Source organism: Nicotiana tabacum, chromosome 6 (assembly GCF_000715075.1).
Source record: "Nicotiana tabacum cultivar K326 chromosome 6, ASM71507v2, whole genome shotgun sequence".
In the NCBI taxonomy this organism is placed as follows: Eukaryota; Viridiplantae; Streptophyta; class Magnoliopsida; order Solanales; family Solanaceae; genus Nicotiana; species Nicotiana tabacum.
The window spans coordinates 172,120,178-172,192,266 of NC_134085.1; the positions used below are offsets into that span (position 1 = coordinate 172,120,178).

Consider the following 72,089-nt stretch of genomic DNA (forward strand, 5'->3'; position numbering starts at 1 on the left):
AAGTCAACAATGAAATGCACATATACATTTGTTTTCTCATAAATATAATTTTATAAATCTCAAAATGGAGATACAAAGGACCACTTAATTAAAAAAAATATTATAAATAATTTTCTTAATTATATATGTCGAAATATTAAATGATACTTTTTGAACGAGAAACATCATTACCAGAGAACCTATGCACGACCATTTTAAATAACAACATATAAGTTAGGCAAAAAATTTACTTATGCTAATTAATGAACTCGATCATGAAGCAAGTTATTTTTACAATTTGATTTTTACATGATAGTAGGGACCAACAAAATTATGATACTCTTTCCTTTTAAATGATTTCAAGTAATATAAGATTAACTCTAGGATCCTTTCAAGATAAACTTTAATAGAAGTTTTTTCCATAACAAAAAGAAATTATACTCGAGTATTTAGCATACCGGGAGGCAGAGTTAGAATTTGATGTTTATAGTTATTGGTTTTAATCTTTTTAATTTACTGTCTAAACTAATATTTTATACATATCCAAATACATTACTTAAATGAAAATTATATGATTCGATCAAATCCGTAGTTAACACTTTAGCTCTGCTCCTAAGCATATTGTTTGCGTACGGGCTATCTTTACTAGTATTGTTGATAGGTGACACACCTCATACTAACTTAATAAATATATTATATGTGTATTTATCATCTAATTATAACTAATATATATATATATATATATATATTATTCCATGACTGAAAACTATTGTAAATTAATATAATTATGGAGTGCGAACATATATTTTTTCCATTTATATACTTTGATTATGGGATATGTTATGTAAGATAATTCTCATGAAAGTTGGGGTTTAACTAAAAGCTAGGAATTAGTTTAGGAGAAAATAAAAAGAAAAATAAACCATCAAGGTTTAGACGTATTTGTATCAGAATTTGTTATGAACCCCCAATAACAATAGTCTAAGAAAAGTGATTTGATTACTAATATATTACAGAACTCAGTACAAGATAAGATAGTGAGAACGGGGATAGAGGAAAGTGAAGATTACAGAAAAAAAAGAAAGGGGATGGGGACAGAGCCACAGAGAGATGCGAGGGCAGAGAGGGAGTTTCTACCAATCTTTTTGCCTATCCCTCATAATTGAAATTGTGCCCTATTTTAACCAGTTTGGTTAATTATTTACAGTACTTGGGCCCAACAACCTGGATCCCACACCATGGCCCATTGATTATTTTTATTCATAACAGAATTTCTTTCTTCAAATCTTTCTTAAATATTTGAGATATGTGGTGAGGTAAGTCGGCAATCAAAAAAATTAAAATAACACGTCTTTGGGCGGTAAATTTCTTTTTGGAAAAAAACAAAAAGGGGTCGTTGGGGCAGAAAAGAAAAAAACCTTTTATGAAAACAATAAAACTGTAGAAGACGGGAAAAAAAGCTTTTTTGACTATCTAAACAAGCCAATAATAGTTCATTCTCGAACGAAATATCAGTTTATCTTAGTAAACTGTTTAATAACAATAAATAAGAATGAATTTTCTTGTATAATCATAAATGCTAATTGTGATTTATGATATTTATTTCTAACATGTTTGACTAAGCTTTTAGAAAGTCAAAAATATTTATTTAAAAAAAAATATTTATTTTAGAGAATTGAAATTATAGTAGAAGTTACTTTTCACAAACTGAAAAATATAGTCTTTTCGAAAACATCGGGTAGCCACTTTTAAGCAGTTTAAAATATATCTACAATTTAAAATATATTTAAAGATAGCTAATTTGTTCAAACTTAAAGATGTGATGCCCTAAAGTTTAAACCTCAAGGTTCAAACTCCACGACTTCATGTTTTAAAGTTCGAAAATCTAAATACTATATTAAAAGCACGAAGACCTTTAGCGAAATGTCGTTCGCCTTTTTTACCCTTTAAAAATAGAGTTTATATTTGACAAAATTGTAATTTAAGTTACTTTCCTACTATTTAGAATTTTAAATTTAATTCTCATTAATATACTTGGCCTAAAATTTAGGACCTTCCTTAAATTGAATTCTCTTTAAAACCTTTAAATATTAGATGGCAAACCCAAAATAACTAATGATTCGTTATTAGATGCGTATTTTCTTTTATTATTTATGTTAAGAAATCTAGGAATGTTTTCTTTTTTACCTTTTTTATTTTAAGAAATTTTAGAATACTTTATTTTATTAAGAAAACAATTGACTAAACATAGAATTAAAAGTAAATTACGTTCCTCAATTCCATGCCATCGAAGTTACACTTTATTTAAAACAAGTGACTAAAGTGTTTACAATTGACTAAACAGTTGCGAACTCTCAAAACATATGAAAATCAAATTCTTATTGGAAAACAATATAATTATTGTCAAATATTTAAAAATTAGAATAAGCTAATGTTTAGAATTTAAATTAATAAAAGCTAACTTATTTCTTTTAACGTTGAGAACAAATAATTAATTTATTGAATTAACTAATTAGCAAATCCAATTCAATTATTTTACAAATTTATCATATAAGAAAAGTTATTTGATAAATTGACAAAACACTTAATTTATTTTTATAAGAAGAGTATCGATGGTGAAAAAAATCATAAAATATAGCAAAATCAATTATAGTATAAAATTAAGATTCAAATCGATAAAAGTACAAATTAGCAATAAGATAAAATTTTAGAACACAACCAGATTATAAATAAATTGTCATTTGTTTCTTTCTTGCATTCAGTCCAACAAATAAAAGCGTCTCGCTAAATATTTATACTAAGTTTTTGCTTGTAAAATATTAGTTCAATATTAGTCATTCTTTAAACTTAACATTGTCATTATCAAATTTTAAGAAGATATAATGCCAACTTTTTTTATTTATTTTTAATTTGTGTTATTTGTCAAATCTTTAAAGAAATTGTGATAAAAAATATTTTTATATTTTATTTTCAGTATTAGGTCACATAAAAACAATAATTTTTATAAGTTTCGCCATAAATCTGGGTAAATCACAATAAGGCTCTAAATAAAATTCCTTCATTTGTTAAGCTAACTAATGGGAATAATATTTATTATTTTAAAAAAATTCTTAAATTTTTATTTTATAAAATAAATTATCTAATAATATGTATGTAATTTTTAAAATTTGTGTATTTATTGATATAGGTACGCGCGCAAAGCGCGTACCCTAAGACTAGTATATATTAAAGCAAGAAAATTTGCCTTCTCATTTAGCCAAGCGCCAAGTTATTAAAAAGCCAAGTGGCAACCTATTAACAAGACATTTGGCAACTTATTTCAATTAAAATAAATGTTATAATATACAGATTTTTCGGCCAAAAAACACTCAATCATCCCAATTTTATCGCCTCTTTTCTAGAAAAATCCACTTACCGTTAATTGTATATGTTTTCAACTAAATAAATTAAAAAATACTGAAATCTATATATATATATTAAAGCAAGAAAGTTTGCCTTCTCATTTAGCCAAGTGGCAAGTTATATATCTATCTATATATAATTAAAAGCAGAAGACAAAAGGTGGCAAGTTATTAAAAAGCCAAGCGGCAACCTATTAACAAAATATTTGGCAACTTATTTCAATTAAAATAAATATTTTAATATACAGATTTTTCGGCCAAAAAACACTCAATCATCCCAATTTTATCGCCTCTTTTCTAGAAATTCCACTTACCGTTAATTGTATATATTTTCAACTAAATAAATTAAAAAACACTGAAAATTACAAAAACACTACATCTTAAAACAAAAGAATCATGTTTCATGTTTACTAAAGTTTTTTTTATCTCTATCTCTTCCTAAAAAAAATTCCAATTCTCATCTTAACTCAATTGTCAACATCACTTGGTCATGGAAGATGGGAAGAAAATTAGCAACAAGAAACAATATATGTTTACAAAATTAGAAACGCGCAAAGACCTCCTCAGATCAGAATGGTTATTATCTAAAATGGAGAGATTTCTACTTGGAAAAGATTCATAATTTCCTAGCAGCAATTACATTTTATCATCTTCAACCAAAATCTAATTCGAGGTATGTTTATGCAGATAATTTTCCTCCTTAATTTTAGATATAAACCCTAAATTAGTTGCTTGGAATTCAAATTTCTACTTGCCCTTATATTTTATGGGTTGAATCACATATTTTCCGGCTCTTTTTATGAAAATTTCTTTTTTATAAAGTTAATGCACCTAAACACACGTATTTTGTTTCTTATCTATAGCAAGTAAAATGATATGCAAATATATATTATATACTTTACACATATATATAGCAACTGAATTTTTTTATTAAATTACTGCTTAGGGTTTGTCTTCAGTACATTATATATATATATATATATATATAATAGTTGCACCGAGCATATACTTTTGTACAAACAATTCTTTGATCAAACTTTTTCTAAGGCAAAATATGACGGCAAAAGTTGACTATACCAGTGATATATCGAGTAACAAGATGAGTTGGAATTTGATGGTACGAGTAGTGAAATTGTGGCACGTTCTAGACCACGATAAACCTGACAATTTGTTCTCCCTTGAATTAATTATTCAAGACGAAAAGGTGCATTCCTATTTAGATGCATTTATTTTTTCCCATATTTCGACTACAATCTCCATCTTCTGATTTGTACTATGAAATTCATCAGGTTGTGCGTGTATTTAATCAACTGCAATTTCAGTTTTTTATGATCTAGATTGAAATATATTACTTATTCTAAAATGAAAAGGTGCATTCTTTTTTATTTGTTTATCTGTCCCAAAGTAAAGAAGTGTTCGCCAAGCCTTAAACTAAATATTTTTTTCTAAAGTAGAAAGAACTTTTATATACTTGAAATTATTTTTTATTTTTTTTGAAATAACTTTTTTCATGGGCAAGAACATTTTTGGATATATTAAACTATAAAATTATAAAATTAGTGTCATATGAACTGTAATTAACATAAAATCTGCATTATGTGTTATTTGGGAAAGGCATACATTCAAATATTATATTTTACTCATTGGTGCTTGATTGGTTAATATAATCTGTGACAACACTCTACAATTGAGAATTTTCCTAATTCAATATTATTTATGAATTGTTTGTTTATGGGGCGATCGGCTTCATGTGACTGTTGGTCGATCTCTTATACGTATGTTTAAACTAAAGATAGAGGAATTGGGTTTGTACTTTATGAAGAACTTTGTTGTTGGACCAAATAATATGAAACTTAAATACACGCGGCATAAATTGAAGTTGGCATTTACTCATAAGACGACTGTAGTGGAATCAAATGATCAGCTTTTTTGGTATGAGTATCTTCGACTTAAGACCTTATGAGTATTTAGTAAATCAACTTGATGTTGATGAAAGTGAACTCTTCAGTAATTATTCTTTTCGCAGTTCTTTTAGTTGAATGTCTTATCAACTTTGTAGTGACTTTTTAAAAAAAAGAAATATTATAGATGTCATAAGAGAGATTGTAAGTTATGGTGAAGTAAAATCACATAACCAAGGTGATAAGACCAGTACTTTTATGAATGTAGAGCTTGAAGATCATGAGTAAGATTGCGTCTATGACTTTACTTTGTTATATATTTTAACAAGATTACTTATCATGTGATTAAGTTGTTATATAATTTATGTAGGAGGAATAATATTTCGGCAATTTTTTAGGAGAATTCGTAGACCAAATCTTGCTACATTTGGAGGGATTACCCTATCAGCAAGTTATAGTGGTTATGCATATGATAAAAGCACACAAATTTCAAGGTATTTCAATTGTCTTGCTGACATGAGAGATTTATTTTATGTTAATTTTTTGGTTCTGAAACTAATATTATATATAGGCAGGTATTCTGTGCATAATATTTGGCATGCTTCAAAGCTCTGGATTAATACGAATCTTCCTCAAGCTGTTGATTTTAAGTCCGGGTTAGTTATTTGAAAAATTAAGTTTATGTGGATACTAAAAAAATTATTGTTTATAGTTAAAACAAATACAACCTTGCGTAAATGCAGATTGGCAAGTGTGAATGAAGCTAACTCTTTCAGGATTAGTCAAATACCTTCTCGGCGTAGTTATTCTGTTTCTGATGTGTTGGCTACTGGAATTGTAGAAGTTAAAACTATTAGAGAATTGGTCGACTGCATGGAGGTGATTAATCTATTAAACTACTTTAGTATTTAACTTATGTTATGTTGTGTACGTATAACAATGGTGGATCTAAAAATACTATTTTTTTCTCAAATATACAAATATATATTTTTTAGAATCCCTGTTACATAAGTTTATGAGCAATGCACAATCTGAAACTTCGGAGTGTAATCCTAAATGCTTCTGTTGATGTGACATTACCTTATGCACGTCTGTTTTATTATTTTTATATGTAAAATGATACCAAATCTCATAATCTCATATCAACAAATTAATAAGCTATATAAATGAAACTAATTGAATTTGGATACTTACTACTGCTTATCTATTTGGTTTAGAAGATCATATTTAATGGAATATAATGATAACATACCTCAATATCCGATTCAAAAATTAATAAGCGAAACTAATGGAACTAATTGAATATCTATGCTTATTGCTGCATATCTATTTAGTTTTGGACATTATCTTTTAATGAAATATAATGAAATTTTCATAGCTTATGCTCCTTGGCATTTAGATTGGTATTCCAACAATTAAATTTGAATTGTTGCGACTGTAGTGAATCTGCAACTTGAAAAATAATGGTTACATTTGGGGTGCAAGAGATGCTCGAAGAAGGTTGATAAAATTGAAAGTAAATTTCATTGCAAGAAATGTGATCGCCTTGATAGTTCTGCCATTCATAGGTTTGATAAGCTTCTCTATTTACTTAAAAAATTAAATAAAACTTAATTTTAAATTTCTTATTCTAAACGTATCTTTCAGGTACAAGCTTCAAGTGCAAGTAATGAATCGCACTGGCTTTATATCTTTGTTGCTTTGGGATCGTGAAGCAATAAAACTCATAGGGAAATCTGCTAACGAGTTAAATCAAAGTTCAGTAGAGGTATGTTTTTTCATTTTAATTGATAATATATTTTTTCAATTAAGTTAAATATGGTATATATGCAAAATTATAGTAAAAATTAACTCGCACCTCCAATACACCCTTATAGTTATAGGAATTGGTCATTTGTTATATCACACAAAATGAAACGCTCTATTATTTTTTTGATACCACTCCCTTTGCCATTTTTTGGCACCAACAATCTTTGTAGACAAATGATATTGTTATTATTAAATTAACATGAATAATGAAACAAAATAAGAAGTATATCATAAAATGATGTAATGTAGTCTACCAGAATGAAAAGTAGGCTAATGATTTAAGGGATGGTTTAGTAAATGTACTTTTTATTTTATTTCTTTTTGTGTTTTAGAACTTCTAACACTAATCTGGTCTTAGACTTCTGGTGTTGTTGATGAGTGTTCTTATCCAGTGGAGTCATATGACATTCTTGACAAAAAAAGTCATGTTTAAAGTGACTGTTAAGAGCTCCAATATTAAAGTGCATGCGAAAGTTTAAAATGTTGTTAAGATCAGCGAGAACGATAACCTTATACAGAGTATTTAATATAGAGTATAACTTATTTTCGTGTTTATAGTATGTCCAGAGCTGAAACAATGTTTTCCTTTCCATTTTTCAAACATAGAAGGATCTTTCTAGTTTTTTACTGCTCTATTTGTGGTGGTGACGAGAAGCTCCCCAACTACATGTATATTAGTGTTTCCAGAGTTAATTCTTTGTGATGGGATATTTGACTTTCGCAGTTAGTGGAAAATTTTACTATATGTCTGAATGCAGTCCAGTTGCATCTCTCCTTTACCCAAATCGTGGACATTCTGTACAATTTTCCATGTTCTTTGTTGTTGAAGAGGGAAATCCTATATTTATAGGCCCGGACATTAAACTTCTGGTGATGTTGGTTTTATCCTGCAATGACAGTCAGCATGAAGTTGAAGACAGTTTTTGACCTGCTGAATCTAGCTTTTTCCTGAGATAAAGCCTTAACTTTAACAGAAATTTGTTATTATATAGTGGTGTCAATGCACCACAAAGTGTGAAACGTGAGAGCCCTTGAGATGAAATACTTGAAGATATTTCTGGTTTGTCAAAGCAAATCAAAGACAGAAAAAAATAGGTGGATGTTTTCCTGACCCTCTCTCCTTTTAGCCCATCGAGAGTCATAGAAGAAAGTTTATTGTTAATTTAAGGTAGATCTCATTATTTACACTAATTTTTTTTTCTTATTATATACCTTTTGGATATACTCTTAGTCCTGATTCTTACTCAGAGAGGTGGAAGTGTGATATCATGCATGAATGTAGTTGGAGGAGTCTTCCTTTAGAAGATTTAAGCTTGATTAACTCGAGCTTAGTAGTGATGGGATGTAAGGTTCTATGTATAACTGACATTTCCATTTTACGAGGGTGACTTTAGTATCTCATACATTCTGTTTCTCATCTACAATATGATTTTAATAATTTATTTGTCTTTTCTGATTATTTGTTAACTATTTTCTTTTTGTAGGTTTTCATAGCTGATAATGAGATGTTTTCTCCTGCAAGGCATCCTGCCAAGAGAAGTAGAGAAGAGACTGGATCATATGTAGTAGAAGTTGATTATAATCTTGCATAATTATCAAGTAATAAGGTCAAAAGAGTGATTAAACATGAGAAAAATCTATGAAATAAGGTTATTTAGACGATCGCATTAGTAAGTAGTTTGGTACGAAGGAGAAGTAGTTTAAGTTGTATTTTAATTTGGTTTCTGCCATTTAGAATCATGATTTATAATCTAAAGTTACTTGACTCTTTATGTTATCGACTTGATTGATATTAGAAGAGCTACTGGAAAGTTTTGAATTATCGCATTTGAACGTTTATTTTGTTATATCATTCATAGAATGATGAGAAGGAACCTTCTAATGTTATATATGAGTTAAGTGAATGAATCAAGAGTTGAATAAGTGTCTTATTGTAGTTAAGGTTTCCGTATCTACTTGTGTTTGTGAAACTTTAAAGTTCTTATATATGTTTTATGTATGAGATATTGATGTCACCTCTGTAAAATGAAAAAAAGGGAATCAATACTCCATCCTTTATGCCACAACATCCCATTTTAGGAACCTAGAAAAAAGGTTCTTAAAGTGTACGATTAGAAACTATGTGATTTTTGAGTTTGAGATGACTACCTTTTAAATTCATCATCCTTGACCATATTTCTTATTTATGTAGTAAATTTACCATACTTAATAGCATTGAAGTGAGCAGATAATTAAGAATAATATTATCACACTAATATTCAAAAGTACCATACGCGCATCGCGCGAGTTTTAATACTAGTTGTGTCAAAATATTCAAATCTTAAGTCCTGATATTGAGACTTACATTGTATTTGTATTTGTATATGTTAGTTAGGTTAGTTAGGGGCAGTTTTGTACTTTCACCTAGTAGTCAGATATGTGGTCCTTCGTATTTATATAACATGTACATTGAGATATTTTGTAATACACAGAAATCATTTTTTAGATCTCGAACATTCCTTCTCTCTTCTCTCTCATCAGCTCATTCGTCAATAGCGAATATCTCCACCATGAGAACACACAGATTCAATATGGTATCAAAGTGCATGCGCTAGTTGTGAGATCGTCTATCTCGACTTCTTCATATCGTTGTTAATCGGAGTTTCTCTTTCATTCCTGGCCTCAAATCGCAGAATCGAGGATTTAGGGTTTTTCAGATTCACAGGTTAATCGAGTGATTTTCTCTCATTTCCTTCACAATTGATCAGTATTATTCACTAGTTTGAGCTGAATCGTGGTCGGAGATAAGGATACCTTAGATATAACTAACCCTAGCCTAGATACAACTAGTCTACTCTACATGCACCCATCTGAGAGTGCTGGAACAGTGCTGGTACCGGTAGCTTTTAATGGAACTGGTTATAGATCCTGGAGGAGAGGTGTTCTCAGAGCTCTTTCCGTGAAGAATAAAGTCGGATTCATCACCGAAAAATGTAAGAAGTCGGGCTCCGATAATGCAAATTTCGACCAATGGGCTCGATGCGATGACATGGTGACATCATGGATTCTTAACTCACTCTCAAGGGACTTGGCAAACAGTCTACAATACGTCAGTGATGCCAAGGAGTTATGGCAAGAGCTGGAGGATCGATATGATCAAACCAATGGGGCAAAGCTTTATCAGCTTCAAAAGGAAATAAATGACCTTAGTCAAGGTGCTTTGGACATCACAGGATACTATACAAAAATGAAGAGACTTTGGGAGGAACTAAACACTTTAAATGACCGTGCACAATATAGCTGTCAATGCACTTGTGGAGCCAAGTAAAACATGCACAAAACTGAATAGGATCGCAGACTAATTCAGTTTCTAATGGGAATTAACGAAGTATATACAGTTTTGAGAGGTAGCATCTTAATGATGAACCCATTGCCTAGCATTGCACAAGACTTCTCCATTCTAATTCAAGAGGAGAAACAAATAGGAGTCAGGCCAAGTAACCAATTGGCTATGGAATCTCCATCACTCAATGTCAATGGGCCTGACCAAAACATATTCAGAACTAACTATGCTCTACATAGACCGGGTACAAGGAACAATTCATTCAGAGGAAATGGAAGTCACACACACAACAAATCAAGACTTTTATGTGACTATTGCAAGAAGCCAGAGCACATAAAAGAAACATGTTATAGGATACATGGATTTACACAAGACTTCAAGTTCACTAAGGACAGAAATGCAAGGTCTGCTACAAATGTTCATGGAGGTTGTGAAGAGTCATTTGGTGGAAGTATTGAAGGTCCAAAGAACAAGAATCCAAACCAAGGTGTGCCAGGTTTGACAAAGGAACAATATGGACAACTGTTGAACATGCTGGAGACCTTCCAAGCTAGAAATACAGGGGAGAATCCAAATAACCTTGCTTGTGGAGTTGCAAACTTTGCAGGTATTTTAGCTTGCTCTACTTATAAAGAGATTGCAGAAATAACTATGTGTAAATGTTCTAAATCTATTGATTACTTATGGATTCTATATAGTGCAGCCTCAAATCACATGACTTACAGAAAATCCTTTCTAACCAACATCAAAACTTTACCCTATCCCTTTTTAGTTACCCTTCCTAATGGATACAGAGTCAAAAATGACAGAAATAGGAGATGCATTCCTTGGTCCTAGTCTAACTTTGTTTAGAGTATTATATGTACCCAATTTCAAATTTAATCTCATCTCAATTCATTCATTAACTATGCATCTCAATTGTATGGTTAACTTCAATAAGTATCTTTTTCTAATGTAGGCCCCTTCAATAAAGAGGCCTCTGGTAATTGGTAAGGCAAGAAGTGGCCTATACTTCCTCTGCTCAATGTGTCTCGGTCATGAATCTAAGTCAAATTTCAATTCTGCTTTCAACTTTGATCTTTTCAAGCACTTTAGTTCATGTCTTCCTACATCTGTTAATACTACAAATAGAGTTAAGAGTCATCTTCTTCATTCATTTGCATTTGTAGATAAATCATCATGCCCACCTAATGATGTAAATATGCTTCATTTAATTAATAAGACTGACTCATCTACTGTTAATTCCATTTCAATGTCTTTTATTATGTCTCATGGAAATACTATTGATCACTTATGGCACAATAGACTAGGACATGTACCTTTTGTAAAAATAAAGGAAATTTCCACAATGCCTGTCACTTTTGCTCCTAGGCAGCCTTTCTTTTACCCAATTTGCCCAATGGCTAGACAAACCAGACTTCCATTTGCCCACAGTACTACCACTTCCAATAAGATCTTTGAACTAATACATTTGAATCTATGGGGTCCTTATCATGTAAACACACGTGACAATTATAAATACTTCCTAACCTTGGTTGATGATTTTAGTAGATCAACTTGGACTCACTTGTTGAGTTGTAAGAGTAATGTTCTCCAGATCCTCAAAGCCTTCATCTCTATGATAGAAAATCAGTTCAAACCACAGTTAAAATCATTAGGTTTGAGAATGGCCTAGAATTTGTCAATAATGAATCAATGTCATACTTTCAAACCAAGGGAATTGTTCACCAAAAAAATATGTCCATACACACCACAACAAAATAATATGGTGGAGAGAAAATATAAATACCTACTTGAGACAGCCAGGGCATTATTATACCAGTTCAAATTACTCATGAAATATTGGGGGGGGAAGGGGGGGTGCATCCTCACTGCCACATACCTGATAAACAAATTGCCTTCCACAATCCTTAAAAATAAATGTCCTTTTGAGATTTTATATGATAGTAAGATCAATTATTCTCAGCTTAGGAGCTTTGGTTGCTTGTGTTATCCTACTACTTTGAAAAGTAATAAGGATAAATTTGAACCAAGATCCACACCTCATGTGTTCATAGGATATCCCTTTGGGACAAAAGGGTACAAGGTCCTAGACTTGGCCACTAAGAGGATATATGTTTCCAGGGATGTCTAGTTTCATGAGAATATATTTCCTTTTGCCACTAAATCTGAGTCAAATCCTTCTAGTCCCTAGATCATTTTCAGATTCCACTTCTACATGTATTGATCCTGATCCTTGTAGTTTGAGAGATAGTCACCTATCTGACAGGAATGCACACTCCTTAGACTCTGTCACCACTGACTCACCTAATAATTCACCTACCCATATTGCTTTACCTAGGGTTGTGAATGGAATGGATCAGATTAGATTTAGCACATTTCGGATTTCGGATTTCGAATTCTAGAAAATACAATCCGAATTCTATCTGAATTAATATCGGATCAGATCGAATTTTAAAGTTGAATGGGATCGGATTTTTGGATTTCGGATCGGATTGGACTATTATGTCTCAAAGTTGCAAACTCATATGTATATTTTCTTTGTAAAAGAGGCAATACAGTAAGAAAAATTCATGTTTATGCAATTATGAGACTACTATGGTGCCAATATATCAAAATCCATTAATTGTAAAGGTAATAACTTGGAGAAAAATGTAAAGAAAGTACTAATTATCCGAAATTATAGTTTAGTATTTATACACGCCCTAATAATTTCGAATTTTGGATCGAATCGGATCTGTATTAAAATTATACCAATTCGAATCCGATCCGAATTTCAAAATCTTAACAAACACAATCCGAAATTCGATCCAATCCGAAATTAAACGTATCGATTCGGATTTCGGATATTCGATCCAAATAAATAGCCCTAGTTTCACCACTTGAAAACATAATCGCTACTAATCAGGCTACTACTTCCCCTGAAAGATATACACAACAACAAAATGATGATTCCACCCTCACCAACCAGTCATATCTTCCACAATTGAGAAGATCATCCAGAACTCACACAACTCCCTTACACCTTAAGGAATATATTTACTCCTTACTAAATTTACAGCCTAGCACTTCCCAAATCAATCAAACTTCACTTACCATATTGTTTGCTAATAAGCATCATGTTGCATGCAATACTTTTAACCATGAAAGTCAGCAGCTCTTGAGAAACATTTCACATGACTGTGAGCCAAACTCTTATGAGGATGCAGCTGTGAATCCTGCATGGCAGGCAGCTATGACACAGGAATTTCAGGCCTTACACACTAACCATACTTGGGATTTAGTACATTTACCTGCAGGGAAGAAAGCTATAGGTTGCAAGTGAGTGTACAAAATCAAGCACAAAGTTGATGGGAGTATGGAGAGATTAAAAGACAAACTTATGGTAAAAGGTTACACTCAGGAAGCAGTGATTAATTATACTGAGACATTCTCCCTAGTAGGGTTGTGCATGAATCATATCGGATAGAATTTAGCATATTTCGGGTCGAATTTCGGATTCTGAAAAATATAATTCGAATCCGATCTGAATTAATACCGGATTGGATCAGATTTTAAAGTTTGGATCAGATCAAATTTTTGAATTTCGGATCGGATTATTATGCATCAAAGTTGCAAACTCATATGTATATTTTCTTTGTAAAAGAGGAAATATAGTAAGAAAAATTCATGTTTCTGCAATTATGAGAGTACTATGGTGCCAAATATAGCTAAATTCACCAATTGTAAAGGTAATAACTTGGAGAAAAATGTAAAAGAAGTATTAATTATCCGAAATTATAATTTAGTTTTAATACACGCCCTAATAATTTCGAATTTTGGATCAGATCGGATCGGTATTAATATTATACCAATCCGAATCCGATCCAAAATTCGAAATTTTAATAAATACAATCTGAAATCCGATCCAATCTGAAATTGAACGGATTGATTCGGATTTTGGATATTTGATCCAAATGAACAGCCTTACTCCCTAGTGGTGAAAATCGCTACAGTTAGGACATTGGTCACCACTGTAGTAAAAAGGGGGTGGGGTCTTTACCAATTGGATGTAAATAATGCTTTTCTCCATAGATACTTACATAAAGAAGTATACATGGAGATTCCACAGGGTTTGATGGTAGATAACACTAAGCTGGTGTGCAGGCTCAGAAAATCTCTATATGGGCTCAAACAAGCTAGCAGACAATGGTATGACAAATTGACAGAATCCTTATGTTCAAAGGGTTTTCAGCACTCAGCAAGTGACTATTCACTGTTCTATAAGAAGGAAGGATCTTCAGTGGTGTTTGTGGTAGTCTATGTAGATAATGTGATCCTGACTAGCAATGACTTAGAAGAGATAGCAAGACTAAAGACATTCCTGCACAACCAATTCAAGATCAAAGATTTAGGGATATTGCATTACTTTTTGGGTCTGAAGATACTGTATCAAGCTAATGGAGTCCTGATGACTCAAAGGAAGTTCACTAATGATCTGTTGAAGGAGTATGATTTCTTAGGTTACATTACTGTATCATTTCCTCTTGATTCCACAATCAAGTTGAAGGCTGGAGAAGGACCCTTACTCTCAGACCCAATGTATTATAGAAAATTGGTTGGAAAGCTCAATTTCTTCACTAATACAAGATTGGACATAGCATACAGTGTTCGACAACTGAGCCTAGGGGTGTACATTCGATTTTGACCCTTATCGATAATTACTTATCGCTTATTGATTTGTACATATGCTTATCGTTATCGTTTCAATAAGGTTTCGATTTTTTCGATTTCGATTTATCGATTTTTGGGGCTTATCGATTACACCAATAAGAAAATTTGCGGGATTCCACGAAAAGTATATCGCTATAAACACGCCTAACTAATATGGACAAAAAGAAGCTAAAATAAGACGAACACCGTTTATATCATAAAAATTGTGTCAACAAGCATATGCAACGAAACTAAAGAAAGGGATCAAATGTATTCCACCGACACTCCAACGGTATAAAAAAACAAAATACATTATCACGGCTAATTCACTCCGAAGAATGGTAAAAGCGGCGCTGAAGAATGGGTAGAGGAAATCATAGTGTTAGGGACTTAGGGTAAAGGAAAGGGTATTATAGAATAAGGGTATATTTGTCTCTTTAGTATATCTTATCGGTTTATCGATAAACTGGTAACCGAAGAGGACAAAATCGAAATCGAAATCGATAACTCGATAAGGAAAATTTCGAAATCGGAATCGATAAATCGATAAACCGATAACAAATAATCGATTCGATTTATCGATAAACCAATTCGAATGCACACCCCTACCTGAGCCAGTGTATGCAAGCCCCAAGGGAGCCACATCTGAAGGCTGCTTTGCATATTCTAAGATACCTGAAACAAGACCCTTCATTGGGAATATTTCTTTCCAAGGATCCTAATTATGGGCTAAGAGCTTATTGTGATTCAGACTGGGCATCTTGCCCTGACTCAAGGAAGTCGGTCATTGGCTATATTGTCTTACTTGGTGATAGCCCCATTAACTGGAAGTTCAAGAAGCAGAGTACAATATCACTATCTTCTACTGAAGCAGAGTACATGTCAATAATGAAAGTGGTAGGAGAGTTAGTGTGGGCCAAAAGGTTGATGGAGGAACTAGCAGTGGTGTACAGTAATCCTATTCCTGTGTTTTGTGACAGTTTGACAGCTGTTCACATTGCAAGAAATCTAGTTTTTCATGAGAGAACTAAGCACATAGAGGTAGACTGTCACTTTGTGAGGGACAAAATTCAAGATGGTCTTATTATACTGCATCACGTTTCCACCAATACATAGTTGGCGGATATCCTAACCAAAGCTCTCACAGAGATTAAACATTCTGCTATTCTTGGCAAGTTGGCAGTGAGTTCCTCACCTCTAACTTCGGGGTGGGGTGGGGGGTATTGAGACTTACATTGTATTTGTATTTATATATGTTAGTTAGGTTCGTTAGGGGTAGTTTTGTACTTTCACCTACTAGTCAGATATGTGGTCATTCGTATGTATATAACCTGTACATTGAGATATTTTGTAAAACACATAAATTATTTTCAGATCTAGAACATTCCTTCTCTCTCATCATCTCATCCGTTTATGGCGGATATCTCCACCATGAGAACACACAGATTCAACACTTGAATTTTAAATTAACAGTTCAAAAATTTGGGACACTTAATCCTGAATTTTTAATTAGCAGCTTAAAAATTTAGGACACTAACAACTCAAAAATTCGGGATGCATAAGTTCAGGATATTTAGTTATGAATAGTGGTGGCAAAATGGTTTTAAAAAACAGTTAACCATCCATATAATCTACTAAAAATGGGTTGGATAATGAACTTTTTAAAAACAGGTCAAATATGGATAAGAACTATATTATCCATTTAGAAAATGAATAATCATGGATAACTAATGAGTTTAACTTTTATATTTGTAAAGTCTCAAATTGAGGGTTCCTCAAGTTAGAGAATCTAGTAATTCTCCCAAAAATAGTCATATTCAAGAAGTTAACCATATTATCCATATTAAATATTATTCGGGTCAGCTAATTTATTCATTTTTTTCATTACCCACTTTTAACCTGACTTATATCCCATCCGACCCATTTGTTTGCCATTAAATACATGGAGTATAAATTATGGATAAATAGCAAAAAAATAGTAGGCTTAAAAGTGGCTACTGGTGCAATACTCCGTCGTTATTCTGCAGCCGAACTGCCCAGTTGTCGACTTCTATTAGCACCAAAGCCCAACACAGCAAATAATAGAAGTATACTAGAGAAGAATCAAGATTCAGCGGCGACACACTTTCACAGGTAAAACGGAGAAGGACGAAGGAGAAATCTGCAACTGAAACATACAGAAATGGGATTGAAAATTGGAGGAAGAGTTCAAAAAGTGAACGGAAGAGAAGTTAGTTACGGTGAGTTTGTGGAGAAATATATGGCCCAAAACCAACCTGTGGTTCTTACTGGACTTATGGACGATTGGAGGGCTTGCAAGGACTGGGTCTCTCCTAATGGAAAACCTAATCTTCACTTTATCTCCACCCATTTTGGGAAATCCAAAGTTCAGGTAAGATAGGATTTTTTTTTCTTCCAATTATATATTTTTGGTTTGTGGTCACTGGTCACCCCTGCTGGTGATTTGCAGGTTGCGGATTGTGGGACCAGAGAGTTCACTGATCAGAAGAGAATAGAAATGACTGTTTCTGAATTCGTTGATCATTGGCTTCATCTTTCTTCTGCTAATAATGGTGGTAACTGTGACTGTGGTGCTGCTGGCAAGCCTTTATTATATTTGAAAGATTGGCATTTTGTAAAGGTATCAACTTTGGATCCGCCTTGTATTAATTTATCGATAAGTTAAGACCTTTACTACCTCCATCCGTTTAAAGAGAATTTGTATAGTACTATATCTTATGGTTGTCTCCTGCTGCTAAGTGTAAATTTAGCAGATTTTACATGTTTCTCTTGCTGATTTAGAAAAATTGTAATTTCTTTTAGGAGTATCCGGAGTATATTGCATACAGAACTCCCGTGGACTTTTCTGATGACTGGCTGAATCTTTATCTTGACAAATTTCATATGCATAATGATCCTGATACATACAGTGAGAGAAATGAAATAAGTTGCTCTGACTATCGTTTTGTATACATGGGAGCAAAAGGTTTGACCATAGGCGCGATAAATTCTTTCTTGTAAGACATGGTTGTTATTTTCCATGGCTCTAGCTATGAATTAGTTTGCTTTTCAATCAAATACCTAGTACTTTCGGGAAGTGTTTAATGTTTTGAAATGGATACAGGAACATGGACACCTCTTCATGCTGATGTATTCAGGTCATACAGTTGGTCTGCAAATGTCTGTGGAAAAAAGCAGTGGTATTTTCTGCCTCCAAGTCAACATCACTTGGTTTTTGACAGGTAATACTACATCTTTTTGTGTTCTATGGGCTTTCTTCAGACCCTTTTTCTTTTCCTGCCAACATTGTTCCTTGGGCTTTGGAAATGAGATTAAGTTGAAACTGTGAATGTTTGGAAAACATTGTCTTAGTGACTCGGAAAGCAATGCACACTGCTGAATTTCTAGTGTCCAGATCCAAAACAGATGTCCCATATCAACTCAAACATGTAATCTCAGCGTTGATAACTATTAACTTGTAATGCCACTTATGATTGGTTAAAAGAAGCAAAAGCTTCCTTGTTTTGCTATAAGTATTTTACTGAAACAGGGAAAATGATGTTAATGGGACGAATGATGCTTCCTTGTTCTGCCAGTTCATATAATGTATACTCTTTGTTGATTCAGGAATATGAAAAGTACCGTATATAACATTTTTGCCGATGTTTCTCAATCAAAATTTCCTGGATTTGAAAAGGTAAGTTACTAATTACTTTTCCTATGTAGTATGTCTCTATGGCAATTCTTTCTTGGGATTCAAAATGTTCTTTCAGTATTTAATTTTTGACTTCCATCATGAGTTCAGGCTGTCTGGTGGGAGTGCACCCAAGAGGAAAATGAAGTAATCTTCGTGCCCAGTGGATGGTATCATCAAGTTCATAATCTGGTATTGTTGCTTTAATTATGGAGTACATGATTATCTCTTATCTGTTATGGCCTATGTTTCTTCATAGAGGAGAAGTGATGTACATTTTTTCATTCAACTGACAAACTTGAGGAGCTTACCTTGTATTAAGTAAAGTGTCATAGCTCCTTCCATTACTACACTATTTTCTATAGAGCTGAACATATTGCGTATAGTGTTATAGTGCTAAAACTGAAACAAGTAAAGCTGTAATTTGCTCTGTTGGAAGGTTGTAATCTTGAGTTGCGGAAAGGGATCTAATAACAAGGTGGTTACAGTCCTAGTTACATCATCACACATTAGATGAGTATAAAGTGCTTGGATTCAGATGAGATGTCTTCCAAATATACTGGGCATAACTGTTTAAGATGGATAGGTTATCTACATATTATTGGTAAGCAGACACTCTACAATAATTTGTTCTGGATCTGTTTATCATAGCATTTGACAATAGATTCTGGGAAAAGAAGGATCTTTTAATCGTATTAATATGGCTGTTGGAAGGAAGATAAGATCCATTTAGGCATGTAATTAAGCTGAAAATGCATTTGAGAACAGCTCTCTCATGTTTATTTCGAGGATCTGTGGGTTGTATTTCTGCTAAATCCAAATATGTAACATGAATTTCAGGAGGATACCATATCCATAAATCATAACTGGTTCAATGGATATAATTTATCGTGGGTGGTAAGTAATGTTGCTGTTAAATGCTTGCTCACAAGCCCTTACAGAGAGATAGTGATTTTCTTTTTCTTCTGAAACTAATCATATCTATATGTGACATCAGTGGGATTTACTTTTGAAAGACTACACTGAGGCTAGTGATTACATCGAAGACCTCAAAGGATGTGATGATTTTGAGGAGCTTTGTCAGCGAAACCTTGCAGCTAATACGGGTGCGCTCTAGATTAAAAATTTATAGTATGTCCTTTTAGATAATGGACGGGTTGTGGGGGTTGTAGCCCACTAATTAATCATGTGTGTAGCTGAGTTTTAACAGGACAATTTGAAGAAAGTCCTGCTTTGGCTTTGTTATCTTTTGTTGAAACTCCCTTGTGAGCGCACTTACAGAAGGAAGAACTTCTAAGTATCTTATTGTACGTAAATATTATATAAATCTAGCTGCAGTCTCTTGTGTACGTTTCTCTTTCTAATTCCTAGGATAGTTCTAACAATTTTGTTATCATGTTCTGAATTCTGATTGATACTGTCACCATCTGGCTAACTTGGCTATCTTCCTTTTCTCTCGTAGGCATGAATTTCTACGACTTCTTCATTTTCATTGTGCGCTTTGCCTTTGCAAATGTAGTCCTACTTCATAAACTTGCACATGGAAAGAAAGAACCAAACCAGAAATCCTCAGAAATGATTCAGCACATATATTTCAACCTCGAATCTATAAGAAGTATTGCTGTGAAGATGAAAAACATAGATGCAGGTAACAGACAAGGTGTTTTACTTGATTTGAGGAAAAACCTGGAGGATCACTCGTTTATAGAGCTCTATGCTGCCGTTGGGAAAACATATGAATTGATACATGAACAAAGTGAGGTGACCCAAGCATTATCGCAATGTAAAGAGTTGACGTTTTCTAGTTTGATTGGATCCCAAGTTCAGAGTTCTGAAGACCTAGTTACCTTTATCGATGATGCTCTGACAGAATTGGGTGGTGCTTTCTCTGGTTAGAAATGCCTGTATACAGTATACATGTATGAAATATGAAGCTCATGTTTTTTTGCAAGGTAGTAGCTTGCTATCCATAGAGGAAGGCATGCTGATTCTTAGGGTTCGTTTGATTGGTGCGGAATAAAATGCAGGATTATTTTATCCCGCATTTGTGTTATGGGTATTAATTAGTCCAGGGAACCATTTTGGTATTGTTCTATAAAAAAAGTGGGATAGCTAATCACATGGGATATCCCAACCCATGGGCCTTGTCTATCCCATACCCCTAACCAAATGACCCGTAAGGAATATATCGGGTGTATTATCACCCTCTTTGGCTCTCTCTCTTTTCGCAATATATGGTAACGTTTTTGTTCCATGTAATTTGCTAAGTATGTTATGATGACTACATTTTTTTTCTCCTTAAAAGCTTGTAAATGTTGGAAAAGTAAACATTCCCTGGGTCTTACTAACAGCAGTCATGGTTTGAACTGAAGCAACAGTTTAGAAGATTGCTAGGGAAGTATTAGACCTTTGTTTTTTGTTATGAAGTTAAATGAAGTATAAGAGAAGTATCAGTTGGAAAATGTAGGGGAGATCATTTGGTTTGCTAGAAAACCAGGGGCGTAAATCCTGTTCTCTTAACTCTTAAGTTATGAGATATACTATTTTCTTCTGTAAACGTTTGTCAACTATCCTAACAATTGACATGTTGTTTAACGGGTACATGCAACAAGTCTCGTCTTTGAATTTACGTATATAGTAATAGTTTCTTGATAAAAACCATGTTTCTTGATTAGTGAACTTTGACTGTTTCCATTTATTGGATGCTTTTGTTGGGTTGACTGGGCCTTGATAACTTCTACTATTGTAATCACAACAACCTGTCTTGTTGGCGACTCTTTGATTATTAAATATTGCTTCTTTTCTTCTGTCTTGAAGCTGGCCTTAAGCCTGGTAGACGATAGTACACCTTCTATTTAAAACTTTCCTTATTAGTCAGAGATTAACACATTTTTATATTTAGTCCATTTAACTTTAAACTTTTTCCTTACTGAAAAATTCATAGAACCAAACAAATATTATGAATATTTAAGAACACAAGTGTCAAATGTCATATAATTACATAAATATTAAGACCATAAGTTTTAAAATAAAAAAAATTCTTAAATTTCATGTCAGGTCAAACTAGGCTACATAAGTCAAAACGGAGGAAATATAGTATAATGCCCGGGAAGTTAGACTTATGTATGTAGTATTCTCCCTATGCTTCCCACATGCAAATCTACATTATTTACCATCAGCATCTTACTAGAAAATTATTTGAAACTATGCCAAAATCTGTAATCCCACTGGCACAGAATAAGACAGATACATTGGGTAATTGAGTTTCTCAAGATGCTGTTTTGGTCATTACACCTAGGACTTTTAACTCCCAAGTTCCTAGGGTAGGTGTGGTTTTACAATTTTTCTACACATCATTTCCATAATAAACTAAAATAACATAGATGTAAATTGTAATCAATACAATAGGAACCATGGTATATTATCAACTTCTTACCAAAATTTACATGATCAGCTCATGATTGGTCAAATAAGTAATGGATGAGCTCTTTGGAGCAAAGCAAACTTGTTATCTTAAAAAATCTAAGAAATGACTCAAACCTTCTAAATCCTAGGTCAAAATAGGGACACAAGAAAAGAAAAAAGAAAAAAAAAAGGGAGAAAAATAGGATACTCTACAAGACCAAAATGAAATTAATTGCATTAATTTTTTTTTCTTTATGGGCACCTTGAATTTCTTCCAGGACCACCATAGTAAAAATAATTACCCCAAACATTATTTTTTCCAGCTCTAATATCATAGCAATTAGGATGGTCAGCTAAGAGATGAAGATTTGACAAAGGAATCAAGTTATTATCCCAGTCAACTACTTGCAAATTTCTGAAATAAGAAGCCTTGCCAAAACCTTCATCTGCAAAATGTCCACTCCCCATTTGTGTTGAAGTGTGATATCCCATTGATCTTGAGTTCACTATTTCTCCTCCAAATTGTATCATGCTTGCATGTTTTCTCAGATGGCTGAACAAGAAATCTGGCCAGTACCCTACTAATAAACCCGACCCGAATTCTAGCCACCAGTGTCCATGTTTTGGGTCCTACATACAATCCAAAATTAATTCTTAATGTTATTTCAAGTAAGTTTCTATCATTTTGATGTTAAAGAAAGCTATACATATGTATGTATATATATATATATATATATGAGGTTAACGATCTATATAAAGTTACGAAGTTAGAAACTTTTTCAAGAGTGTTGAAATTTGAAGGAAGTGGAAAAAATTCCCGACAAAGGGTGTTCAATATTTGTTATATACCTCTAAAACGTAATATTTGACCTAAATACAGTGTAATTTTTCGAATAATGGTGGTCAATTGATCACCCTTATAATCATGTGGGTTCGCCACTGTCTATATATTTACAATACCAAAGAAATTCTAGAATATATCAGTTCACATAAAAAGATAATGACAAGTAACCGTTAATAGAAATTGGGATAATATTTTTTTAAAATAAGGCAAATTATTACTATCTATTATAACATGTTAAAATAAACTGATACGAAAGATTGTTATAAATTAAACTTGTTATGTTGCACAGGAAGAAAAAGATTGATGCAAAACAAGAATATACATAAGAGAAACAAGTGTGGAAACAAGAAGAAGAATAGTTCCAAATCAAACTGTTAGCCCTAAAAGTTGTTAGGTGTCAGGTAGTAAGAAAATAGAATATAAAATTGAAGTGGAAAATGGAAAATTGACTCAGCGGATGCTTCTCTTAGCAATGTAGAGAATCTTGCAATTTAGAACTATTATTAAACAGTGAGGAAAAAACCATATGTAAGGAATATATTACTATTGCGTTTTTGTCAGGTAATGACAATGTCCCTACGCATGCCTCAACCCCACTTATTAGTTTTTAATTTCAATCCTCCATTTCCCTACCCCTTAAAAGAAAAAGGAAACGTACTTGTTGGCAATTTTTTTTTTGGGGGGGGGGGGGGTTGAGGAAGTTCAAAACAGCTAAAAAAAAATCCTTTTTTTTTGTGGGGTTATAAAGATGGAGAGAATAAAAAATGTTAAAGTTAAAGGGGACTTAAATATACCTTCCATATCATTATGCCAATATCAAATTGTCTACCATTGACATTTGATCTTGGAGATATTGCTGCCCCCATTGCAATCCTGTTGTTTGTTTGAACGAAACCTGAGCATAATAAGTTGTAACATCCAGTGGCTTGGTATGCATCCGTCTGCGTTTTGAATTATATTACGAGTCTAAATTTTATGCATTGATGATATAAAAAATATTTTTGCGCATATAAACATGAAGAAAATAAAATTCTTACCGTCCAATAAGTGAAGAATCTAGGATAGTTGTCTCCATAAAGTTCTGGGCTGACCTGATGAACATGGCACTTAATTAATTTACTAAACTTAAAATCTCTGTTGACTCATAAGGCAATCCAAAATTTATAAAATATTAGCTGTCATTGTGGTATATGGATATATATATAGTTTGTTATGACAACTAAATTAGCTGATGTTTCACTTTCAAATGAAGTCTTGTACTGATGATGTTACAGCTTAGCACCAATAATGATATCTTTACTTGAAAGGGGAAACGAAAAGACTAATAAAGTAGGTTGAAATTGGACTTCAAGGAATTTTAAAAAATAAAACAGAAACTTTTCTTTTTCTTTTTACAACGATGGTGCTCATTTATATACACCTCAATTAATTCATTGACTGCTCACTATAAAAAGAAATTACCATAACGCTATAGTTAAACTTCTCTATAATTGCTTTGTCTGTTCCGATATTTTTGGATTGTTATAGAGAACATATATTATAACGTAACATAAAAATTTAGTTCGAAAATGAAGTGTATAGATAATGACTGTTATATAGAGATTTGACTGTATTTTATTACTACTAAAATTTGCGCCCCTTATCCTGCCATAATTATTTTCGATCTTTGATCACTAGGCTACATCCTTCCGTGCAAAAACTATTTCTGTTGTAACCCTAATTTTAGTTTGGGAGAGAGACAAAGAAGTAAAACCATGAAGTTGGGACTTAAAATTTATGGCTTGAATAAAACATATACCTGCCAACCAGCTTCAATGGTATTAAGATCATTGCCAAAGGTGCCAGAGATGACCCAAAGTTGTGACAGACTGAATTCATATTGGTCTGTAACTCTGGGTGTCCACACATTAATGCTTGCCTTGGCTCCATAATATTGATCTCCATTCACGAAAGCTACAGCATGCTGCCATTAAAAGACATTTTCACATTGTTGGAAATTCAAATTATAGACCTTTTAGACAGATTGTACACTCTTCTCTTTAACAACATTAATACTGTTACCTCCTAATCCTACGTTGCTTTTAAAAGCAATGTCTTGTTTGCAATTTGCATCTTGAAAGTGACATTTTGACTGTTGTTTGACTGTTATAACATTCAACACTAGTTTATCTTGAATGTGTTTCATTAATTTTTATAAATATGAATTTTTACAATATCAAAGTTGATGTGCATATATATTCTAATTATTACCTCATGATCATTGCTCAATGTATCGTGTCTTACACCTCTTCTAATTTTTCTACCAAATCTTCGGAAAGAGCTAGTTCTTAGGATATCTTTCTCTGTTGTTCTCCTTATTGGAACAGTTCCTTCAGGGCATAATTCTCCAGAAACTGTCCAAAGTTGTAAGCTTTCTGCCATTTCATTCATTGTGTCATTACCTTTAGGCCTCTTTGGAGGTTCCTGCATTGCATCAAAGACAATAAATTAACGCCACCTTCATTTCATGGTTTAACAGAAAAAGAAAAAAAATGTTCTTTTAACTCTGTGTTTAAACTAAGGGCAGCCCAATGCAAAGCTCCCGCTATGCGCGGGTCTGGGAAATGCCAGACCACAAGATCTATTGTACGCCTTATCCAACATTCTGCAAGAGGCTATTTCCACGGTCAGAACCTGTTACTTTCTGATCACAGGACAGCAACTTTACCAGTTACGCTACGACTCCCTTTTTAATTTGTGTTTACCCTAAAGAGAAAACTAAAGTATTCTTTAGCAAAATACCAATGGCTTCATTCCTTTGAGCTGAGGATGGTCAAAAGCTGGTTGAAGGTGAGATAAAACACAATCTATTAGATCCCCATCTGGACTCTGCATCAAATAAAACACACACACATACACACAATAAAAACCAATCTTTTGTAAGATAACCTAAAAAGCTGCAATCTTGAAAAGAAAAAGAGAAAAAGAAGAGTGCCTGAATTGTTTTGACTGCAGGTTTGTTGATTTTCTTGAGGTAAGACCTTATTTTCTTGAGTTTCAACAATTCTTGCTTTGGCCGGAAAGTTTGATTTGCCGGCAGATTTTGACTTGAACCCTTTAGAGTATGTTCCGAGACAACAGTAGTACTAAATGAGGAAACAAGAAGCAAGAAAGCAACAAAGGAGAAAATGATTGAATTTGAAGAAGAAGAAGAAGAAGTCATGATTTTGGGATGTCCTTTTCTGATTGTTTCTTCTGTTAACATTGCTTGTGTGTTTGAATGTATTGAGGTTGTCTTCTACTGTGATAAGAAGCAACAGAACAAGAGAGTTTATTCCAGAATTTTGTCCATAGAAAAACTTCCTGATCTTCCATACAAAAAATAAAAAGGAAAGAAGGAAGAAGACAGGAAGAAAGATTCAAAGAGTAAGTTAAAACACGGTTACTCACTCATCATTTTCAAAATTGTTTATGGTTTTTTTAAAGGCTCAATTTTTGACAGAGAAAAACAACTCTATTCCTACAGATTCTTTATTTTTTGTGTGTGTGTCTTGGTTTTGTGTTCTGACAGACAGAACCTTAGTTCAGGCTGAGTTTGTATTAAAATAGACCCATGATAAGTTAGGGGGTGTTAACCCCACTATTAGTATTTTTAGTCAAAAGTTTGGACCAATTCTTTATTCTAATGCTATATTAACAAGCACTCAATAGATAGCACAACAAAGACAAAAATTTAGTTGAAATTTGAAAAAAAAGATTTTTGAAATGGTATTGAAAAATAATTTTTGAAAGTAGAAATTGTATTTGGACATGCATTTTATTTGACAAAAAAAGTTGAAATTTTTTAAGTGGAAGACAAAATTTCACTAATAAACTAGCCTAAATCAAATTTTGAGAACTTACAAAAAAAATATAAACACTGATCGTATTCCATAAACAATCAATATTTTCAATAAAATTTGAAAAGGAAATTACCAAAATCTATAGCCAATTGAGAGCTTAGATTCTGGTGATTTTCAAAAGAATTGTTATTTTATTTTATTTTGGAGGGAGGGGGATTCGCTACTACTGTTGTTACGGTAGCTTTTCAGTAGAGCCGTCAATATGGACTTCAATATGGGTTTGGCCCGTTGAGTCAGCCCAGCCCACCCCGTGATTTAACAGGTTTGGGCTAGAATTTTTGGAGCCCGTTTAAAAACGAGGCTTTTAAGCTTGGCCCGAATAAGCCCGTGGCTCGTGAGTTTGACTGAGGCTGGGTCGGGCTGGCCCGTGGGCCTAATAAAATATTTATTTAAAATATATAAAAAATAAAAAGTATATTGCCTTTAGAGATGGAAAATCAGAATTGGATCTTTACTAAGAGGAACCAAAACTTGATATTGAGAAGTTTCAAGAGATGATGTTGTTATGTATTGGAAGGACCATTCTAGAAAATATCCCGATCTTTCAATGATGGTGCGTGATGTACTTAGCATTCTTATTACAATTGTACCATCGAAATCAACATTTAGCATTGGAGGCATGTTCTTACAAAGTATAGAAGTTGCATTTATTATGAAAATGTTCAAACACTTGTTACTACTCGAAATTGGCTGCACAGGTTTTCCCGAACTCAAACTGGTAATATTTTTTTATGTGAATTTAAATATTATTAATTTTTAAGATTTAATTATTTTTAATATTTAACTAATTAATATTGCATATGAATTATAGATGAAAGTGAAGATGTTAAGACAACCTTGTCACAAGCGGATTCAAATGTGTTTGATAAAGATGATGTGTTAGATATCTCATAAGCATCATGAACGTTCTCTTGAATAGTTTGTTTTAAGTTTTGACTTTTAGTGAATGAAATATAGTCCCGTCTTTTACTTTTTTTAGTATTTATTGTGATATATTGGAACAATATAAAAAGTTATTAAGTTTTGCAAATTTTTTCCAATAAGATATTTTTAAATTTTTAAATAATTATCTTTTTTTAGGTCAAAACTTAAAGAAAAAATATAAAATTATATTTTTAAAAATGATGAACCGGCCATGGGGGCCCGCGATCCACATAGGGCTGGGGTGTGCTGACCATTATAAGGCCCATCAAAATGGTGGGCTAGCCCAGCCTAGCCCGTCAATTGCTAAAGCCCACGTGGAATGGGCTGGGCTAGCCCGGCCCGACCCATATTGACAGCTCTACTTTTCAGTCTCAAACAAATTAAGGTCGATTATATGAATTATTATAAATCTATGTTTCTCCCTTTAAATTCATATTAATTGGATTAATAAGGTACCAAAATTAAAATAAAAGACTATGCACTTAACTTTGATTAGTTATTTCTTTATACAACTTGTTTGGATTGTTGTTACATGTTGTTTCATAATGTATCGTATCGTATTGTATTATATTATATTGCGTTGTTTGATGAAGTCAGTGACGACTCTATGGTGAAGCAAGCAAGGCACTTGCTTTAGGCTCCCAAATTTGGGGAGACCCATTTTTTAGTATTAATGGATTTATGATTTCTTTAAAAAAATAGAATATTTTTAATAGAATAATAATTTTTTTTCATATAAAGAGAAAGATAATTTTAGTACATTTAAATTATCAATATCAGAATGATTATTATGGGATGTATGGATAGTTGTAAATTATTACACTCTCTTTCTTATTTTTTTCAAGTCACAATTTTTCTTTCCCTAAGATTTTATACTTTCTCTTTAATTTCTTTCTTACTATCTTTTTCCAACAGTAAAAGGTAGCTAGGAAGGAAGCTAAATTGTCGATCACGGATGCTAAGAATGCGACTTATGGTCGTATGTACGAGGAATTGGGGGAAAATGGCGGGGAGAAGAAGTTATTCCGGTTGGCCAAGTTGAGAGAGAAGAAGGCATGAGATTTGGACCAAGTGAGATGCATTAAGGACGAAGATGGTAGAGTACTGGTGGAAGATGCCCACATTAAGAGGAGATGACAGACTTACTTTCATAAATTTCTGAATGAAAAAGTAGATCGTGATATTGTACTAGGCGAATTGGAGCATTCCGAGAGTCATCGTGACTTCGGGCACTGTAGGTGTATCGAGGTCGAGGAGGTCGTGGGGGCTATGCGTAAGATGAGTAGGGGCAGAGCGACCAGGCCAGACGAGATTCCGGTGAAAGTTTGAAAGTGTGTAGGGAGATCAGGTGTAGAGTGGATGACTGGGTTGTTTAATGTTATTTTAAGGTGAAGAGGATGCCGGATGAGTGGAGGTGGAGTACGGTGGTTCCATTGTATAAGAACAAAGGTGATATCCAGAGTTGTAACAATTATAGGGGTATCAAATTACTGAGTCATACCATGAAAGTATGGGAGAGGGTGGTTGAAGTGAGAGTGAGGATGACAGTGTCTGTATCCGACAACCAGTTCGGGTTCATACCGGATCGTTCTACTACAGAAGTTATACACCTTGTTAGGAGGTTGGTGGAACTGTACAGAGAGAGAAAGAAGGATTTGCACATGGTGTTTATTGACCTAGAGAAAGCGTATGACAAGGTTCCTAGAGAAGTTCTATGGAGATGCTTGGAGGCAAAAGGTAAGTCGGTTCCTTATGTTATGGCAATTAAGGACATGTATGATGGGTCTAAGACTCAGGTTAGGACAGTAGGAGGGGACTCTGAGCCTTTTCCGATTGAAATGGGGTTACACCAAGGCTCTGCGCTGAGTCCGTTCTTATTCGCCGTGATGATGGATGTGATTGATTATAGGCTATAATTACGTATTTTAGTCGCTTATTACACTCAAATTTACTGCACTTTAGTTGAGTTTGCGCTTTAATCGCTAGTGTTTTGCACTAACGGTGTGTTTTATGCCTTGTAGGAGTGATTCTGAGCTATATAGATGTTAAGAAATGAATTCAAGTGATTTGTAGATTTTAAATCTTAGTAAAAGCCCAAGGAATTAAGTCGGGATCGTATTCGGGGATCAACGGATGATAGAGCAACAAAACGAAAAATCGAGTAGGTATATTGCGTACTGTCTAGTAAAATATACATAACCTTTTGCTCAGAACTCTATTTGAGGTCCACAATATATGGTTGGAAAGTTAACTCAAAGGACTACAACTTTTACGTTTTATGTATTTCCAAATTTTAAAGGGAACAGGGTGAAACACGCGGTCAAAACTGCAACTGTGGACCTAAAGCGGGCTGAGGCAGTATACCTGCCATATCCCGCGTTTGTACCGCGGTCGGGCCGCGACCGCGGCAGTCTAGACGTGAAATATTATCCTTTTTCGTGTAAAAGAAGGTATAATTATTTGGGCCCGACCCTACTTGGTATATATACATGGAAAAACGGTATTTTTAAGGGGTTGGACATACTTTTGACACAGATTTGACCTAATGAGGCAGAGACACAATATGAGCAAGGCGGGGAATTCTTCTATGAGTTTTTCCTTCCTCTTCATATTTTTCATTGTTGGTTATGACTTTTAGTATTGTAGTTTTACATTCTATTATGAATAGCTAATTTATTATCTAGGGTTTTGATGGAACCTTTTGTAGGATAAATTCTTGTTATGTTTTTATATAATTGAGTCGTAGTATTTTCTCTATTTGTTCAACTATATTATTTTTGTGGTTGATTGAAGGGCCCTCAATTAGCTGTGCCTATTTAGTATGTATTACTCGGGAGAGAGTGCATATTTAGGTAGTTAGAACAACATCACTCCCGACGTATGTGAGGAATTAATAACCAAGGGTTTAAAGGTGGGATTAGGGATAACGAAACCGTGGGTGCTATTTAAGTGAGCTGTAATTAAAGTCAGCTAGCGTAACTCGGGAGAGTATGTCTAGTAAATTGTCGTAATTACTCGGGAGAGAATTACAACACGCAGATCGCTCATGATCGGTAGAGAATACTTAGGCAAAATTATAGAAGACATAGCGGAAAGGATTCTGACAATTGGGAAAATTATAACTCTAGACCTCCTTAATCTTTTCTCCAACCTGTAGTATCTTTAGTGTTAATTTATAATTTTAATTTGTTAGTTAGTTAGTTAGTTAAACACAAGAATCTTAATATCTATAAGTTAGGAATTGTTCAAGCTTGTATTCTTGGTGATAGTGAACAACTATAGCTAAGCCTTAGTTCTCTGTGGGATTCGATTCCGGACTTATAAACCGGATTGTATTTGCAACGACCGCATTGTCCTTTTTATAAGGCCAATGAGTGCAGAATACTACATTATTTTCTTGGGCCAGTTAGATTCGTTCCACCTCCCCATGACCATAATCATAAGCTTGAATCAAAACGTGGGGTTTAATTCATAAGCTCGAGGTGGAGGCAAAAAGTGATTCACGTCGTGCCGCGACATTAAATCAAGTGCTTGATGGGAGGCAACCCAACTTTATTTTATTTTTTATTTTCAATTTAGTTTATTTTTTTTTATTGTATTATTCTTGTAGTGTACATTTTTGATTTTTAGGAGAATGAAACGCTAAGCTATTGGAAGGATGCAACAGCAAACAAGATGGTATGGTTGGAACTAAGTGTGAGGTACACGCACGAAGGACCGGGCCTGGGAGAAGTCTGAGTACCCCTTGGGATGCTAGTGCTTCGGCCTTTGGGCTACCAGGGAGTTTATCTTACCTTCTTATGGTTATATTGTGCATTAGGGACAATGCACAATTTTAAGTGTGGGGTGAGGAGATTGTCTGAGTGATTTTTCATGCTACTTTAGCTGTGTTAGTTTAATTAAATAATTTTTTTTTTTAAATATTGGACTTTTCCCGACGATGGATCTATTAGACAATTTTCTTGAGGGATTTAAGTCTAATAAAAAAAAGATTTTCTTTTGTTAGGTAGTGTAGCAATTATCCCTTGGTTTTTCTTTAAACCACGGTTCTTTTCCAAGGGTTTTGTTTGAATCGAGTGTAGTTATTTTTTTTTTTGGAGTATGAGCCAATGTGTTGTGTTTTAAATTGAAGCAATATCTCTTGACTTTGTTACGCCTTGAGAATAGTGAGTACTTTGGTTGTGACGCTTAGGCTCAATTTTTGACTCTTGTATACGTACCTTAAATTTTATGATCTTAAATTTGCTTAACGGCTTTGACTAGAGTGTCTTTATGAAACCAATCCTGAGTGAGTAATGTGCCATGTGTGTAAGGATTTGTTATATTCTGTGCATTGCATTTGATGCCTAGAACTTGTTGTGTGTTTGCAAAGCGAAATAGTAATTTTGTTCAGTCTTGGAAGTGATATAGGCGTTTCTTTGTTGAGGCAGATATGTATATTTTACCCACCTAATTGTTATGTATCGTAGTTAACCCCTTTTGGGTCTGTAATCTTGTTTCTTTGGAACCATATTACAAGCCTTACTCATTTGTTTGAATTAATCATCTATTTGAACCTTTTAACCTCTCTGAGCACTTGAATTATTATGAACTGTATAAAAATTAAAGTGTGGGGTGGTTAGTTTAGCTTTTGAGTGGAACTAATGAAATAAGGAGAAAGGTGCACTGTTTTGAAAAAAGTAAAAGCCATTTGAATTGAAAAAAAAATTAAAAAAAAGAAAAAAGAAAAAAGAAAAAAAAAAGTTGAATTGTTGTGAACAAAAATAATTCCTTGATAAGTGGTGTAAGCACGTGATTTTTGCTTCACGAACAATCGCTCCAAAAGAAATCAAAAATAGTGACAAATGACTTCGCTGCACAATTTTTCGATCTTTCCGTGACATGTGTTGTTAGTCATTTGTGGATCCATCCATTTTGCATTTAATCATTATCAAACAAAATACAAAAAATATGTGTCATTAAAAGAAAATTCAAAATATATATGTGTGCATCCTCCGTTCTAGGTTGTGATTTAACTTACTTAAACATTTTATTTGGTATGATAATTATGTTGAAGTGCTATATTGTTATTTGTTTTAATTTCATTTGTTTTATTATTTTTTTTTTCATTTTTCTTGGAAAACAAAAGGAAAAAAAAAAGAGAGTTGAAATCAATATGGGCCCAAAAATAAGACAAAAACAGGCCCAAACCAACGATCTGACCCAGTCCAGACCAGGCCTGCCCAAGCACCTCCTGAAACGACGCCGTTTCAGGCAAATCAATCCGAGCCGTCCATCCAAGCCGATCTAACGGTTCAGGACCTCTTCCAGCAACCCATTTTCAAACCCGACCCAATAACCGGTCTGACCCAACCCCTCACTTAAACCAAACGACCCCGTTTAACTACCAAACGACCCCGTCTCATTTCTCACCATCAGATCTAAGCCGTTGAGATCATCTGATCTAACGGCTCAGATCCAATCAGCCTCCCCGTATATAAACCTCCTATCATACCCTCGCGCCCCCTATCCGAACCCCACCCTTCACTCGTCCCCTTCCCTAAGCTCTGAAACCCCCAAACCCTAACGCTGCCCTAGTTCCCCTTTCACCAGAACCCGGCGGCATGAACGCCGATGACCACCCCCTTCACATCCCTGAAGCATCCAACCACCCTGAACATGAATCCACTAACCATGAACCTCGAATCACCTCCTACCGTCTCGAATATGGATTTGAAGATTCGAGACAAAACTCGATCTATACCAAACTTCACCATCTTTGTATCAGACACTCCCATGACCCTCCTCGTGACCAAACCAAACTTGGTTTGGTCCGAATCTACACACAACTCCTAAAAAATCAGATCTGGAGATCCAAAACCTAGAACACTAATAGCCTTGGAATCCGGCCGGTCTTAACAAAGGTTTGAGGTTTAATGGATCTTAACCAAGGTGTTCTCATGTGAGAACACCCTGGTTAAAATTTGTTCGGCCTCAAATGGTCAAAGCTAAGTCGGATTTGGGACAGTTTGTTTTAAACTTTTTCAGTAGGTTTTCTTTCTCTTTGTTTTAGTTTTGATTGAATGGTTAGCATGCTTTGTTGTGCCTGTTTGTTATTGTGCGATGTTTTCTTAATTTCTCCCGTCTCTGTCAAAGACCTTTTATTTGGTCGTTTGATTTTCTATGTGCGCTCTGAATATACTCTGTGATATACATGCTCGTCAATTAGATTAGTCGTCAAACGAGTTTAATTCATATAGGTTCCCAGTGTTTGAACAAAGTTGTCTGAAGTCATTCAGGACTCTATACGTGTTGTTTATATGAACGATTGATTGTTATGTGTTACGATTAATATAGTCGAGTCGATATATGTCGTCAATTAGTTTCAGTCGTTAATGGTAACAACTTGATTCGTGTTGTTTATTTCTGCTGTGATCGTGTTTGAATCCCATTAGGAACTGAATTGTATTGCCTATTGAGTTTGTTCAAATTGAATTAAAGAACATCTAGGGGGAAGGTTATAATGGCAATTCAGACTTTGATTTTTAAATACGATGCCATGTTTATTTGGTTTAGACAGTCTGGGCAGCATGTGTATGGTTAGCTTTAAGGAATTAAAATAATAGGACAGCATGTGCTGTCAGATTATATTCCTGCTGCCCATACTTTGGTTAAATAAACAAGGGATTAGGACACTTTAACAACAAAAGAGAGAGGGGCTGGCAGGGATTTCATGGGAGTTTTGTTATTTAAAATAAGTGAGTGGAAAAATAACAGAGAGGGGAATTCTGAGTTGTCAAACAGACCTTAAAGTGTTAAGGTTAGGCTATAAAAGAGGCAGACCTTCCATTAGAAAAAGGGGGTTAAAAAAAAAAGGAATTTTGAGTCTTGAGAGATCCTGCGAGTAAGAAAACTGAAAAAGGAAAAAACAGAAATAAACTTCAGAACATTGTGAATGAGCATTGTCTAGAAGAAACTGTGTAAGAGTCCAGTTTGATCAGTTTGTCTTTGTGGTTTTGTTTTTTTCTGTCATTGGCCAAGCTTCTTTGTGGTCATTGGATTTCTGTTGCTGTTACATTCGACATTCTGGGCTGTTGTTTCCTACTCTGTTTTTCTGGGATTGCTGGTTTGGTACTCGACTATTTGCTGGTACTCTTTTTCTAGGAAAGATTGTTGGTTGTCTGAGGGCTGTGGAAAACATTTGATTGTTGGTTTGTTGCTGTGCTGTTGTTGTGTATCTGTTGTTGCTGTGTTTACTGCATACTGCCCAGCTGATCACTCCTTTCTTCTTTGTCCTCTATACCAGGTACACAATTAATACCACCAATGTAACTGAAAGTTTGAGCATGAATGCAAAAGAGAGGACCTGCAGATTGTTTTTATATATACATGAACTGTTATATTAAATGTCATGAAATAGTTACATTTTCGTTTGGATAATAGAAGTAGTCTACATGCTCAGTATATCAATGTAGGTTAATGAATGCTAGTCATATATGTATGCTGTTAGGTGAAAATATTCCCAGTGTAATAAGTTGTATTTTAGACTTAGTCTGATGGTGTAGTATATTCTCTAATGTAGGCCAAATAGGAATACTATCCACTTTAGTTAAAGTTCTTTCCCCTTTTGCCAGATTGTCACATATAAATTGATAAACTCATTTCACAGAACAAAGAATCAGTTCTAGGCCTCAACCTCATGAAGGCCGAGCCCAAATCGAAACAAATCAGTTAGGCCCGTATCGGAAAAACAGGGGCCCAAGTCTGGCCATCTCGCATGAGCTAGGTTTGGGCCCATAATTTTCGACTAGTTGTCCATAAGTGTAGTCACGTTTTATTATTCTGTAAAAGCATTTTGAATCCTGTTATAAATAAGCTCGCAAACATGTAATCGACTAGGGCTATTTACTGTTTTCAATTAGTATAGACAAACGCGATAAGAAACGTAGTTGTTATAGGACATCCTTTAAAAAATAAAGACAAGACGAGCCTCGACAAACAAAAACGCATAAGATGCGGGGCCCTTGTTAAATGTATATTATCGAAGCATTTAGTTTCCAGGACGGGTTGTTTAGCAAATCTCACAACCCTCCTAAAATAACAATACATTAGACTCTTTAGGACGCGCCTTAATAAATCTTACTTTCTTTAACCCGGGTGCACATTGATGTGACCCAAATCCAAATCTCAACGGAGTCAAAGTGTGTTGACGACCACGGGTACATTGATTGTAACGTGGTTCGAGATACATTTTCACAACGTTGCAATTCTTGATAAACACAGTAAATGATAAAAGCGTTTTAAAAGCTAAATTTTGCACATAAGTTCACACTTGTATAAAATCAGATAAATAAGCCGAATATAACAATTGAGCGACCGTGCTAGAACCACGGAACTCGGGAATGCCTAACACCTTCTCCCGGGTTAACAGAATTCCTTATCCGGATTTCGGGTACGCAGACTATAATATAGAGTCATTATTTTCCTCGATTCGGGATTAAAATTGGTGACTTGGGACACCCTAAATCTCCCAAGTGGCGACTCTGAAATAAATAAATAAATCCCATTTCGATTGTCCTTTAATTGGAAAAACTCCCTTGTACCCTCACGGGTATGGAAAAAGGAGGTGTGACAAGTGGTGGCTCTTGATGTAAGTGTGCTTAAAGAAGAATGGGGTAATATACATTGATGTGAAGGTGGAGTTTTGGTTTGACATAAGTATGTGGTATGAATGTTAAAGTATATGTATTGAAGTGCTTAGGGAGGTGTAGTCACTCTTATATCTAAATGTATCCTACTTGTCCCGTAGCCTACATTACAACCAAATAAAGTCCTAATTGATCATAGATTGAATGAGCTCGATTAGTGGAGTAGTACACTACGGGCAAGCTTATGGTGCATCTTTTGTGGCATATGAATGTTATTTTTGAGAGTGAGTGAGTTCTTTCTATCTTGAGTTCCTAAGTGTTCTTAAATTTTATTGTATGGAACTACTCTCTTTCGTTGTATGAGGGCACTTGATTCATGAAGGAAAGGTAATGTCAGTGACCTCTATATTAGTGTAAGTGAGTGAGTTGTGAATAATGCGTGGTACTTGTGAGTCAAATCTTGAGGTGAAGATATTACGCTTTTGTGCTTGGTCTATTTTAAATACTCTTGGTGTGATGAGTTAGGAGAATTATTTAAAAAGGTCGTATCTATAAAAAAGTGTAGTTTGATTGCTCGAGGACGAGCAATGGTTTAAGTGTGGGGTGTTGTTGATAGGCTATAATTACGTATTTTAGTCGCTTATTACACTCAAATTTACTGCACTTTAGTTGAGTTTGCACTTTAATCGCTAGTGTTTTGCACTAACGGTGTGTTTTATGTCGTGTAGGAGTGATTCCTAGATATATAGATGTTATGGGATGAATTCAAGTGATTTGGAGTTTTTAAGTCTGAGTAAAACCCCAAGGAATTAAACCGGGATCGTATTCGGGGATCAACGAATGATAGAGCAACAAAACGAAGAATCGAGTAGGCATATTGCGTACTGTCTAGTAAAATACACATAACTTTTTTCTTAGAACTCCATTTGGGCTTCACAATATATGGTTGCAAAGCTAACTCAAAGGACTACAACTTTTATGTTTTACGTGTTTCCAAACTCCAAACATAACAGGGTGAAAAATGCGGTCTAAACCGCAACTGCGGACCTAAGGCGGGCTGAGGCAGTATACCTGCCACATACCTCATTTGTACCGCGGTCGGGCCGCGGCCGCGGCAGTCCAGACGTAAAATATTGTCCTTTTTCGCATAGAAGAAGGTATAATTGTTTGGGGCCGACCCTACTTGGTATATATACATGGAAAAACGGTATTTTTAAGAGGTTGGACATACTTTTGACACAGATTCGACCTAAGGAGACAGAGACACAATAGGAGCAAGGCGGGGAATTCTTCTACTAGTTTTTCCTTCCTCTTCCTATTTTTCATTGTTGGTTATGACTTTTACTATTGTAGTTTTACATACTATTATGAATAGCTAATTTATTATCTAGGGTTTTGATGGAACCTTTTGTACGATAAATTCTTGTTATGTTTTTATATAATTGAGCCGTAGTATTTTTTCTATTTGTTCAACTATATTATTTTTGTGATTGATTGAAGGGACCTCAATTAGCTGTACTTATTTAGTATGTATTACTCGGGAGAGAGTGAATATTTAGGTAGTTGTTGAACAACATCACTCCCGACGTATATGGGGAATCAATAACCAAGGGTTTAAAGGTGGGATTAGGGATATCGAAACCTTGGGTGCAATCTAAGTGAGTTGTAATTAAAGCCAGCTAGCATAATTTAGGAGAGTATGTCTAGTAAATTGTCGTAATTACTCGGGAGAGAATTACAACACGCAGAGCGCTCTTGATCGGTAGAGAATACTTAGGCGAAATTATAGAAGACATAGCAAAAAGGATTCCGATAATTGGGAAAATTATAACTCTAGACCTCCTTAATCGTTTCTCCAACCTGTAGTATCTTTAGTGTTAATTTATTATTGTAATTTGTTAGTTAGTTAGTTAAATATACTGGGTTGTTGTTGTTGTAGTTAGTTAGTTAAATACAAGAATCTTAATATCTATAAGTTAGGAATTGTTCAAGCTTGTATTCTTGGTGATAGTGAACAACTATAGCTAAGCCTTAGTTCTTTGTGGGATTCGACTCCGGACTTGTAAACCGGATTATATTTACAACGACCACATTGTCCTTTATATAAGGCATAGTTGGGCGTGACCAGCGATATCACACCATATTTAAGGGGTGGTGCCATTGTGCATGCTATTCGCCGATGACATAGTTCTGATTGATGAGTCACGAGCCGGTGTTAATGAGAGATTGGAAGTTTGGAGACAGACTCTTGAGTCTAAGGGTTTCAAGCTAAGTAGAACGAAGACGGAATACCTCGAGTGTAAGTTCAGCGCTGGGCCGGGGGAAATGGGCGTAGATGTGAGGCTCGAGTCACAGGTTATCCCAAGTAGAGGCAGCTTCAAGTACCTTGGTACGGTTATCCACGGGGAAGGGGAAATCGACGAGGATGTCACACACCATATTGGTATAGGATGGATGAAGTGGAGGTTAACATCTGGACTCTTGTGTGACAAGAGAGTGCCCATGATACTCAAAGATAAATTCTATAAAGCAGTGGTTAGACCGGCCATGATGTATGGGGCTGAGTGTTAGCCTGTTAAGAACTCACATATCCAAAAGATGAAAGTAGCAGAAATGAGGATGTTGAGGTGGATGTGCAGACACACTAGGATGGATAAGATTAGGAATGATGATATTCGAGAGAAGGTGCACGTGGCTCCCATTGATGACAAGATGCGGGAAGCGAGGCTCAGATGGTTCGGGCATGTACAGAGGAGAAGCCTAGATGCTCCAGTAAGGAGGTGTGAACGGCTGGTCATGGAAGGCACGGGAAGAGGTAGAGGGCGGCCTAAGAAGTATTGGGGAGAGGTGATCAGGCAGGATGTGGCAAGGCTTCAGATTTTCGAGGACAAGACACTTGATAGGAAGTTGTGGAGGTCGAGTATTATGGTTGTAGGCTTGGGGGTAGTTGAGTCTTGCGTTACTTTGTACCTTTGTGAGCCTAGTCCGGTGGGGTTTTGTCTAAGATAGCTAGGGGCAATGCCGTATCTTACTATTTTCTATTTTCGATGCAGGATCCATTTACTAGCCATCGTTTTTGCTTTGCATTTTTCTTCTGCATTTTATGTTCCTTTTTCCCTATGATCTCCGTGGTGAATCTAATATTCTCTCCTTTTGTCTTTTTATTATCTTTAACCGAGGGTCTTTCGGAAACAGTCTCTCTAGTGGTAAGGTCTGCGTACACACTACCCTCCCTAGACCCCACTTGTGGGATTTTACTGGGTTGTTGTTATTGTTATCCTTTTTCCAAGAGTATGAAAGTTCAACAGTTCAAAAGTTTTACTGGTAAAAATTTGAGATCATTAGATGACGAGAACTTAAAATCATATTGTCTTAACCTTGAATGTTCCTTAAAATATAGTAGTCACTCTAATATTGATGGTTTAGACTTATTTTTAAATTAAAAATATTTTTAAAAAATAGTACAAGTAGAAAATAATACTCTAATCGACACATTCAATCAAATAAAAAGATTTAATTCTTTTTCAAATGCATTATTTCTTATAAAATAATATTAACAGTTCCTATAACAGTTGCCAAATAGAAATAAGTTCTTTAAAATTAAAATTAGTAAAATTTTACGTAAAATCAACAATTCTCAAGAAAGATTAAATGAATTAACGATGTTCACATTCCAAAAAAAAATTATTAGAAGAAATCAATAATAAGAAAATTATTTACAACTTTATATCTTAAAAAGCAAGAATTTTTTTTTTGGGAAAAATATTTTTTACTTTTTAAATTTTGGCTTTAGGCCACTAAAATGCTTAAGCCGCACCTTGATTCAATATAACGCTTGGATATATTGTATCGTTTGTCGTTGTTTCATAATGTCACATACCAACAATATAAAGAATAAACTTGCAATATTATTAAGAAAAAATAAGATAAGGAGTAGAATTATTATATAAAAAAAATAGGGTAAATGCTAAAATATAATAATTATTTAATAATAAAAAAGGACAAGATAAGGGAAAAAAGCAAGAAAACAATGTTGCCACACCAAACTCTCGTTCCATAAAGTCGCACTTTGTATCCTTATGAAACAATAAATTTAATGATATAATACATTAAAATATAAGTAACAATAAAAACAAATATTACATTTAAAATAACGATATGATACCCTATGTAACAACACGGTGTCTAGAAAGACAACCTACTGCACTAAGAACCAGTAAAAAATAATAGGATTTTAAGCATAGCGTCAGAAATTGTTGGATCAATTTCCATTCTAGTGTAAGGATGTTGACTGTTAAGAGTAAAATTGGAGGTCACTTTCAAGTGGACCAAATTTGGCATGCAATGATATTAGAAACATAACTATGATCCATATTAATAACTCACACAAGTATGAGTATGACAATATGGCATATCTAACACATAGTACTATATATGATGATGAATAGAAGAAAACATTTTGTCTTGCTTTGACTTTAATACGTACCTACTTTTAATTTTTCTATCAATTATTATCAGTTTGATTTCTTGTTACACCAAATTAACGAACTTTCATCTAAACTTTTAAAAAACAATTATTTATTTAGTGTGCAACATGTGGAAGTGCTCTGGAGCCGAGTAATCTGTATGTTCGCAATGCGCAAGGTTCTTGTTTGTTTCGTAGGTAGTCAGGCCAATGTTTTTGTCCTTTTTACCAGTGAGGAGAAATTTATTGTGCAGTAAACAAGGTAAAATCTTATACATATCTCACTTATCAACCCTGCTCTTGCTTTGAGAACGCTAAGCACCAAAATGATTAAGTAAAAAAACGTTACTAGCTTCTTTTGATGACTGATATTTGTTTTTTTGCCTAACATTGTAATGTTCTGCATATTGACTTGCAGCGTTATCTGAAAATTTTCAGAAACTTGAATGCCTAAATGGCCTCGACAAAAAATGACCATTCCTTAATATATTATAAATTATATTAATACACGGTTGGTGGCCTTTTTCTGGGTAAATAAAGTTAGTGGCCTTTATCGCTGAAAATAAGGTGATGCATCAATTGGTTTGGTAGCTGCAAAATTTTTTGTTAGAAGCCGATCGGAAGTCTGTAGCTTAATCCTATATATTGTGTCCTACAAATTTTTATTCCAATAAAACAAATCATAATAAAGTGCATTAGACTCTCAATTTTGGCCCAGACGCTTCTATTTTTTGGAGGGTCAAAGTTGACTTAAACTACTAAATAGTGATATTAGTACTTCCATTAGGTTTCATCAATCTTGCCTAACATTAGAATTACATAGATCTTTATTTTTAGTGTGTGCCCCAATCTTAATTCTTTTGGTAATTTTATGTGAACGAATTGAATATCATGATACTAAATTTTGAGGTACCATTGGATGTTTTTATACATTCAATCTCAAAATATTGTAATATTTTAACATCTTCTTGAACTTTAAGATTCAAATATAAACGGAAAATTGGACTTGAAGGTGAGACCCACGCGTGTAGCTTTGTTTTGCTGCTCTCGGGTGGATTGAAAAATTGATTCCAACGTAGAGAATTGGCTTACTAAAGATTGATTTAAATAGTACCATATAAAAGGATTTAAGAACAAATCCAAAAGTTATCGAAAATATATGGAGCAGCTCACTAATGAATGAAATGAATCGTTGAAGTCAACATGTGCAGTATAGAATTGTACAGTAGCAGCGTTAGTTGTCCATAACTAGTTAGAATTAGTTTAGTGTTTAATACATGGTTATATGTATTGTTAGAGTTAGTTAGTAAGGTGATATATATATATATATATATATATATATATATATATATATATATATATATTCAACATATAAAGTATAGAATTGTACAGTAGCAGCGTTAGTTGTCCATAACTAGTTAGAATTAGTTTAGTGTTTAATACATGGTTATAAGTATTGTTAGAGTTAGTTAGTAAGGTGATATATATATATATATAAATAGTCACACACGTGTAAAGTTAGTTGGAAAAATAGACTCCAAATTTTTTAGAACTCTCTTCTCTCTCTCTCTCTGCTCTCTTCCTCTTTAGCTCGAAGAACAGCTCCACTTTCCTTTTCAATATGGTATCAGAGCTATAGATTCATGGTATTTTCGAGCTGATTTTTTGAGGAATTGAAGGCTAGTATTGAGAAATTCACTCAATTTCATTGGAGAAGTGAGAAATTAAGAAAATTTGGCAGAGATTTGGGTGATTCACCTAGGGTTTGCGATTCATCCCATAACTCATAAATTCTGGCAAAGAGTAAGTTTTTCATTGAAGATCGACCTTTGATTCATTGATTTCAATCCTTGACGATGACGAACACAACTTTGGAAATGGAGAAGGACAACGGAAAAAAGTTCACGGACATACACCCCAGGCATCATCTATACTTACATCCTTCCAACAATCCATGTAGTGTTGTAATACCTCAACAACTAACGGGAATAGAAAACTATACAGTTTGGAGTAATTCCATGCGCGTTGCTTTATTAACCAAAAATAAGCTAGGGTTCATAGATGAAAAATGTCGAAAATAACAGTACAAGGGTGACTTAGAACATGAGTGGGATAGATGTAATACTTTTGTACTATCCTGGATCACTAATTGAGTCTCTAAAGAACTAGCCAATGGAATAATGTACTCAACCAATGCCTATTGTGTTTGGACAAACCTAAAAGAGAGATTTGATAAGAAAAATCTCACTAGGGTTTATCAATTGCTCCGAGAAATCTGTACTGCTAGTCAGGGGAGTTTATTAGAGTCAAAGTATTACTCAAAATTGAAATGTTCTTGGGATGCGTATTGGTCAATGATACCATTGCCATATGACTGCACAAAGCATAAGGAATATGCAAAACACATAGAGCAACAAAGACTGGTGCAGTTTCTGATGGGCTTGAACGAAACATATGCACAAGCAAGGAGTCAAGTATTGTTGACTGTCCCTGTTCCCACTCTCAATCATGCATACAATATAATTATGCAGGATGAAAGCCAAAGAGTACAATCAAATATGATATCACAGGTAGCTCCACCTTTGCAGCAACTTGATTTGAATGATCCTACAACCTTGGCTTCTATTCAGAGTAACAGATTCAGAAAGAGCAATGGAAACAATGTATTGCATTGTGATTACTGTCATATGAAGGGTCATAAGAAAGAGAATTGTTGTAAGATGGTAGGGTGTCCACCCATTGACAAATTCAACAAAAGGAGAACCTTTGACTAGGGAAATTCAAGAGGAAGCAGGGGACCTATAGCCAACAATGTGAGTTGTGTTGAGAAATCTGAAGGAACTAGCTCGATAGGCAGCTCATCAGGGCCTAGTAGTATGCCATTCTTTACTCCAGAACAATACCATCAACTGTTGAAATTGATTGACAAAGAGCCAACAATATCAGATGCAAGGGTAAACATGGCAGGTATAGCTGACTTCCTTAATGCATGTTTCTCTGTAGGCTCTAAGACTAACTATTGGGTAATTGATACTGGAGCCTCGAATCATATGGTTTCTAGCTTGGACCTTTTAACTAAATCCAATTCTGTTGCTTCTAACACTAGTAAAGTACATCTACCAAATGGTAACACTACCTCAATAACACATATAGGATCATTAACCCTTTCTAATGATCTAGAATTGTATAATATTCTCTATGTTCCTAACTTCAAATACAACCTGCTATCTGTTTCAAAACTAACTAAAGAACTGAAATGTTGTGTATTATTCTTTCTTGAATTCTGCATTTTTTAGGACCTCTACAGTGGCAAGGTGAGTAGGATTGGTAAAGAGAAGGATGAGCTCTACATACTTCAACCTGCCAAGATACCGTCACCTGTCAAAGTACCTGAAACATCTTCAACTCCTGCTTTCAACTCCTTTATACCTTCAACAATTCCAGTCTCTACAACTCCAGTCCCAGAGTCCTCTAGTGTCTCATCAAATTCTTGTATACATTCTTTCATTTGGCACCAAAGATTTGGTCATGCTCCAATAGCAGTATTACAAAAGATTCCTTCATTGAAGAATCACTTATTGAATAAAGACACTCTGAATTGTACTGTTTGTCCTTTAGCAAGGTAAACTAAATTTTCTTTTCCTATTAGCACAAAGAATAATGCATTTCCTTTTGAACTTGTACACATGGATGTATGGGGTCCATATAGACAATGTACTTACAATGGATACAAGTATTTCCTTACTATTGTGGATGATTACTCTAGAATGACTTGGATCTACTTGATGAAAATGAAAAGTGATATCTTTCTTTTAATCAAATCGTTTCTCACTCTTGTCAAAAATCAGTTTTCTGCCACAATTAAGATCATATAATTGTCTTGAATTCTTCAATTCTCAATGTTCTACCATTTTTTCTTCCATTGGAATTTTACATCAAAGTTCTTGTGTTCACACTCCACAGTAAAATAGAGTGGCAGAAAGAAAACACAGACACTTACTTGAAATGCCTAGAGCTCTTAGATTTCAGGCTCATGTACCATTAAAATTTTAGGGGGAATGTGTGCTCACTACAGCCTTTCTTATTAATAGATTATCATCCTCATTCCTCTTCCATTGGAATTTTACATCAAAGTTCTTGTGTTCACGCTCCACAGTAAAATAAAGCGGCAGAAAGAAAACACAGACACTTACTTGAAATGCCTAGGGCTCTTAGATTTCAAGCTCATGTACCATTAAAATTTTGGGAGAAATGTGTGCTCACTGCAGCCTTTCTTATTAATAGATTACCATCCTCAGTCCTCTTTGGGAAGTCCCCATATGAGGTGTTTCATGGACACCTTCCTACACTTGATATCATTAGAGTCTTTAGATATCTTTGCTATGCAACTACCTTAAATAATACAGACAAGTTTTCTCAAAGATCCAGGCCTGCTATTTTTATGGGTTATTCAACTTCTCAAAAGGGTTACAAGCTATACAATATCTCCACTGGAACATTCTTTGTCAGTAGGGATATTTCCTTTATGGAGACTGTGTTTCCTTCTAAATATCCTAAATCCACTTTTCTACATACTCTATCTTCAGGTTCAATACCTACATTTCCCACCAGTGTTACAGCTTCTACTTGTGATGATTCCTTTCCAGCCTTATCACCTTCAATTCCTGCACCTGATCCTCCTTCACCTCTTGTGATTATCCCTTATCTCAATATCTGTCATCTCCATCTACTTTCTTTCCTACTTCATTTCCAATTCACTCATTTCCATTTACGTCTCCTATTTTTTCTCTTGCACCAACATCATCTCCTGTACGGCCTACTCCTCCTGCAACTCTGTCCTCAGCACTACATCACCAGAATTTTCCTCCTCTTTCTACAACTCCCGTGATAAAAATCTGGCAGACCATCAAAACCTCCCTTATGGCTTACAGACTTTGTTTATCAAGTCAAACTTTCATCCTTCACACCTTACTCCATCACTGATTCCATTAACTACTCTTCTTTATCTCCTTCTTATCAAACTTATTTGTCTTCCTACTCCTCCATCATTGAACCAACATCTTTTGACCAAGCTATCACTGAAAACAATTGGGTGCAAGCTATGATACTTGATATCCAGACTCTCACAGATAACAATACTTGAGAGTTAGTGGCTTTACCTGTAGGGAAGACTCCCATAGGTTGTAAGTGGGTTTATAAAGTTAAATACAAGCCTGATGGGTCTGTAGAAAGGTACAAAGTCAGGCTTGCAGCAAAGGGGTTCACTCAACATGAGGGTCTAGATTACCATGAGACCTTCTCTCATGTGGTAAAGATGGTCACAGTCAGGAGTATTGTTGCCTTGGAAGCTCAATGTGCTTGGCTGTTATTCGAGATGGATGTTTACAATGCATTTCTACAAGGTGATCTTTCAGAGGAGGTCTACATGTCCTTACCATAGGGCTTTGATAGTCATGGGGAGACTAGAGTGTGTAGACTACTCAAGTCCCTGTATGGTTTAAAACAGGCTAGCAGGAAATGGAACCTGAAACTGACTTCAGCGCTTGTAGATTCTGGTTTTAGCCAAAGTAAACTGGACTATTCTTTGTTTACTAAAAGGAGTGGTAGGGATATAGTAATCATATTGGTGTGTGTAGATGATCTCTTAGTTACAGGGAGTGACAATGGTTTAATACAAGATGCTAAGAAGGTACTAAATTGTAATTTCTAGATGAAATACTTGGGGGAGCTCAAATTTTTCCTTGGTATCACACAAAGGTATTGTCATGAATCAGAGGAAATATTCTCTAGAGCTTATCTCAGAATGTGGCCTAGGGGGAGGAAGACCGGTTACATTCCCATTGGATCAAAATGTGAAGCTAACAAGTGTGGAATATGACAAAATTGTTTGGGATGCAAGAGGATGACCCTGAAGTTGAGGACATAAAGATATATCATAGATTAATTGGCAGACTTCTATATCTGGAAATCACAAGACCAGATATTTCTTTTGCAGTTCAGATGCTGAGCCCGTTCATGAATGCACCAAAGCAATCTCATTATGATGCAGTCCTAAGAGTAGTAAGATATGTGAAAGACTGTCCAGGGCAATGTCTACTGATGAGTAGCAAACAGAGTGGTAAAGTCATTACATTTTGTGATGCTAATTGGGCATCATGCCCAGTGACCAGAAAATTAGTAACATGCTATTGCATAAAACTTGGAGATTCAAATGATCTCATGAAAATCCAAGAAGCATAGTACAATTTCAAGAAGTTCAGCAGAGGAAGAATACATGAGTATGGCCACAACTGCAACTGAATTGGTATGGATACAAGGGTTGCTTGAAGAATTAGGTGTGAAAGTTGATTTGCCCATGGAGTTGTACTATGACAATAAAGCAGTATTGTAGATTACATCCAATCCTATATATCTTGAACGCACTAAGTATATAGAAATTGACTGTCATTTTATTAGAGAAAAACTGCAAACAGGGATGATAAAGACTTTACATGTGCCTATCAAGGATAAGATAGCAGACATATTGACCAAGACACTTGGGAAGCAGCTGTACAGTGGAATGGTTTGCAAGTTGGGCATGATAAATACTTTTCATTACCCAACTTGAGGGGGAGGGTTGAAGTCAATATGTGCAGTCCAGAATTGTACAGTAGCAGTGTTAGTTGTACATAACTAGTTAGAATTAGTTTAGTGTTTAATAGATGGTTATATGTATTGTTAGAGTTAGTTAGTAAGGTGATAGATATATACAAGTGGTCACACGCGTGTAAAGTTAGTTGGAAACTTGGAATAATATAGTCCAAATTTTCCAGAACTCTTTTCTCTCTCTCTACTTTCTCCCTCTTAGCTCGAAGAACCGCTTCCCTTTCTCTTTCAATATGAATCATACATTTGACCGAAATGAGATTCATGTTCTCCTTATAAAGCTTGGGCAAACCTCTCCCCTTCGAGCTAGTTTTTGGGGTGTGAGTTAAGCCCAACACTTATTTTGACATGACATCATAGTCAAATCCATGATCTATGTGGGGCCTAGAACAGGAGGGGAAGGGCGGAATGCCCCCGACAAATTGAAGGGGGTGAAAATACTCCCGATATATAGTTGTGGACGCTCCAGATTGGACAGTGAAAATCCTGGATAAAGAATGTCCGGATCTAGGCATGAGGAGTGATAAATAGAATGAATCCCACAGCGAATGAGATCATGGTCTCCTTAATTATAAGACCTGCTTATTTTGACACTCACAACTTCTAAAACCTTTTTGAAAAATATAATTCTGGCACTCATATATAATTAGCAATGTTGGTATTGTTGGCTACTCATTGCATTTCAAGCAATTAAAATTGGATAACAGAAAAGGGATTCATTTGATTATGTTATAAGTTGAATATTGTGAATTAATTGTCAGTCAATCGAACTTTTTCCTTTTTGAGCCGAGAAAAAAAGAAAGAATACAAAGATAGGCATTTGGATTTTATTTAGAAAGAATTACAAGAAAATACATATGACTTTATACTATTACAAAAAATGACCCATATTTTTAAGTTTTATTCGACCTGATCCACATTGTATATATTTTGAAAACACTAGCAAATTCAAAATCTGTGTTATTACAATCATTGTTTCTAAAAGCTATGGAGTTAAATATGTGTTCTCACAACCATTGCTTTCAGTCTCTCTTCTTCTCACATCTTCTACATATGCTTCAAGTAACCGTGTATTTTCTGCTTCTCCTCTTGTGTCACCTACTTGCAATGTACGAAAATTGAAGAGTAAAAGTCCACTATTGTAGACCATTCAAAGCTTTGCAATCGAAAATGATTTTTTTTGAATTTGTTAGTTATTTGGATTGAGTGTTGTTCCAATTGATTGAAAATATCAAAAGGAGTTTAAAATTTAAATTTGAAGTGATTTTGAGTATATTTGAGCAAGATTTGAGTTAAATTTCAGAAAAGACGCAAGGAAGAAGACGAAGTCAGTTTTTAGTATAATTATGTAAAATCTTGTATAATAGTATATATGAGTGTAGAAACACACCTTATACACTTTTATACACCTTTATACAAGCGTCTGTAGACGAACTTCTTCTACGATTTTCAGTTGCAATTCTTATTCAAAACCAGTCCAAATTTCCATTAAATGATTTCAAATTGTATATACAACCTCCTTATACTATTTCTAACAAGTCTAAATAATACCCACTCCAAATTTCTCACAAAATCAAATTCGAAATTTAAACCTACATATTTAAGCTTGTTAAAAATCTAATTTTCACCACCCTAATGAATTTGGTTTGTTGAACTAATATTTGAGTCACAATTACTGATTCGAAAATTAATTTAAAAGCTTGAGAATTTTTTTTTAAAAAAATTAATAGTAATTTTGTGAATCTATTGGAGTTAGATGTTGAATCTTAGCCTATTATTTTTGGGCTAATTGATTGTAAATTGAAATATGAGCTGTAAAATTAAAAAGTAGGGAGCTCAATTGTTCTAATGTGAAATTTTCTCTTTTATTTAGGCAGGCTGGAATCACATAAAAGAAATATTGAAACTACCCAGTCCCTTTGTCAAAAATGATCAAAATTCCTCTAGCATTTTCCAATATTAAGTAAACTGGACAGAATCAAGTATTAATATTACTCCATAAAAGTTAATTCAAGGACTAACACGCCTAGTTGGATAGAGTTTAAGGACTTCCAATACAGAACTCTTTCTATATACATTGAGAGTTCATGCGATCTTCAAAATATGAACCATAGTACTGCTCTATAATTTAACTTCTACGTTCTGATATTGTAAAACAAATTAAACTATAAAATCATCTAAAATATAATTATAAGTAAATATTCATAAAGAATATTTAGAAGTTAAATACATTCTCCTAAGTATCAATTTTGGTTGTTAGAGTATTATTTTTTTAGCCAACGATAAATAAATACTTTTTTTTTTGGTATAACTCAACTTCAAATTTAGTTTATGAATTAATTGATATTTCCCAAAACTTCCTATTTCACAACCGATAAGCGACTTCTAACCACCAAAGAAGAAGAAAAATTTAATCACCCCATTTATACCAAACCAATATGTGCATGACACATGTTTGTAAATAGACTTATCTCACTTAATCATGGTTATTTATTACGTGTTTTTACCTAATAAAATTACTTAATGAGGTAAGTTTTTACCAAAGAGGAGCCGTACCATAAACCTAACTAGGCTTCATGATCATCCTAATTATGGCTAGTTTTGTTGTCAGTATATTTAGGAAAAGAAAACAAAGGAAATTAAAAAGAAAAAGAAAAGGGAGATTGAAGTCTGAAGATGATTGGCAGGAGTGCACAAAAGGTGATGATAGTTTAAAGAGGTAATGAATATACTGTCCTAGTAATTCCCATAGCATGTGGTATGCCACTATTTGGTAGCACAAAGGTATGGGACACATTGGACTCCCTTTTTCACAAATTAAAGCAATTTCACACTTTAATATCTTTATGGGTTTTTGGGGCACACTCCTGCTTCCCACTTTCCCCCATTTTAAAAATCACTCTATCTCTTCTTTTCACAAAGAAAAAAGAAAGAGAGAGAGAGAGAGACCCACTGTCAGCTTAGCTGCAAAGGCAAACAATGAGAACTGTGTGTTACAAGGGAGAATATTGTCTTTGGTCCATAGAAGTGTCACCTCTCAAATTCAAACACATTATTAAGCTGAGTATTTAAGCAATCTTATTATTAGTGGACATCATGATTCCCACACCTTTTCTAAAGTTGCCCTGCATTAGATTCCCCACTCACTGATGCCTTCATATTATTTATTTAAAAAGTTGTTTCAAATTCATGAGCATGGTTTATGTATATCTTCTTAGAAAATGTGCAGTATGGTTTATATATTCAAACGAATTTAAGTTATATGAATTAACGACGCAAGCAAATTTCTAAAGCATTGGTATAAATGAGTTATATTGGAATAAAACAAGTTTAATTTAGATAGGGAAAAATAGATAATGCGAATTCATATAATCGAATTCAGCTTGGTATAGAGATTTAAATTAGTTTTTTATGGTAATATAAAGAGGTTGTAACGTGTTAATTATAATTTTTTAAAGATTTACCCATTCCACACTTGCACTTAGCTGTTGAGTGTAGTTAGCTTCATAGCCTGATAGCGGTATATATAAAATAAAGTATAACAATTAAACACATACAAAAACCAGATAAGTGGTGGGAATGTGAGCTTGCAAGTACTGAGGCATATCCTCAACGGTTAATTAATTAATTTAGACATATGTAACGTTCTTAGTCGTTAACTAAGTACACGCACGACACTTGATAACTTGTTCACAATCTTGCATAACTTGCTCACGTTCTTGCTACGCCAAATCAGTCTTACTATACTCAAGATCGCTAAGAGAATATTAGAACACATGAGAGTTGCCAAAGGAAGCTTTTGTATTAGAGAGAACTTGATTGTTTTTGCTTGGTGATTTACAAATGAATGCTCCCTTTATATACTAGTCTCCTAGGGGCTAGTGTGTAAATATTAATTGTTACACAAGTCCTTAATATTTACAAAATAATGGCTTTCTCTAGAATTATCTACAAGCCTAGAAGAATCCAAGGACTTTCCTAGCAAATCCAGAAGTGTCTAGGGTCTTCCTAAGGAAATGCCCATACTTCTCTAGAATCTTCTTACAAATGCTAGTCTTCCTCTTATGTAAGCTTCCACATGACATTAATATATGCCAAATAGCGCATATGTGGTATGATGACATGGTGGGTCATCACACTCTCCCCCACCTAATATTGCGACGACCGCAGCGCAATGCTGCTGCATAAACTCTCGGATCTTATCCTTGAATTGCCATAAGTCTTCATATCGTTCCCACGTGGCCTCCTCCGGTGATTGCCCTTTCCAATGGACGAGGAACATAGGGGTGACTTTTTGCCCTTGTTTTCGCTTGGCCTGGTAATCCAAAATAGCCTCAATCTCCTGATCATGCGAGGCGGTGATAGTCATTGGTGCTCGACTTGATTGGCCCTTACTCGGATCATCCTTATCTTCATTATATGGATTAAGCATGCCGGCATGGAAGACAAGGTAGATCTTAAGATACGATGGCATGTCAAGCTTGTATGAGATCTTGCCTGCCTAGCGAAGATCTTAAATGGCCCCTCATACTTGCAAATCAGATTCTGATGCATGCCCCGTAGTGCCTTGAACTGTCTTGGGTTAAATTTCACCATGACCATGTCCCCAACTCTATAGTCCGTGGGACGCCTCTTACGGTCCACAAACTTCTTTATCTTCTTAGCTGCCTTATCCAAGTAGGACTTAGCAGTGCCAAGCTACTCCTCCCATTCTTTAGCCTTATGATAAGCTCCCAAACCATTTTCCTCAAACGCGGCTGGTAATGAATGTGGAGTTTGTGGTTGTTGGCCTGTGGCTAGCTCAAATGGTGTCCGTCCCGTGAACTTACTCCGCTGCAAGCTATAAGAGAATTGGGCGATGTCTAGGAGCCTTACCCAATCTTCCTGATGCGCGCTTACATAATGCCTCAAGTAGCATTCTAGTAAGGCATTGACTCGTCCTTGTACATCCGTCTGTGGGTGGAAACTAGTGGAAAAATGCAGCTCTGTGCGAAGTATGTCGAACAACTCTCTCCAAAAGTTTCCAGTGAAGCGGGGTCTCGATCACTGATTATATGCCTTGGTAAGCCCCAATACTTCACCATGTCCTTAAAGAATAGCTTGGCCGCTTCCTTGGCTGTGTAATCTGGTGAGGCGGACATGAAGATGGCATATTTGGAAAACCTATCCACGACTACCATAATAGTACCATAACCGTCAGAATTTGGTAGGCAAGTGATAAAGTCCATAGTCATGCTCTCCCATGGATGTTTTGCAACTGGTAGTGGCTCCAATAGTCCTCCGGGTTGTTGTCGCTCAACCTTGTCCTGCTGACATACAAGACAAGTCTACACATAATATTCTACATCATCTCACATGTGTGGCTAATAGTAGACTGACTCAACTATGCCCCTAGTGCGACGTTGGCTTGGATGACCAGCCCACATTGTGTCATGACTCTCTCTTATGATCCGCCGTCTAATGTCTCCAAACTTAGGCACGTAGACCCGCCGACCCGTGGTAAGCAATAGGCCGTTTTCTACCTAAAAACATGGTTGGCTAACTCGATAAGTTGTTTGGCTGCTGGATCATGTTGCATGCCTTCTTTTATAGCCTCGCGAATGTCCCAACTTGCTGAAGTGATGGCTGCAAACTCGACTTTCTGGCTCAAGGCATCAGCTACAATGTTACCTCTGCCCGACTTGTACTCCAACACATAATCAACCTCGGCCAAGAAATCCTTCAACCTAGCCTATTTTGGTGTGAGCTTTATCTACGTACGAAAGTAGCTAGTATCCATATTGTTAGTCTTGACCACGAACCTCAACCCGAGCAAATAATGTCGCCATGTACGAAGGCAATGCACAATGGCAGTCATCCCCTTCTCTTTCACTCTGTAACGCCGCTCCGTCTCATTTAACTTGCATATCTCAAACGCTATGGGATGCTTATACTGCATCAGGACACCCCCAATGGCAAAGTCTGAGGCATATGTGTACACCTCAAATGTCTTAGCAAAGTCAGGTAATGCCAAGTCTGACTCCTTTATGACAACTTCCTTAAGGCCTTCAAACGCCTTTTGACAATGCTCTGTCCAAACCTGTGGCTTGTTCTTCTTTAGAAACTCAGTCAATGGTATGACCTTTGCTGAGTAGCCATTGATTAACCGACGATAGTAGTTAACAAGGCCATGGAAGGATCTCAACTCAATTACCTTTATAGGTGCCTCCCACTCCTAGATAGCCTCGTCCATGCATAGCTCGCCATTTCTAATCACATGGCCTAAGAAGTGCACCTTTGATTATGCAAACTCGTATTTCTCCCTCTTGATGTTAGCTCGTTTTCCCGCAAGACTTGGAAAACCTTCCTTAAGTGATCCATGTGCTCCTTCAAGGCGTTGCTGTAGATGACTGTTGTCCCGGTAAACTACCACGAAATGATCAAGGTAGGGATGGAAAATCTTGTTCATAAGGGTGCAAAACGTGGCCGGTGCATTGGTAAAGCCAAAGGGCATCACCAACCACTCAAAGGCTCCATATCTCGTTACACATGTTGTCTTTGGCTCATCCCCTTCCGCAATGCGAACCTGGTAGTAGCCCTTGCGAAGATCCACCTAGGTAAATTACTTGGCTTGCCCAAGTCTATTGAACAAGTGAGCAATAAGCGGGATCGGGTACTTATTCTTCACTGTGACCTTATTAAGTGCTCGGTAGTCTATGCACAAACGCAACAATCCATCCTTCTTCTTCTGGAACAATACTGGTGCGCCAAAAGGTGCCTTTGATGGGCGAATTTGACCAGCATCTAACAACTCTTTCAATTGTTTCTTGAGCTCCTCTAGCTCGGGCGGTGCCATACGATATAGTCCAACTCAATCTTGTGATCCACCTCTCGCTTAGACGGCAAGTACTTAGGTAACTCCTCGGGCATGACATCTTTGTTTTCCTCAAGCAACTTCTCTATGCAAGGCAGCAGTGTCTCTTGAAAACTCTTATTTTCCTCCAGACTTGTGATGGTTGCCACGAACGTCGGCTCCCCCTTCTTGATCACCTTGACAACCTGCATAGCTGAGAGTTGTTCTTGGCTTTATCCATGTGGCATAGTCATTGTAGGTACCATGCAAGCTCCTTCTCGCTCCATAACCAAGAGACATTGAAGGTAGGGGTCGATCAAAGTATGACAATGTCTAAAGAACTCTTGCCCCAGTATGATATCAAAGATATCCATAGCGGTTACGGTAAAGTTTGTCATACCTTTCCAAGTTCTCAATTTGACACCAACTCCATTAGCTACCCCACGAGCATTCTGTACCTCAGCATTCATGGACTTGACGCGAGAGTTGGTTGGAGCAAGCTTCAATTCTAGTCTCTTTGTGGCAGCCTTAGTCATGAAATTATGAGTTGCTCCAGTAACTACCATTGCACGAGCAGGTTTGTTATTGATGGTGAGATCCACGTACTGATTACCATTCTCAGTAGGTTGGATAGCTTGCTTCATGACAGCACAACATAATCCGATCATACCCAATTGTGCGGTTTTCGAACTCTCTCCTTGCGGCTGCTCCTTCCATTCACGGACCATGGCACTGAGGCTCTTGAGGTCGGGACAATTCCTGAAGCCGTGGAGCCCTCTGCATATATAGCATCCCTTCTTCTCGGCCTGTGCCTTCTTCTCGGCGTAGCCCTGACGGCCACTCGATTTTTTGGAATCTTGAGTCTTGAAGTATTGTTGTTGTATCTCCTTGCCTTTTCCACGGTCTCCCACCACCTTTGATATTATTAACCTTTGACTCTTTGACTTTGCCTTTGTCGTACTTGTCATGCCTGAAGTACATCTATGATTTGGCCTCCAGTATGGCTTCTTCTATATCTGCGACTTGCCGGCGTTGCAACTCCTGCTTAGCCCAATTTTGCAACCCATCCATGAAGTGGAATAGCAAGTCATCATTGGGAAGGCTGGGTATTTGAAGCATAAGGGTAGTGAACTCCTTGACATAGCCACGTATGCTCCATATTTGCTTCGACTTCCTAATCTTGCGCCTTGCCTCGTATAAGACATTGTTTGGAAAGAACTGTAGCTTGAACTCGACTTTGAACTGATCCCACGTGCTAATTGTACATAGACCTTTATCCATGTCGGCCATCTTCCTTCTCCACCATAACATGGTAGTCTCTGAGAGGTACAACACGCCAGTATTGATCTTGGCCTCGTCGTCCCTCACTTTTCCGTGCCTGAAGTAGTTCTCCAAGTGCCAAAGGAAGTTTTCCACTTCTTGTACATCACCAACACCTTTGATCACTGGGGGTTTGGGAGCCTTAATCTTGGCTTCCCTCGTCACCACAACATTGCTGGTTGCCTCGATCACGCCAGCATTGACATGCTCCTCGAGTGACTCTATCTTTGCCTTTATAGCATCGATAGTACTCAAAGCCTCCATGAGTCTGCACTTTAAGGCAGCGATGATTTGCCTTAGTTCCATCTCGATATGTGTACATCCCTCCAAGTTATTTCGGATACTCTCAATCTCTTCAAGAGTGTGCTCCTCAAGAACACTACGAGTGCCTTACACCTTCCCCAAGCGTTGGACAAAGATCTCTACGGCGTCCATCCCCGCGTTCATCTTCATCATCCACTCTTTACCGAGCGAGACGTCCTCAGGTAGGACCTCCACTTCATCCTCGCTCGTCTCTGTGGTAGATGGTTCTTGAGATGTAAGCCCTTCGTTGACACATGCTCGGGTGGCACCTCCTGGCTCTTGTTGGTGGCATTCCTCTTTTTGCTACGACCGCTCTTGCCAGCAGCATCCTAGATGACGTTGGCTTGGATGTTGGCAACGTTAATTTCTCCGTCGTTCGCCATTCCCTTAGTTGCAACCTTTGCTCTGATACCACGTTGTTACGTCCTTAGTCGTTAACTAAGTATACGTGCGGCACTTGACAACTCGCTCACGATCTTGCACAACTTGCTCACGTTCTTGCTATGCCAAGTCAACCTTACTACACTCAAGATCGCTAAGAGAATGTTAGAACATATGAGAATTGCCAAATGAAGTTTTTGTATTAGAGAGAACTTGATTGTTTTTTCTTGGTGAATTACAAATAAATGTCCTCCTTTATATACTAGTCTCCTAGGGGCTACTGTATACATATTAATTGTTACACAAGTCCTTAATATTTACAAGATAAGGGCTTTCTCTAGAATTTTCTACAAACCTAGAAGATTCCAAGGACTTCCCTAGAAAATCCATAAGGATCTAGGGTCTTCCTAAGGAAATGTCCATACTTCTCAAGAATCTTCTCACAAATGCTAGCATTCCTCTTATGTAAGTTTCCATATGGTATTAATATACGCCAAATGACACATATGTGGCATGATGACATGGTGGGTCATCACACATGGCTAGGCTACGCTTAACTTTTTCTTTCTCTTTCTTGGGAGAACAACATGAATATAAGAACCAAGAATTGATACACTATCGAAATAAAACCCATAAGAGTGTAATATTCTAACCCACTTATAATTTAAATAGAAGAAAATAATTCTATAAAGATCTCATATATTTATTTACATACTTTCTATGTTAATTTTTACTAATCTCCTACGAAAAGAATCATATAACATAAATAACAACTTTTGTAAGGGACAACAAAATCAAATATTCGCGTAAGTAGCACAATTCACATTGTTTGCGCAGAAAGAAAGAAAAAAAATTATTATAGTAGAATTTGTAAAGTAATTTATAGACAATCGAATCGATTTGATCCCAAAATGATAAATAAATTAAATAAAATACAAGATTTAGCGTTAAAATCAAGATAAAATGTCGAATAGCTTGGTTCCTGGCATAAAACTTTCGAAGGAAGTAATACAAATATCAATAGACAAGAAATAAAGTATTATTGAGCTTTTCGAATAATATGTAGCATAAGTTTGTCACAAAATTTGAGTTCCTTACAATGGTTGTTCAAGTCACTATTTATAGTTGCATCTAGGCAACAAGGTCCTAGGATCAAATCCCTCTTAAATAACAATTATGAGGCCCATTGAAGAATGTGTAACGGCAGTCTATGAATGCCAAAATTCTCTATAATGAACTATGTATTTAATACTACAGAATATTCTTCATTGAATGTTATCGGGTGACAGACATTCGTTTGTCGTTATTAGCAATATTTCCTTCGGGGGACTTCTTGGTGCCAACCGAAGTTGCTGCCCACGGTCTTGATTTCCACCTGTCTCGCTTTTCGTCTGTCTCTAACTTCATGTGTCGCTCTATCATACGAGTTTTAATATGAACCGATTTTACCCTATACAATTACCATGCTCGGCTATGATTTAAGGTGCCAAATTTATAAAAGGTGTCTAAACTTAAATCCGAAACAAGGCCAAGTTGACGTGTATATCTGATATTCTAATTATACTTGCCAAGTTTTTGCTTGTAGAAATTTACCAGAGCAAAGTTTCTAATAGACGAGCCCCATATATAGGGGCCATTAGAAGTAACGAAAGGACAAATTGGGTAAAAAGTAAAGTATGGTCAATTAAGTTAGCTATGCATAAGTACATATCGCCCCACCCCCAGTGAGTTGTTTGGCAGAAAATAATGGAAACAAATCCAGCACTAACACCACCAAAACCATTGCTGTCTAGCTTTAAGGGAAGAAACTAAATGTGGTGACCATGTGACAACTTCAATTCTTTTTGGTATGTAAAGTTGTTGTATAGTTTTTTCAACAGTACTCTTCACTGAAATATGAAAACTAACATATTGGCAAAAGTCTCACTAATAAACTTTATTTCTTTGTGTGTTCTGGCTAGCCATGCAATAGAAGAAGATAAGTTTGCATAGGCTAGAGCTTAAGAAAAACATACTATTCAAAATGGACATGACCGTGAGTAAAGGGATTAAAGATGTGAATCATTTGCTTTTAATCGATAAAATCAACTATACTTTCAGTTTGTTTGTTTTTGGGTGTTTTGGTTGATTTTGGTTTTCAAATTAAAATCTTTTTACTTTTTTGGTCTTTTCTATTTAAGTAAGTTTTTTGAACAACCTTTTTAATTCTTTTTGTAATGAATATTTTTTTTTTCCAAATATTTTTAGAGATCATCTGAATATTGCAAGATAAAGGCTTTTTAAAATGTTGGCCAATTAATTTCTATAAATTTAAATAAAAGAATTGTTATTAAAGCATTCAATTAAGAGACTAACCAGCAACAAAATCTATTTTAATAGGGAAAAATATACTTTGATCCTGTAATTAATTTACCTATTTATAGATAAAAAATTAAGACCGACCAAATTAACCAAACGTCACGGGATCACTGTGCTTTCTGGTGTTTCCCCTTCTCGTAAAGGCATATTTGGCCCTGGGGCCTTCAATGACACCAAATAGCCACTTTTAAGTATGGTGTTTAAAATATATTCACAGTTTACAATATATTTAAAGATTAGTCAATTTCGCTTAAACTTTCAGCATATGACATTCTAAAGTTTAAACCTCAAAGTTAAAACTTTTAGGACATTGTGTCCTAAAGTTCGAATATTGTGTCTAGAAGTTCGAATCTTATGTTCTGAATTTTAAATTAGTAGTTCAGAAATTCAAGACACATAATCCTGAATTTCAAATTAGCAGCTTAAAAATTCAGGATACTAAATCTTGAATTTTCAAATTCAAGATACTTAATCCCGAGTTTGAGTGAATTGATTAATCTTTAAATACATTATAAATTATGAATATATTTTAAAGAGCGACCTTTAAAAATAACTATTGTTGCACTTCCCCTCGGATCTTTGGGCTTGACTAATTCTCAAGCCCAAACACTTAGATCTCTAAACATTCTTTTCTCTTAAAAGATACCCCAATTCTCATTCAAAAGCAGCCAAAAGAGTAACTCAGTACATCAAAGATACGTGTGAATACGACTTTAAGCTTGTTGGTTATAAGGTGCATGTATTCAGCGTTAGATACATGGTGTATTTCACCTATAGATACTGTTTTCCCCTAAATCGGGTAACAATTAAATTTGTATCCGGTTTTAAGGATACGTGGTTTGATTCAACACGAATAATTAAGAAATTAGAAAAACGAGTTAAAGAAAAAATAAACGATCAAATCAGTTGTAATATTATGGCCTAGCTCGAAATTAGGTTGATCAGTGACCTCGTCCCCGATTGGACCCTTGGTTCGAGCTCAGTTGTGAATAAAGAATGGAACAAGAACTTTAGCAGTAGCTAAAAGAAAGAAAAACTTGTATTGCTTTGATTTGCGTGTTACAATCCTTTACAAAAGAAAAACTTTCTCTTTATATAGTAGGAGAGTTCATCCCTAGTATAAGTCTAAAAATAAAAACCTTCATTTCTCGTTAATTATTGACATGTAACCGACATCGAGCGAGATTCGCGCCATGATATCCGGTTGGGTGCGAATATAACGGCCCTCTATCCGTCGTGTGTAACCGTTTATCATGTTTCCTGAGGTCTTAGAACTCGTCCGAGGTCCGGGGCGCTTTATTAGGCCTGATGATGAGCACATTGTTCACCTTTCATGAATCTCAATATGAAGGACTCCCAGCCTCGATTTCAATCTCGTGCGTCCATGCCCTTCTTCCGTTTTATTCACCGGGAAATCGGGGTATGAATTATCCGCGATTTTACCCGTATACAGATAGTCCCCTTATTTTTCGGAGAGTAGGATTGCCGAAACGATGGGGAACAATAGACGAACCCCAGTTTCTTCCTTCGTACGTTACAACTAAGTTGACGGGTAAATCGAAACGTCCTATCAATTGTATCGTTATGACTTCGGACACGTGTCAGTCACCGGCTGGCTTCCTTTGAATTCGAAACGTCGCGCATTGACTGTTTTCCCCCTATAAAAGGTTCGACTTTTTTCACTTCTCTCACTTTCCGAATCTAGATTTTACCCTCAAAATCTCTAATGGCTACTAACTTCCCCAAATCTTCATACATTGCTCTTTGAATCTTCATATCTTCATCCTCAATTCTCATACATTTTCTTTGAACCTTCAACCCAGACCTTGATACCTTCGTACCATCTTCAAACCTTCATATTTTTCTTCAAACCTTCTTATTCTCCTCCAAACCTTCATATTTCCCATATCACAATGGAAAAAACCTCCAAGTCAGGGCCTCAGCATGCCGGTTCTTCATCTTTCCATTCGGCCACAGATTTAGAGGTGGTCGTTCCCAAAGTGGCTCAGGATCCCCCCATGAAAAGCTTCGTACTTGGGGGTTGCTCTATCGGGAACGACTTCCACGTCGAGAAGGCCTCTAGTTAACAGGACCAAGGCGAAGGAGCATGGAGATATATATGCTCCGTCACTGAAGAAATCCTACTCATAGTCCGAGCGGACTGTAATTGGAAGGGTAAGGATGTGGTCGTCCCCGGGTCCGATGACGATATCACTACTCATGTGAAGGGGGTATTTAAGTGTTTATACTTACCCCTTCACGCTCGCCCGATAGACCTCATAGATCTTGATTTTTGTAAAAAATGTGAGGTGTGCCTTGGAAAAATCCACCCATCCTTTTGGAGGATCGTGATCCTTTTACGCCATTTCGTGAATAATACCAGAGCCCATTGGTTTACCCTCGACCATATACTCCACCTGTACAGTCCTTGAATTTTTCCAGGAGGGCTGATCAAGCTCATTCACCTAGCAAGCAAGGCTCATTTCTCGAGCATCGACAAGGAGTGAGACCGAGGCTGGCAGGGGAGGTTCGTTCTGGTGAAAACCTAAGACCTGATCCATCCTAAGTTTATGTCGTTCCTCGAGAAGTGGAACGCATCTCATAAGTACTGTCTTCCTAGAATATTCACTTCTTTTTATTCATTCTCTCATTTCTTGTGTTTGTTGTATACGCAATTGTTGCCCAAGTTCCTAATGTAATTCCCCAAGGAGGGGATCGAGGGGATCTGCAAGCAGATGTCGTACTCTGAGCGTGCATGGCACAAGCTTTCGAAGGGAAAATGGGAGGCCCGTTCTCATAGTGAGGTTTTTCCTTGAATAATTACCACCATGATCTTAACTTACATAGTGCTAACCCATTTTCTTTTCCTATTGGTTTGGCTAGGACCAATAAACTTAGGTCATTGGACGAGGATGAAGATCTGTCCTCACTTGCCAAACCTTCAGTTTTGGGGTAGCCTAGGGCTGCTGCGAAGGAGGAGAAGAAGAAGAAGAAAAGAAAGTCCTCGGTTTCTATAGACTTCGAGGCGAAGAAGAAGAAAGTGACAATCTAGGTCTCGAAGCCCAAAAAGAGCACCAAGTCTAGGGTATCGGACCCCGATGCTCTCTACCAGCTTAGGTTAATGCTGCTTGGTGGGCCGGGCCTGAACCGGACCGGGCCCGCGGTCCTAACGGTCCTGGTGGGCCGGTCCTGGTGGGCCTGAGAAGCCCGTGACGGGCCGGTCTTCATAGATTAGCCCACGAGCCCGGGACCGTTTAGCCCGGGACCGTCATCCGGGCCTGGGCCGGTCCTGGCGGGCCTAACGGGCCCAACGGAATTTTTTTTTAAAAATAATAATTTTTGTATACACATAACATACAAAATATATAAGGTAATATATAAACCTAACATACAATATATACTACAAGAAAATATATAAGTAATAAGTTATAATATATATACATAAGATACAATATATATACTACAAGAAAATATATAAGAGAATATATATACATAACATACAATATATACTACAAGAAAATATATAAGAGGATATATATATACATAACATACAATATATACTACAAGACAATATACAAGAGAATATATATACATAACATACAATATATACTACAACAACATATATAAGAGGATATATATATACATAACATACAATATATATTACAAGAAAATATACAAGAGAATATATATACATAACATACAATACTACAAGACAATATATAAGAGAATATATATACATAACATACAATATATACTACAAGACAATATATAAGAGAATATATATACATAACATACAATATATACTACAAGACAATATATAAGAGAATATATATACATAACATACAATATATACTACAAGATAATATACAAGAGAATATATATACATAACATACAATATATACTACATATATACTACAAGACAATATACAAGAGAATATATATACATAACATACAATATATACTACAACAACATATATAAGAGGATATATATATACATAACATACTACAAGACAATATACAAGAGAATATATATACATAAGATACAATATATATACTACAAGAAAATATATAAGAGAATATATATACATAACATACAATATATACTACAAGATAATATACAAGAGAATATATATACATAACATACAATATATACTACAAGACAATATATAAGAGAATATATATACATAACATACAATATATACTACAAGACAATATACAAGAGAATATATATACATAACATACAATATATACTACAAGACAATATATAAGAGAATATATGTACATAACATACAATATATACGACAACAACATATACAAGAGAATATATATACATAACATACAATATATACTACAACAACATATATAAGAGGATATATATACATAAGATACAATATATATACTACAAGAAAATATATAAGAGAATATATATATATATAACATACAATATATACTACAAGATAATATACAAGAGAATATATATACATAACATACAATATATACTACAAGACAATATACAAGAGAATATATATACATAACATAAAATATATACTACAAGAAAATATACAATGAAATATATATACATAACATACAATATATACTACAAGACAATATATAAGAGAATATATATACATAACATACAATATATACAACAACAACATATACAAGAGAATATATATACATAACATACAATATATACTACAACAACATATATAAGAGGATATATATACATAACATACAATATATACTACAAGACAATATATAAGAGAATATATATATATATATATAACATACAATATATACTACAAGAAAATATACAAGAGAATATATGTACATAACATACAATATATACTACAAGACAATATATAAGAGAATATATATATATACATAACATACAATATATACTACAAGACAATATACAAGAGAATATATATACATAACATACAATATATACTACAAGAAAATATACAATGAAATATATATACATAACATACAATATATACTACAAGACAATATATAAGAGAATATATATACATAACATACAATATATACAACAACAACATATACAAGAGAATATATATACATAACATACAATATATACTACAACAACATATATAAGAGGATATATATACATAAGATACAATATATATACTACAAGAAAATATATAAGAGATACATAACATACAATATATACTACAAGATAATATACAAGAGAATATATATACATAACATACAATATATACTACAAGACAATATATAAGAGAATATATATACATAACATACAATATATACTACAAGATAATATACAAGAGAATATATATACATAACATACAATATATACTACAAGACAATATATAAGAGAATATATATACATAACATACAATATATACTACAAGACAATATACAAGAGAATATATATACATAACATACAATATATACTACAAGAAAATATATAAGAGAATATATATACATAACATACAATATATACAACAACATATACAAGAGAATATATATACATAACATACAATATATACTACAACAACATATATAAGAGGATATATATACATAACATACAATATATACTACAAGACAATATATAAGAGAATATATATATATATATACATACAATATATACTACAAGACAATATACAAGAGAATATATGTACATAACATACAATATATACTACAACAACATATATAAGAGGATATATATATACATAACATACTACAAGACAATATACAAGAGAATATATATACATAAGATACAATATATATACTACAAGAAAATATATAAGAGAATATATATACATAACATACAATATATACTACAAGATAATATACAAGAGAATATATATACATAACATACAATATATACTACAAGACAATATATAAGAGAATATATATACATAACATACAATATATACTACAAGACAATATACAAGAGAATATATATACATAACATACAATATATACTACAAGAAAATATACAATGAAATATATATACATAACATTCTATACTAGTATACTATATATATATATGTATATATATATATATATATTAATATGCTTCATGTTGTACTTTGTTATTAATTTATTATGCATGACAATTTAGTGTTTTACTATTGTTTTGTTATTTTTCTTTTTCGTCAAGCACTTTAATAATTAGATTTCTACATATATACTACATATATATTTTTAATATAGCCATGATACTACAATAAATTGCCTTACAAAAAAAAAACCCGCTAGGCCCGGCCCGTTAAGCCCGGGACCATGTGGGCTTAGGCCCGTCACGGGCCGGTTCCACCCGTTGAGCCCACGAAGCCCGGGACCGCCAGAGCCCAGGCCCACGAAGGCCCGGGCCCGGCCCAGAATACAACACTAGCTTAGGTACGAGCCTGAGGACGATAAACGTTTTATTGCACATGGGTCAACCCTAAATGAGGAGGAGTAGGTAACGGCCGAGAAAGACGACCATGAGGTCGATCCCCCTTACCCGGGAACCAGAGGGAGAGACAGAGGTTGCGGCCCCCAGAAAGCCGCTCCTATCTCGAAGGAGGTAGCTGGTGTCATTGACATCGTGGAGACACCCTCCTATATCGAGTCCATGCTCGAAGAGGCCCAAGAGGGCAAAGAGAAGCCAAGCGAGGTGGCACAGGGCCCAGACGACGCCCTCAACTCGTTCTTTGATGGAATGTATATGGCCGCACTAGAGGATTTTTTTGGGCTTGGTCACCTAGAGGTCCCGAAGAAGGATGTATCATCGGGAGCTGGGGGCGCGTTCGAGCCCAAAACTAGTGAAGCAATTTCCTGCTCAGAGTGTGGACCCCGAGCGCAAGAGAATGGTCATTTTTACAATCCCGGAGGATGCCCGGGTCTTGTCTTCACCGGTGGGCGTAACCAACTACCTTCGATGCCTGGTGACTACGGAGGACCAGGCAAAGATGAACGAGGTGGGCACACCGAGCCTCTTCAACGAGGTGCAACAGACGCTGAACTAGGTAAGGCGTCAGCCCTTTGCACCCCTTTGTGAATATCATTTTGGTTTTTGATGTCTTTTATTAACTTTATTTTTTTCAGGCTTCAATGTTTCACCATGAAAGCTTCCTTCGATACCGCATGGAGATTAGCCAGCTCGAGTTAGAGCATAAAGAGTAGGTTCGGAAGAAGGACATATACATGGCTCTTAGTGAGCAGCAGGACGAGGCCCTCAAAGACCTCCGATTTTCTAAGTCGAGCAGGAAAAAGCTAAGAAGGAGGCCTCGACCCTGAAGCAGGAATACAACGACCTGGTTGAGAAGGTAAAGATCTTTGATGCTAAAAATGAGCAGCTAGTCATGGTGAATAACAACACAACTTCGCAGGTCCAAGAGAAGATAGACCGAATCGACTCGCTTCGGGCTGAGATGGATGAGGCCAAGGCCATGATCGAAGTGTGGAAGGGAAAAATGGACCTGCTGGGTTTGAAGAAGGAAGCCGTGAAAGCGGAGCTGACATCGATTGAGAACCTACTCTGGTGGTGAAGGGCAAAGTCGATAAGTGGTCTCGGCTAAATGATGATCTCCGGGTAGAGTTGAGCTCGACCGTCGCGAAATGGAATGCTCTTGGACAAGAATATGCCGCACTGAGGTCTAAATTGGGTGAAACATCTGCTAATGTCGAGGAAATGGTGGCTCAGTATAAGGTCGATGTGGAGGTATCCAAGACCCTCTTAAAGATAAAGACTAAGTACATAAAGTGGTTATCCCGGAGAGAGGCCCTCGAAGAGATCCATGCCCGAAGTTTTGACATATCAGTCGAGATTGAAGAATCTAGGAGGCTCGAGGCCAAGGCAAAGTAGCTCTATGATCTTGAGGGTCCCGACGACTCTAAGGGTTCCAAGGGCTCCGATGGTTCTAGCGACGAGTCGGACCCCGGTGAAGTCTAGATAGAGATGCCTTAGTACTTTTTCAGTTCTTCCTTATGTATATTTTTTGTTTATTTTTAGGTTGTTCTATCGTGCCTTTGTAAATATGTTTTGGAATATATAAATTTTTCCCCTTTCTAGCAATATCATGTCTTTACCTTTCTAGCATATACTTGCAATTTCTATTTGTGTATTGTTTTTAATGCCTTAGCATAAAATCAGATGTAGTTCTGGAGCATTCATTTTTTGGAGGTTCTAATGGTGTCCAACTTCAATGCAACTTTGATTTATTTGTGGCTTCGAACCCTTGGTGAGACCGAAGATTTTTAAGATGCTTAAGTATTTTTAGATAATATTTTTGCTGAGGGTAACCTTTTAGTCGGTTTCGATTTTTTGTAAGGGCCTTACTTTCTAGTTACGAACTTCGGATGTCTCCGAGCTATTTTTAGGGTGGTCATAGCCTTTTATATTCGGTCACCGCCTAGTGGGTTTGGTTCCTACAGGATTCGATAGCCCGGGTCGTCCGAATTTTCATTGGGAGATAGTCCTTGAGTAGGGGTAGCCCATGGGCTTGATAATACACGAGCAGTCGTAGCTCGTGGGTGATCGGTGCCAACCCTACGCCACTACAAAGTGGCGAGAGCGTTCGAAGCAGCTTTTATCCGAGATGGTCGGGATCGAATCCATAGGGAGCTAGGATTGGGAATTGGATTCCTATCTAAACTAGAAATGCGTAGTACTCTTAATTACACTTCCAATCATCTTTTGGTTGGTTGTTACTTCTAATATTTATGCTAATAATAAGCTAAATTAAACTAAGAATGATTGATTGTAAGGTTTTCTAAATAGTTAAAGAGGCACTAGGGAATTGACTTTCTCCTAGGTGAATACTTGACGGGATCTAAAGCCTAAGGCAAAGAAGGTATGTTGGGGATTGCGATATAGCCAATGCACGGAATTACTCACTCTATACTTCTCGGTAGCTTGAGTGACTTTGCCCTAATTGACTTTCTCAAGACCAATTGGGTGCCAAAATTATGAAAACAATATAGGCTCAAGTCGGGTATTACTATCTCTAGGTTTAACCCTTTAATTGAGGCTATCAATCTCTTGATTACACCTCAATTCCTTATTGAACTGATTTTCCTAGACTCAAGCTCTCTTTCGCAAGAAGAACCCAAGTCAAATAGGCACAAATTAGTGTTTGCAACCACTAATTCAACATGGAAAACACAAATCAATTTAAATATCAACTACCCATAAACATCTAAGCCTTAAATCAAAAGACCCATCAAATACCCACACTAGGGTTGAGCCACAACCCTAGCTAATGGATCTAGCTACTCATAATAATGCACAGCGACCGCGGTGGCTTCAACTGCGGTCCGCACAAAAAGGACCGCGGACCGCATTGTCTTTTATTTTCAAACTCCCAACTCTCTGAACCCCCCTCTCCGCGGACCGCACAGAATGGGTTGCGGCCGCGAAGAAGCTACTACGACCGCACGAAATCCTCCGCATACCGTATTGCCTTAGGCTCCAAAAGTGCACCTCTCTGAATCTCCTCACTGCGGACCGCACTAAATGGCTTGCGGCCGCGGTGGGTCTGTTGCAGGTGTGCTTTGACTTGTTCTTGGTACATGTGCATGTCTCACTTCTTTTTGAGCTGGTTTTGACTAATTGTCACCTTTTTGACCAAACCGTGAAAACAAGTACAACATGTAGGCCTTTGGCCCTATTTGTATACATTTTTAACCAAAATTCAAGTAAAACGGAGTGTAAAATGAACTAGAATCCCTAGTTATCACTGGGCTCTAGGATCCAGGATCGAAAAAGTAAAATGCGCAGTAATAAAGTGTAAAGAAAGTAGAAATTTCTTTCATTGCTTAATATGCAAGGTACATGATCGAAGGCGCATAAAACTTGTGTCGCGACTAGAGTAGACTATGCGGGTATGGTTTATGTGCCCGTTTGACCCTTACAATTAATCCTAACCAACAAGCCTTAGCTTTTAGCACATAAAATTTTCTTTTTCCCTTGCTAAAGATCAATAATCCGGGGGTGATGGCCCCCGGAATTCGAGGTCGAACTTGTGAGTGCTCGGATACTGTTGATCTGATGAAAATTGTTACACCCCATATTTTCGTACGTGAAGATACACAATAAATAAATTAATGAGAGCTCAAAAGTGAGATGTTACGTCCCGCATTTTTTGTACATTGATGTTTCATCATAAGTTAATCAATGTAAGCTCCAGAATGAGATTATTTTGGAATTATAAATATTATGCTATTTCAAACAACGAATAAGTAAATTCGTGAAGGTAGGGCAAGCAAATCAAAGAAAATGAGTTTCGTCGAAGTTTGTCAATTTGGGATAAAATACGGTCCGAGCTATAATACCCGGTATTTATGGACTAGTATCATATAAGGTACCGTATAACTGTGATAGTAAGGTGTATAAAGTATGTTAAAAACATATAGTATTTTAAGTAATTTGAGATAATTCCTAATTATGAGAATAATTGATTAATGGTAAGGATAATTGTGGTATTAAGAAGGATTATGTGGATAAGGATATTCTTTTGGGGTTGCCACATGGCATCAAACCAAGTCAAAGTGGTAAAATATCCATGATGAGTCAAAAAGACATAAGGTTGCCTTATTACACGTTCCCCTTTGTATAGTTTAGAGAATTGGACATAAGTTGCCTAATTTGGTTTCTTCCTTTGAATGCCAATTAGAAGATATGACCAGCAACGTTTTTCTTATCTTGGTTTCTTATTGAAAACATTGCTTGCAAAGATCCAACAACAACGTTTCTTATCTTGGTTTCTTATTGAAAACATTACTTTCAAAGATCCAACATCATTGATACTCTGACGGATGGAACTTTATTTCTCAAGGGAATTGTTATGAACCCTTATATCACTACAATAGCGTAAAATACGATTCTAAGGAAGCATGGTACAATCATTTTCATGAACATCGTATGGATGTTTTCCTACTTCGATCTGCCGTTATGTGTTGTCGCCATTGACGTGTATTAGAGGGATTGTCAAGAGAATCGGCTCAGATATATTAAGGTTACCCCTTCTTTCTTTTTGACATGATCCAAATTATACAGAAGAAACGAGCAAATGCACGGTTTCCATAAATCACTCTATTCATAGAAATACTAGGGGTGTCTATATTCTTGATTCCCCAAGTGAATTATTATTATCTTCTATTCATGCGTCCCAAAAAAATACGTATTTGATAATGTTTATCCGAAAGACATATTGATTTTTATGGCGTTCCGAGAAAATTTTATTAACGCATTTCTTATGCGTTTCATGCATTTATACATGTACATTGACCTATGACTAGATGGCGTTATATACGCGTATAGATGTATATTATATTATATGGGATACGGGAAAAAGGTTACGACGTTATATATGCACCACCACCTGATCAGTTGGTATATATTGATGATTTTGCCCAAAGTGGCCGAGATGATATGATGGGATGCCCTCAGAGTCCTGATGATGTTATGAAACATGTACCTAAGCACGACATGACATTCATAAGCATATGCATGACAATATAATTATTTCATGAATTACATAGTTATCCAGACTTACAGGTTGAGTCATTTACTCTATATTTCTTCCATGTCTGTTATGTACTTATTTATGTGCCTTACATACTCGGTACATTATTCGTACTGACATCCCTTTGCTTGGGGACGCTGCGTTTCATGCTCGGAGGTCCCGATAGACAGATCAAGAATCCTCCAAGTAGGCGATCAGCTCAGCAGAAGATGTTGGTGCACTCCATTTGCTCCGGAGTTGCTTGTTTGGTTAGTATAATATAGATGTGTATTATTTGGTATGGCGGGACTCTGTCCCGACCTTTACAATATTATGTATTCTTAGAGACTTATAGACAGATGTCCTGTATACGGATTCTTGCATGGCCTTGTCGGCCTATGTTTTGAGTATATAAAGGATCATGCCGGCCTTATAGGCTCGTACGTCATATGTATAAGTTTGGATTGCATTTTGGATCATCCAATGTCGAGTATTTCTCCATGTTTTATTCTACCTATCTCACGACAGCCTCTCTAGTTCATTTACCTATGATAGTATGATACAAAAAGATACGTTATGTTGGTACTCAGTTGAGTAAGGTACCAGGTGCCCGTCGCGGCCCATCGGTTTGGATCATGACAAAAGTGGTATCAGAGCAGTTCTGTCCTAGGGAGTCTACAAGCCGTGTCTAGTAGAGTCTTGTTTATGGGTATGTCATGCACCACACTTATTAGTAGGAGGCTACAGGGCATTTAAGACTATCACTCTTTCTTCTTACTCTAGATCGTGTGGTAGAGCTCAGTTGTAAGAACTCAATTTCCTAAACTCTATCTTATTCATAATACAACGATGCGTACATCCAGAAAGACGGTTGGTAAGAGATATAGTTGTGGAAGAGTTTAGTCAGAGGAACTCGAGTTTGCATCATTCCTATGATGGATAAATGTGAGGTCTTCAGCAGAACATGTGTGTACCTTACATGTAAGCTTCTTCATAAGGAGTCTTGAGGCAAGAATACATATCCACCCTAATGGTGAAAGACAATGAGAGATTCAGAATATAAATACAAGTTTCAACAAGTAAAAGAAGTAAGATGAAGAAGAGTACGAGGCGCCCAGTTAATGAAGGTTAACGGTGTTTATAATTCAGGCAGAGGAATATAAGCCTTTTGAGTTATATTCAATAGTAACAGAGGTATGTATAATTGGCCGTACCTATCTCAGTTATACCCTATGGGGGCTAACAGGTGTAGTTTAAGAAAAGAACGGAACATCAGGATCCGGTTGGGGTTAGAGTAACCCAAAATGGTGAATGAATTTTTTGTGTTAGTTGACATTTCCGAAGGGTATTACAAATGTGCTAATAGATCTTCTTGTGAGACACCCAGATGGTGCACCCTAGAATATTACAATTATATGTGAATAGTAGCATGATCAAAAAAAAAATTCAGAAGATAGGCACTAAAAGCTTGGAAGGGATAAATATTACCTTAGTGTGATTTTTGTCCCTAGTAGAGCAAGGACGTTGAGCAGCCCGAAGAGCCGATGGATGAAGCAAGGGGAACAAAAAGCAAAAGAATATCTTGCTGAAGTTTTCACAAGAAAGGGATAGGCAGAAATATTAGTAGAGTAATGAGAAGAGAGATAAGGAAGAATTATGAGTAAGATGTGATACATGGATGACAACGATAGATAAAAAAAAGATGATGGTATTAATGAGTCCATAGTCAGGTGAAGGAAGAGACAAGAGGTGACAGACCTCAAGAAAACAAAGAGTATAGGCCATGAAGTCATATCCTCATTTCAAGGAATAAGTTCGTGACTCTAACG

General features: G+C 35.5%; 5 protein-coding genes across 6 annotated transcripts; 3 read left to right on the forward strand and 2 right to left on the reverse strand.

The window, feature by feature from the left end:
* The first annotated feature begins 9,929 nt into the window (after nt 1-9,929).
* Nucleotides 9,930-10,397, forward strand: LOC107829760 (uncharacterized). The gene has a single exon (XM_016657228.1). The coding sequence runs from the start codon at nt 9,930-9,932 to the stop codon at nt 10,395-10,397; it is 468 nt and encodes a 155-aa protein (XP_016512714.1).
* A 6,643-nt stretch (nt 10,398-17,040) lies between these two features.
* LOC107829762 (arginine-specific demethylase JMJ20) lies at nt 17,041-21,121 on the forward strand. 2 transcript variants are annotated; one of them, XM_016657230.2, is made up of 9 exons: nt 17,041-17,496; nt 17,575-17,745; nt 17,928-18,090; nt 18,229-18,346; nt 18,732-18,801; nt 18,910-18,990; nt 19,639-19,695; nt 19,796-19,904; nt 20,261-21,121. In XM_016657230.2, exons 1-9 carry the CDS (start codon nt 17,287-17,289, stop codon nt 20,692-20,694), a joined length of 1,413 nt encoding a protein of 470 aa, XP_016512716.2. In that variant the 5' UTR covers nt 17,041-17,286; the 3' UTR covers nt 20,695-21,121. The 2 variants fall into 2 exon arrangements, with proteins under 2 accessions (XP_016512716.2, XP_075112028.1); XM_075255927.1 differs by lacking the exon at nt 19,639-19,695.
* A 1,072-nt stretch (nt 21,122-22,193) lies between these two features.
* Nucleotides 22,194-26,617, reverse strand: LOC107829761 (protein neprosin). Its single transcript, XM_016657229.2, has 7 exons — nt 26,022-26,617; nt 25,829-25,915; nt 25,298-25,510; nt 24,846-25,010; nt 24,085-24,138; nt 23,842-23,988; nt 22,194-22,833 (listed from the first exon to the last, which is right to left on the reverse strand). Exons 1-7 carry the CDS (start codon nt 26,289-26,291, stop codon nt 22,456-22,458), a joined length of 1,314 nt encoding a protein of 437 aa, XP_016512715.1. The 5' UTR covers nt 26,292-26,617; the 3' UTR covers nt 22,194-22,455.
* Nucleotides 26,618-43,124: 16,507 nt separating this feature from the next.
* Nucleotides 43,125-46,850, forward strand: LOC142182185 (uncharacterized). The gene is made up of 7 exons (XM_075256225.1): nt 43,125-43,607; nt 43,719-43,967; nt 44,241-44,566; nt 45,229-45,659; nt 46,110-46,363; nt 46,451-46,633; nt 46,719-46,850. The coding sequence occupies exons 1-7, from the start codon at nt 43,125-43,127 to the stop codon at nt 46,848-46,850; spliced, it is 2,058 nt and encodes a 685-aa protein (XP_075112326.1).
* Nucleotides 46,851-55,402: 8,552 nt separating this feature from the next.
* On the reverse strand, nt 55,403-56,176 carry LOC142182186 (uncharacterized). Its single transcript, XM_075256227.1, has 2 exons — nt 56,138-56,176; nt 55,403-55,972 (listed from the first exon to the last, which is right to left on the reverse strand). Exons 1-2 carry the CDS (start codon nt 56,174-56,176, stop codon nt 55,403-55,405), a joined length of 609 nt encoding a protein of 202 aa, XP_075112328.1.
* Between the last annotated feature and the right edge of the window lie 15,913 nt (nt 56,177-72,089).

Bases quoted from the DNA above. Each gene is read 5' to 3' on its own strand.
- LOC107829760 (XM_016657228.1), top strand. From the start codon at position 9,930: ATGCACCCATCTGAGAGTGCTGGAACAGTGCTGGTACCGGTAGCTTTT.
- LOC107829762 (XM_016657230.2), top strand. From the start codon at position 17,287: ATGGGATTGAAAATTGGAGGAAGAGTTCAAAAAGTGAACGGAAGAGAA. The intron at 17,746-17,927 runs GTATCAACTTTG...AATTTCTTTTAG, and splicing joins AAGATTGGCATTTTGTAAAG to GAGTATCCGGAGTATATTGC. The intron at 18,347-18,731 runs GTAATACTACAT...TTGTTGATTCAG, and splicing joins CATCACTTGGTTTTTGACAG to GAATATGAAAAGTACCGTAT.
- LOC107829761 (XM_016657229.2), bottom strand. From the start codon at position 26,291: ATGTTAACAGAAGAAACAATCAGAAAAGGACATCCCAAAATCATGACT. The intron at 25,916-26,021 runs GCACTCTTCTTT...TATTTGATGCAG, and splicing joins CTGCAGTCAAAACAATTCAG to AGTCCAGATGGGGATCTAAT. The intron at 25,511-25,828 runs GTATTTTGCTAA...GATGCAATGCAG, and splicing joins TCAAAGGAATGAAGCCATTG to GAACCTCCAAAGAGGCCTAA.
- LOC142182185 (XM_075256225.1), top strand. From the start codon at position 43,125: ATGTACTCAACCAATGCCTATTGTGTTTGGACAAACCTAAAAGAGAGA. The intron at 44,567-45,228 runs GTAAACTAAATT...TCTTATTAATAG, and splicing joins ACTGTTTGTCCTTTAGCAAG to ATTACCATCCTCAGTCCTCT. The intron at 46,364-46,450 runs GTCTACATGTCC...GGTTTAAAACAG, and splicing joins AAGGTGATCTTTCAGAGGAG to GCTAGCAGGAAATGGAACCT.
- LOC142182186 (XM_075256227.1), bottom strand. From the start codon at position 56,176: ATGGACGCCGTAGAGATCTTTGTCCAACGCTTGGGGAAG. The intron at 55,973-56,137 runs GTGTAAGGCACT...GATGCTATAAAG, and splicing joins TTGTCCAACGCTTGGGGAAG to GCAAAGATAGAGTCACTCGA.